General features: G+C 54.0%; 2 protein-coding genes across 3 annotated transcripts; both read left to right on the plus strand.

Annotated features, from left to right (window-relative positions):
• Positions 1 to 12,484: 12,484 nt before the first annotated feature.
• BAHD1 (bromo adjacent homology domain containing 1) lies at positions 12,485 to 34,914 on the plus strand. Of its 2 annotated transcripts, none has more exons than XM_040969161.1 (7): positions 12,485 to 12,548; positions 27,280 to 28,716; positions 30,017 to 30,384; positions 31,166 to 31,325; positions 31,640 to 31,716; positions 32,285 to 32,385; positions 32,802 to 34,914. In XM_040969161.1, the coding sequence occupies exons 2-7, from the start codon at positions 27,294 to 27,296 to the stop codon at positions 32,989 to 32,991; spliced, it is 2,319 nt and encodes a 772-aa protein (XP_040825095.1). In that variant the 5' UTR covers positions 12,485 to 12,548; positions 27,280 to 27,293; the 3' UTR covers positions 32,992 to 34,914. The 2 variants fall into 2 exon arrangements, with proteins under 2 accessions (XP_040825095.1, XP_040825096.1); XM_040969162.1 differs by having other exon boundaries at positions 32,294 to 32,385.
• Positions 34,915 to 38,500: 3,586 nt separating this feature from the next.
• Positions 38,501 to 40,657, plus strand: CHST14 (carbohydrate sulfotransferase 14). The gene has a single exon (XM_040968988.1). It carries the CDS (start codon positions 38,634 to 38,636, stop codon positions 39,762 to 39,764), a length of 1,131 nt encoding a protein of 376 aa, XP_040824922.1. The 5' UTR covers positions 38,501 to 38,633; the 3' UTR covers positions 39,765 to 40,657.
• Positions 40,658 to 69,534: the final 28,877 nt, after the last annotated feature.

A 69,534-nucleotide genomic window follows, 5' to 3' on the forward strand; every position in this document is an offset into this window, starting at 1 on the left:
CTGGTTCGTGTCCCAGCTGCTTCACTTCCCATCTAGCTCCCTGCTTGTGGCCTGGGAAAGCAGTAGAGGATGGCCCAAAGCCTTGGGACCCTGCACCCATGTGGAAGACCTGAAAGAAGTTCCTGGCTTCATAGTGGCTGATGGAAGATCTTTCTGTCTCTGTTTCTCTGTGTTAATTTAACTTTCCAATAAAAAGAAATAAATTTGAGAGAAAGAAAGAAAGAAAGAAAGAAAGAAAGAAAGAAAGAAAGAAAGAAAGAAAGAAAGAAAGAAAGAAAGAAAGAAAGGAAATTAAGAAGGGACACGAGTAGACTGCCCCCCCTCATCTTCTCAGAGTTGAGTGGGTGGGTCAGGCCTGCCAGGTTGCTGTTGAGGGCTGGATGTGCAACCACCTGTTGCTTAACTTTGGCATGACCTTGGAGAGCAGTGCTGTGAGGGACTCCTCACTGTGCAAACAGCCCCGTTCGCTGAGACAGTGACATTCCAGGTACATAGTGGGACACCACAAGGTGTGGTTTGGGTTCAAAGTATTTACTTATTTATTTGAAAGGCAGAGTTACAGAGGGTGATAGGGAATAGAGAGAGGTTTTTCCATCTGCTGGTTCACTCCCCAAATGGTTGCAACAGGCTGGATGCCAACACTGCAGGTGGTGGCTTTATCTGCTGGCCCACAACCACAGGACACAATTGCGGCAGATTAGGACCAGGATGGCCTGTTTCCCAGTGCCAAGATTCCTTCCTAGGCCTGAAGCCCCACCCAACTCTCCAACCTGGCATGGCACAGCTCTCCTCCCCGCCACTCTCTCCACTCTCTGGAGGCTGGGAACACCATTCCCTGGCCCACCATCCCCTGCTTCCACCCTTCCAGGAGGGGAGGGCCTCTGGCTGAGAGGCAGGTGCAGCCTCAGTCTCCTTCTTGGGAGAATCTTCTGCTTAGACCCCGTCCCACACATCCCTATGGCTCCATTCCCTCCTTTTTCCTTGGGACCACTCAGACCTCCAAAGAGGCCCTGCCTCCTCTTCTGGGCTGCACAGCCTCCAGCAATGCTGGGATGCCCTTTAAGCAGGAGCCGCCCCTCATCCTTCCCCAAGCTCACCAAAAGTCCCCCCTCCCCTCCCCCTCCCCTAATCTGCATTCCCAAGAAACTTTCCACCTGTCCCTCTGCTACAGGTGGCCACTTCCGCCTCCCAGGGCTCCTGGTAAGCCTGCTCTCCCACTCTCACCCAGAAGAGCCTGGCCCTTGCTGGTGCATAGGAATTATCACCTCGCTGTTCCAGGAACTTCTGCCAGGGCTCCTTGTGGACCAGCACACAGTCCCCCTACCAGTGGATGGGTGCCAAACTGGGCCAGATTCTCCCCTCAGGCACCCTGCCACATCCTCCCTCAGCATCCTGTCAGGCTACCATTGTTGCACAGCAGTTAAGACTCTACTTTCCAGGGCACAGCATGGTAACCTAGCTGCTAAAGTCCTCGTCTTGCAAGTGCCAGGATCCCATATGGGCACCGGTTCTAATACCAGCGGCCCTGCTTCCCATTCAGCTCCAGCTGTGGTCTGAGAAAGCAGCAGAGGATGGCCCAAAGCCTTGGGATCCTGCACCCGCGTGGGAGACCTGGAGGAAGCTTCTGGCACCTGGCTTCAGATTGGCTCAGCTCCAGCTGTTGAGGCCACTTAGGGAGTGAATCTTCCTCTCTCTCTTCCTCTGACTTTCCAATTAAGAAAAAAGTGAATAAATCTTTTTTTTTAATTAAAAAAAAAAAAAAAAAGACAGACTCCATCTGGGATCCCATGCCTGGGTTTAGTCTCAACTCCACTTGCAATGCAAGCTTCTTTGAGCCAACGAAACCGTCCCCCGTCCCAGTCCCGGAGAGGTAGCAGGTGAAGGCTCCAAAGTTTTGGTTCCTACCACCCACATGGGAGACTGAGATCCCAGTCCCTGACTTTGGCCAGATCCAGTTGCTCCAGGCATTTAGAGGAGTGAACCAACAGATGGTAAATTTCTCTCTCTCTCTTTGGAAGAGGAGTGAGGACAGTTGGTAAAGTGGCTTTTGTGTGCTGGCTGCCTGCTTAGGGACAAAGAAACTCACCAGTCCCATAGGAAGATGGACAGAAAAACAAATTCCTTTCAATCATGCCAATCAGTTTCAATGTTTCCATTCTTTAGGACCCAGCAGGTGCTGCCTTCCTTCAAACACCCTGTGCCTTGCTCTGAGTCTGCCTCCCAGAGCCCTGCACCTGGCTTCAGGGGAGGCGCCCACCCCCAAATATCTGCATAATGAGTGTTTGCCCTGGGGGTGGGGTGCAGGAGGGGATCCCCCCCCCCTTTCTGACCCTCCACCAAGCTAATCTAAATGAAATCAGATTTAACTGAAACATCAAGGGCAGCCTTGGAAGGGGGGCAGGGCAGGCAACAGCTGAGAAAAACTCAAGGCTGTGCCTTGAACTAAATTCTCTAATCATTTTACTAGCAGCTAAAAGAAACAGGGTTCTGAGGCCAGAGCCCCCAGCTTCTGGAAGAGGTCTTCATACTGCCAAAACCAGAGTCATAACCTGGAGCCTGCACATTCAAAACTATAGGTATTGTACCCCAGTTGGGGGATGAATCAATTAGCTTATTTTATAGCAAAAATATGCACAAGTCACAAACACAAACATGGAAGCTTCAGAGGACAAATTAAAGTCAGCATTACTGCCCGCTACTCCCTATCAGAATGGGTCAGGAGAGAGTCCAGGGACAGCTTACCGGCTACAGCTCACAGGGGAGGGCGTGGTGTCTGGGCCAATCATCCACCCCCCCCAAACACCTCCCCACCCAACCCAACCCCCACCCCCAGCAGCTGCCTGCCTGAGTGCCTGTGGTGTTCAGGACCTCTACATGCCTCTGGGAGCAGGATGCAACACAGAAGGGGGTCCTCACTATAGCCTAGGAGGGAGACAGTCTCAGCTGGGAACCAATGGTTTTGAGGAGATGAGCCACCTCAGACTGAGGAGTGGAATCAAGCCCAGAGTGTGAGATCAGAGGGCCTCCTGACTTTGGGGGTGCAATGTGGGGCACAACAGTCAAATCAGTTATAGGGCTTGAGTCCTAGCAAGAGCAAGAGAGTGGGAAGATGCCTCTTGCTTTGGAAAGCTGCCTGGGACTGGGGGGAGAGCGGGGAAGGGAGGCCAGGACTTCAGGTGGGTCTCTGGGGTGGGAAGGAGGAGCTGGGAGGCCTGGGCGGGGGGGCGGGGGGGAGGCAGGTGGTGAGGGATAAGACACAGGGGAGGCTATGGGGAGGAATACCCAGGATGACTCCAAGGTTCTTGGCTTTCAAAACTGGGGGATGCTATTACCCCAAAACCAAAACAGCGGGAGAGCTATAAGTCTGCACTGCTCATGTTGAGAGCTGTTAGAAGTGTATCGGATGCTACTGAAAGACCCCATTGTTCATCTAAGTGTCCAAGCCAGTGCAGAGGGCAGGCAAAGGGTGCTCTTGAGGAAGCTTTGCCAAGGGAATATTCCTTTCAGAGAAGTCCCAGGATGCACTCTTCAGAATTTGGCCCCTACAAATGGAAAAATGAATGTTGCTCACAGTAGCTTCACCTGCAGCGTTTGATAAGTTGCAGAGGAACTTTTGGAAAAGCAGATCAGGGACCAGTCTGGGAAAGTTCATTTTTTTAAAAAAGTATTTTTATTGGAAAGGCAGATTTACTGAGAGAAGGGGAGATAGAGAAAATGATCTTTGATTTTCTGGTTCACTCCCCATATGGCCATGATGGCCGAGCTGAACCAATTTGAAACCAGGAGCTAGAAGCTTCTTGTGGGTCTCTCATGTTGGTGCAGGATCCCAAGGCATTGGGCCATTCTCCACTGCCTTCCCACGTTGCAAGCAGGGAGCTGAATGGCAAGTGGAGGAGCCAGGACATGAACCGGTGCCCATATGGGATGCTGGTGCTTGCAGACAGAGGGTTAGCCAATTGACCCATCACATTGGCTCCATGGGCAGGTTCACTTTGTAATAAGTGATAGAGGGATAATAACAAGTGTCTGTGATCTGAACCCTGTCTCCCACTACTTCTTAGCTGTGTGTCCCTGGGCACCTCACCAAGCATTTGCATGCTTCAGTTTCCTAGTCAGTAAAATGGAAATGACAGCAGGACCTATTTCATGAGGCTGGCTGAGGACTTCGAGCATACAACGTACTTAGGGGAGAACCTTGCTTGCTTGCTCCATCACTCATGGGCTCTCTGCAGGAATGTTGCCATTACTTCGAAATGCACCAAGATACACAGAAACAGGCGAGTCATGCTGACTGCCTCTTAATATTCCCCAATAAAGAAGAGGCACAGCTCAGAGAGCTGTGATTCTTACAAATGCCCTTGTAAAGAGCTTTAAAAAAATAGAATAAAATTCACAAACCTGGAGCAGAATTTATCTGAGCCCTCAAATGTCTGTGTGCCAGCAGCAGCTCCCTGGGGTCAGAAGTCAGGCTAGCTGCATGGCCTCCCACGTTCTCCTGGTGCCTGAGCACAGCGGAGCAGAGGCAGTGCCATGGTTAGTTGGCACCATACTTGAAGCCTCCGCTGGGGAGGCTGGCCCTGGCTCATGTTGTAGATTCCCTGAGGTTGAGGGAAGACGGAGAACAAGCTCAAGTATCTCTCTCATTGCCACTAGGTTTCAGAAGACTAGAGAAGTCAGTGGCTGCTGACTTAGCCTGGGGAATACAATGAGAGATACCACAGAGAATCTCTCCAGAAGTGGGGCCAGAGTGCCAGCTGTTGGGAGGCAGACAGGGGTACAGGGGAAGAGAAGCTGGTCCCTACCCCTGCTCCCAGCTTGAACACCATGTGGGTAGGATCCCTGCTGGGAAGCAAGGTGTGACAGGGGTGGCAGGTCTGGGCTCCAGCGTGGTGGCAGGCAGGCTGCAGGCACAATGGGGTCAGGGTGTGAGGAGCTTCTGGGGAGACTTGGCCTCAGGTTAGGCACCTGAGCACTTTGTTTTAGGAAGGTATAGAGCCAGGGACTGCCACTCAGGAAGTCTGGCTGAGTGCATGTGCATTCTTGACTATTAATCTGTGTCCAATGCAGAAAGAAGTGAGGTTTTAGACCTCCAATGGGGTCTACCTTGGCTGGACCTCTCTACTAGATGCCATACAAGGGGTGTGTGTGTGAAGGTTTGAGAAGCCCTCCAAGCCCAAGGGAGCCTGGCCAGTGATTTAAGACGTTCTTCAGTCAGATTCCTCATCTGCTTATCAATTCAAAAATCATTTGCCCAGGAGTGTGGCAAGGGATTAAAGAAAGCAGTGTGTGCTGTGTGTCTGTGCTGTGCAAGGCGTTCCTCCTCCCCGCCGGCTTGGGCTTGGAGGCTGCAGGATGGTCTCTTGCTGTCCCAGAGGTTTGGGATCGGCATCAAGGAGCCACAGGCAGGGAACGCACCTCAGAGGGAAGGCCCATAGGGTGCTGCTGAGTCTGACAGCCAAGCAACTGACTGCCCCAGTTCCCAGCAGCTCACACCCAGAGCATTACACTCCCTTCACACAAGGAGCTTCCCTTTCCATGAGTTTACTCCTTCTCTGCTATTTACCCATCTTTTAGTTTACTATACAGCTCACCAAATATCATTAGGCATCTCCTATGTGCCGGGGTGTGCGCAGCAGTAGTCACCCAGAAGAGCACCCGGGCTCTACGTTTGATTTCCCTTGTTCCGCTCCAGCAGGGTGATTGAGATGTGCTCAGTAACAGCTGCTCCGGATGCAAGCGGGGTGGACACGACAAAGCAGAGCTCTGTGAGTGGGTTCCAGAGGTGTGGATTCCCCAAAGGCTTGAGCCCTGGGTTACCCATGCATGACGCTGGCCACCATGTAGGACAAGCATCACAGATTGTGAAACCACAGTTCCTGCCAGTCTTATACACATCCAGGTGGGCAAGGTGGACCAGGGTAAGTCAGTCAGAAGTTTTATGTTAAACCTCCAAAGTCCCAGCATTGCCTCCATAATATAATATAATATAATATAATATAATATAATATAATATAATATAATATAATATAATATAATACATTAGAGCGTCATGAACATCACATGGAACTTGTCTACCTGCTGAATTCTGCTCAAAGGTGGCCAGTTAGGGACCCCAAGTCTTGTCTGTGGGAGGGGAGAGGTGGAGGGCTGGGGGATCTGGGATATACCCTCCCCCTCTGCCTTGGGGCCAGGATTGGGCTAGGTGCACACAGTGGGTGTGGAAGCTCCAGTCCTGCCCAACAGGCCATCAGCTGCTTCATAACAGAGCCTCCCACCCCTTAAGACACAGGATGGGCCAGGAAGTCATAAGCAGGAACCTGTGTGGAGTCCCTAGGATTCAGGTCTGCATGCAGCACAAGGGACCCAAGCTTCCAGAGAACTTTCTAGAAACCAGTCTTGGGACCCTGAAAATGAGGATTCCAGAGAGTGCAGAGCTGGAGCCCCATGTGTCTCCAGGAAGGGCAGGGCTATTCCAGCATGAGAGGTCCCACCTTGGCAACCCAGTGCTGGGCGTGGGGTTAGCAGAACAGCAGGGGGCCTCATGCTGTCCCAGGGGTTTGGGGGATCCGCATCAAGGAGTCACAGGCAGGGGACGCACCTCAGAGGGTGGGTCTTCAGGTCTCCAACTCTTCCAGCGGGTGTGAGCGAGAGAGGGCTAGATCCTGCTGGAGACGGGGAACTTGGGATCTAAGTCCCTTCTACCTGCCATGGGACAGGTATTCACTGTTGTAAACCTCAGTTTCCTCATCCAGGCAATGGTAACAGCCATTGGGTGGGTGCCAATTGGATTTGGGCAGAGAATGAGAAACCAGCTTCTGAAGTCGGGTGCCCCCTGTCTCTAGAAGATTTTTATCAGTGATTCCCACCACCTGCAAGATCTAGTCTCCAGCCCGGTGGGGAGAAGGCACCTGCAGGAGGCAGCTGGCTTTCCCAGTCACCGTTGTCTTGTCACTGCTCTAGGAAAATTTCACTGGGTCTCTGAGGACAGGGCTGTCTGACTCGGCGGGCAGGGAAGAAGCTGGGGGCATGTCCCTCCACCACCCCGACCTTTCCCCAGACAGAGCGGGAACATGAACTTGGCAGCGGGCAGGTGCAGCTTATTCAGGAGCCGCGCTGAGCCAGGACTCCTACTCGCAGCACAGATCCTCCCCCCACACCGCCCTGGCACAAGAGCAGAAGCCCCCCGGTGAAGCATCCCTTGGGGTGTGGGGAGGAGTGGGTGCTGGCAGCAAACAGTCGCCCCCACTCCCATCAACGCACACTCCCGTGGCTCGTCCAGCTTGCCCTCGCAGGAGCTACCCGACCTCAGAGACCTTCGGTGAGTTCCCGTGACACTTTCGGGGACCCACCCAGCAGGTCTCCCAAAGCCTGGGAGGTCTCTGTGCTCGCTCCAGCCTCAACTTCCTCCCGCTTTAGAAAGCTCCGCGCTCTCTGGGCGATCCAGGGGGCGAGGGGCCCTCGTCTTTCCTTCCCACCTTTAAAAACCCTTGCCTATTGCGAAAGACTCTGCCGGCTCGGTCGCTTCCCGGCCCGCGCCCCGCGCCGGGGCCCGACCTTGGGAGCCGCCCCCCTCCCCAGCGGCCGTGGTCACGTGTTGCTGTCATTAAGTTATCACGCTGCTGGCCGTCGGCTCGTCCCTCGGTTCCCGGCCCTCCCGACCCCGGACTGGAAGCTGCTTGCGAGCAGGAAAGCCGTCTGGGTCGCCGGGGTAAGCCCGCCTGCTGACCCTCTGGAGCCCTGGGCGCTCTGGCCACGCCGGGACCGGTTGGCTGGGGGGGGCACCCGCCGGGGTGGGGTGGGGTGGCGTGAGCGCCCCCCACCCCCGGCCTGGGCGCCCGCCCGCCGCGCCCACCGGGCCAGGTGATCTCGAACCTTCTGCCTCTCACACCCCAACAACAAACAACCCTCGGCTCTCTCCCTCCGGAGAAAGGAGGTGGAGCCTGACCTCAGCCCGAGGCTGCGGCAGCTGCCGGGGCCGGGGGTGGGGGTGGAGGGGAGCGGCCTCGCGGACGTCTCTCCTCCGGGGGGCGGCCGGGGTGGGGGCCCCGGGCGCCAGGGCAGCCCGCCCTCCCCGGCGGTCTCGGCCCCGCGTCGGCCAGGGGAGGAGGGGCGGGCGCAGTGGCCTCAGTGAGTGCCCGCTTCTGACTCCGTCCCTCTTTCGGGCCCGGGCGCCCTTGGACGACTCCCCCAGCCCACCCCAACACACCCGCAGCCCTTCTCGAACCCTGCAGCCCTCAGGGCTGGGTGGGGCGGGACGCCCGACCGGCGGGACGGGGTGCAGGGGGGGCCTCAGCCTAGCCGGGCTCCGGGGAGCCGAGGGGCGCCCCTCCCCCACCCCTTGACGGGAGGGGGCAGGGCGGGTGAGATGGACCCCAGGGACACACGCCGCCGGCTGGGGCCGGAAGGAGTCTGCAGTGGGGTGTACCTGCAGTTGTTGGGGCTGCCCTAGAGGCAACTTGGGTGAGGGGCCGAGAGCGTGCCCCCCAAGGGAAAGCCTGGGGGCCCCAAAGAGGGCCGGAGCCGCGCGTGGGAGGGAAGGGGAGGAGAATGCAGAAGCAGCTTTTCGCTGGTAGAGGCTGCCGCACCGGCTTCGCCTGGCCAGCAGGCTGGAGGCTAGCGCTGCCACTGGGCTGATGGGGGTTCGGCCACAGCGCCACAGGCGGGCGAACCCCACATCTGAGCGCACGGAGCACCCTTGTCTCTTTTTGCTGAGTGTGGGTCCCACTCAGGTTCCCTCGCCCCACCCCCACTCCGCCTCACCTTGACCCCACCCTCCCCAGGCTGTGACTGTGGGTGTGTGTAGGTACCCCTAGGGGAGGCGGACGTCCTGCTCCCGCAGGGTATTCCAGGGCGGCCTCCCTGGTGGCTGGAGAGGGCAAGGCCCCTCTTGCTCAGTCATAGCGGGGAACCCTTGGGCCGCCCCCATCCCCAGGGTTGGAAGTCCCAGCAGGTAGACGTGCACTTGGATTTGCCTGGGGGCAAATAATTCTGGAGATCTCTTTAAGGAGGGGTGTTCCATTCCCTTTAAGAGGGAGTGGGTCGCTGCAAAAGGACTGTGAAAGTCCAGCTTTATTCCCCTACCCCCGGGAGCTCCCTCTCACGGGGGAGGGGGCAAGTGCTGCATTCGAATTTAATTGATGCCCCCCACCCCGTGCTCCTGCCCTAGAGAGTGGTGCCCTTCGATTTTGCCAGTGGTGGCATTGAGGGGGCCAGGTGGCTCAGTAGGTGTTGCTGAGACCTAGAATTGGGGCCTTAAGAGGGGTGGGTGGGGAGGAGCTGCCCCACTTCCAGAAAGGAAGGTGGGACTTGGGAATGGAAGAGGAGAGAGAAAGTGGGCACTGCAACCATGGCGGGGACTCCGCCGTCTGCTGGGGTGCCCTGCCCGGTGCCAGGTGGCCGGGTGCGAGGGCGGTCGGACTGCAGGGACTGCGGCGGGCGGTGGGGGAGGTGCCTGGCGGCGGGGCTGGAGATGACAGAGCAGCCAGTCTGTCCCCGGCTCCGGCTGTCAGTCTGGTTGTGCGTGCTGGGGGAAGGGTGTGCAGCGTGTTCTCTCTGGCCATCTCCTCTCCTCTGCTTCCCAGGGCGGTTAACCCTTCTGGACGGGGCTGGAGGTGCCTGGCCTAGAGGGAGGGGGTGGCCTTGGCGACTGAGGGACTGTCATTCCTTTTTCTTGATCAAGTGTCAAGTCCTTTTCAGTGGGGGACATGCCAGGGAGAAGAAAGGTGACTACCCCCCCACACATATATTGATATAACTGTCTCCCCACCGGGGAGGGGCCGTGATCGCGGGTGGGGGCCACACTCACAGGAGCTGGAGGAAGGAGGAAGAGGTGGAGCCTCCTTAGGTGTGGATGGGTTCTGGGCTGGAAAGGAAGGAGGCTGAGGCAGAGGTCCCCAGAAGCAGGGTGAGAGAAGGCAGCAGAGGCCCGAGGTCTGTGGGGATGCGCGGGGCTTGGCCTCCGGCTGGCTTGCTGACCAGCCATAACAGGTCACTAGGCGGAGGAGGGACCAGGGAGGAACATCTAGTGCCTTCGACCTCCTGGGGCAAGGGACTTAGCCACCCACCGGCTGGGGAGGCCCTGAGGGCAGACCCGACTTCAGCTGCAGGACATGCTAGGTGGCCAGAGGTGGGGGGTGGCCTTCCCAGAATCCCTCTGCCTCCTGTCTCCCCACCCCCTTTTATCCCTCCAACCGGAGCCCCAAATCATACAACTGCTCTCTCCTGACCCCAGAGCCACTTGCTGTCCTGCCCGTTGCCAGACTCGTGTGCTGCAGGGTGCTGCTCCTGATAAGGTAGGTTTCTCTTCTGCCCCCTCTGCCACCAGTCCCTGCCAAGGGCAGTGTGGCTGGGCTACTGACCAGAGCCTTGGCCCCTCTTGTGCCTGGGCCTGTGCTGTAGCGCACTTCCACTGGGCACCTGTGTGGTTACCGTGGAGGTGGGATAGGAGACCACCCTGCGGTTCATCAGAGAGAGGGGGAGCCTGGAGGTGGAGGGTAGGGCTGGCCTGCTCCTGTGTGTGCGCGCGGGGCAGGGGAGGGGGCCAGAGCCAGAGGGGCAAAGCTGCAGGAGCTCTGTGCCTCCCCCTCTTGGTTCTGTGTGCCAGGCTGGGTGGTCTCCCGGATACCCCTGGAGACTAAGGGGGAAGTGCCGTTTTTAGTCTGATTTGCAGCCACTGGTGAGGGTGGCTCCCAGGGGCTGGCTGAGCGCTGTTTGTTGGGGGGGAGCAGCAGGAGCCCCCTCCCCGCCATGCCCTCGGGCTGGACTTCCCGTGCTTTTCCGGGCAGCCCCAGCACTTAGGTTGCGGGTCTCAGCCCAAGGCCATGCTGGGCCCAGCCACTGCCTGGGCCATTCTCCGTGCCCTCCTGCGGCTGCTCCTTTCCCCTCAGGGGGTGCCCCTCCTCCCGCCCCCTCCCCCTCTTTGCGCTTCGGCGTTGGGGCTCTGTTGGGAGGGAGGGAGGGACAGGCTCAGCATTTCTCCAGAGCCTACTGTGTGCACCTTCAGTGCTTGCTGGAAGTGAAGGCGGGCTCGCGGGCAACCTGCGGTCCAGGTGCCCCAGGCAGCGTCTGCGACTTCTCGCAGGGACCTCCCACGCCTCCGTGTGACCTCAGCCTGCTGTGCCCACCCACCCCACTGACCCCGCCAGCGTGCTAGGGCTTGGAGAGGCACGTCTGTGGGCGGGAGAGACGGAAGCGCCGCGGCACTGGCGACTGGAGGGAAGTCAGGTGAGTGGCCACGCTCGTCCCAGGCCGGCTTGGGGACGCGAGGGAGACAGTCCAGCCACGCCTGGTATGCCGCACGTCCCCTTCCCGCCACCCGGGTGGGGTAGAGTGTGTGGGTGTCAAGGAGTCAGACCAGCCCTCGTGGTCACCTGGGAATGGATGAGGACTGCATCCTGGGCTTCGGAGGAGGGTGCGTTGGGAGCTGGGGCTGGGGGCGGGGGACGACGGTAGGTGAAGGGCAGGAAGGGATGCGGGCAAGGGTTCCCGAGCCAGGACCGACCTTGCTTGAAAGGCAAGGAGACGTGGCAGGCCGGGAAGTCGGAAAGATGAGGCAAGGGCGGGAGGGGCTTCTCAGCACGACTCCCTTTCGCTAGAGTCGTGGGCCCCTTCGGCGGGAAAGAGGGGGCTGGTTCTCGCCCGATCTTGGGCTGCTCTTCCCGAAGCTTTGCCCCTGGGGGCTGCAGCCTCTGGCGAGGGTGGGGTGTGAGCCTGTGCCCGCATTTCTCTGCAGCGGGTGCTCAGGGTGCAAAGGGGGCCGGCGGTGTGGAGGGGTGACGGTCAGGGAGGGGGCGACATTTCTCCGCCCCCCATCCACGCCACCCAGGGGTGGGTGGGTGTAGCAGCTGCAAGATTGGGGCTCCAGGGTCGGGTCACCATGGGAGCCGGGCTCAGGCTCTGGAGACGCCGAGAAAAATCCCAGGAAGCTGGCTAGGAAAATCGGCCCCCACCCCGCCCCCCCTTGGCACCGCACCCCTCCCCCCAGGCCCCGCCACTCCCCGCACCGCCTCCCCCGGCCGCCTCGTGCTGCCCCCTGCGTTGGGACGACCGACCCGCGGCTCTGATTGGTCGGGGACCGGGAGGGGGAGCCGAGGGCCGGATTGGCTGGCGGGGCCAGCGCAGGGCGGGGCGGCTGATTGGCGGAGCTGGCCGAGGGGCGCGCTGCTGATTGGCTGGGGACGAGGAAGCAGGAAGGAGGGCGGCGGAGGCTCCGCTCTCGGGGAGTTTGTGGGGGAACCGCGAGCGGCGTAGCGGATCCCGGAGCCCGGCCCCCGCCGCCCGCCCGTCCGGCCGCCTGCCCCGCCCGTCCGGCCCCCGCCGCCCGCCCGCCCCGGCCCGGCGCGCCCGCCCCCACCCCCGGCTCCCCCGACGGCCCCGCCCGGCCGCGGCCCCCGCTCCGCCCGCCCGGCCCCGGCCCCCAGGAGGAGGCGCTGACGCAGCAGCGTGGAGCCCGGGAATTGAGCGCCCCCGGGGGGTTCCAGCCGCCGGATTCCAGCCCGGCCGGGGCCTGCGGGCGCCCGGGGCCGCGCCGTCCGCGCCACTCGTCCCCGGTGAGCGAGGGGCTGGGGGGGCGCGGAGGTGTGGGGGGCGGTGGAAGGGTCGAGGCGGGAGGGAGCGAGCAAGGAAAGGTGGACGAGGGAAAAGGAGGAGAGGACCGGCCGCCCGTCAGCGCGCCCCACCGAGCGCGCCGCGCCGCCGCCCCCGCCAGCCGGGGAAGGGACGGACGGACGGACGGACGACGCGGAGCAGGTGCGGCCGCCTGCCCGCTCGCGCCGCCCGCCTCTCCGGGGTCCGGCGGCCGCGGTCCCGCCATCGGGGAGCGCCGCGCGCCTCGAGGTGACAGCCCCCCGGGGGCCGGCCGCCTTGCAGGCCGGGGGCGGGGTGGGTGGCGGCCGCGAGGTTGGCAGCTCGGCCGGGCGGCGGCGGCCCGGGCGTCCCGGGCTGAGGAGGGCGGGAGGACGCCGGTTGTTTCCTCGGCGCGGCCAGCCGGCTCGCCTGCGAGTGCGCGGGCGGCGAGGCCCCCGGCGCGCCCCCTCCCCCATCGCGGTCCCCGAGGCAAAGGGGCCGCGGCCGGGGGCGGCGCCGCGGGATCGTCCGCTCTGGGTGGGGGGGCGCCCTTCGCGCTGGGAGCTGACCTGTTATTGCAGGATGGGGGTGGGGACAGGGGGTGGGGGGTCGTGCCGGGCATGTGTGTGTGTTGGGGGGGAGTAGTGTAGACCCGATCTCACCGGGCCAGGAGGAAGGGAGGCGCCCAAGACGGAAGGGGACCGGTTCGAAAAGCGAATGTGGGCCGCGGGAGGCCCTGCGGGGACCGTGCGGGGCGGTGGCCGAGTCCGAGGTGGGGCGAGGGGAATCGAAGTTGTCAGACCGCCTCCAAGTGACAGCGGGAACCCTGTGCTTATGGCTGGGCCTGGCGCTGCCACTGCCCGCTTTGGTGCTTCTCTTCCCGGGCCAGGGGCTGGGTCGGGTCGGCTCGAGGGGCCCTCTTGGCGGTGAAGCGCCGGACAAAGGCGCCGCTCGAGCCGGCGCAGGTGGTGGCGTCGGGGAGGGTTGCGGGTCAGAAGCACCCACCCCGAGGGACGGGCACCGAGGCCGGACTCTGCCCCGGGGACTGCGGGGGCCGGAGGAGCTGCGGCATTGGCTCACTGCTCTAACCGCGGATTGCCTCGAGGCTCTGGGAAGCCAGTGGGGTCGACTTGGCCGGAGCGCTGGGGCGTTGGGGCGCCGGGGCGCCGGGGCATGTACCATACACCCTGGTCGGTGGCAACATGCTTGCTGGGTTTCTCCAGAAGGGATAGTAGGGTGACCCGCATCAGAGCTTGCCCCACTGAGGGTTTGCAGCAAACAGTCGCCCATGGACAGAGGTTTAACGCCATCTGGGGCAGCTCCTAGTTAACCCGTTGTGGATAGTTTCAAGAGAGCAGAAGACTTGGTGACTTGGAACTGACATCCTCTAAGTGTGTCCCAGGGATCCCTGTGCTCCAGTCTTTAGCAGAGGGCACCGATGTAGGAAATGACCAGCCAAGTTCATACATTCAGGCGGGAACCTAATGATCCAATTGAAAATACTTCAGTCTTTTTCTTTTTGGTGTCCTCTGGGAGTTTCCCCTCAGCCTGTTCTTCATGTCTACAATCAAAAACAGGAAAGGACCCTAGGGACATCCAGATCTTGGTGACACCGTTGTCTTTGGCCTGAAGCCTCTCTAACAGCATCAGTTTTAGTTCTTGACCTCCTGCAGCTCTGGCTTGGGCTCCGGGACGCAGGAACCTTCACACTGTTTGGAATGTGGGCTCTTGCGGACAGTGTGGGTTCCAGCCCCACCTGGGTAGGGTTGGCTGGGAGCTGCCCCTGCCTGCCAACCAGGGGCATGTGAGTGTGGAGTTCAGGGCTCCCTAGGAAAATCTGGACCCCGGGCAGGGTGGTGCTGAGGTATCATCTCGTACAGGAGACAAAAGGTGCTTCTGAGAGAATCTCGTGGTACCTCAGAGACCAGAAGAATTGAGGAATCTCAAGAGCTTCATGCCTTTGGTCCCGGGTGGGGGTGTTCATGGTCTGTGGTTTCTTCTGGTGGCAGTCGGGAAGGGACAGCCCTGCCAGGCTGTGTAGGAGAGGAGTTGCCCAAGCACCCTTGCCCTCCCTGATGAGTTCCTACCTGGCAGGAGCAAGGTGGAAGGCTCTGGAGAAGGCAGCTGGCAGGGAGGTTTTCCTTTTTGAATACCTCCTTTTGTCATTTTTGCTTCCCTGCTGTCCCACGCAGGCTTCCTTCGCTCTCCTGCTTTCCTGAGTCTTAGGTAGCTAGTAGGTGATTCTTTCCCACCCTACTCCCCCACCCACCCACAAACCACCCCCAACTCTAGGCAGTGTCTTCTAAGACTCTTTCCTAGCTGTGCCAGACCTGTTCTCTTGGCATCTCTGCTTCTGCCATTCCCCCACCTCTCTCTCCCACTTGAATCCCACTTGTTTCCCTGTTGTTCAGGCCAGCATCGTCATCAGCCTCTGAGCCTGTGACCCTGGATTTTCTGCCATGGCGCTTTAAGTGGTTTTGTGCAGTGGAAGTTTCTTAAGGCCAGGGACAATGGGAGTGTTGACTATTCCAGTGTTCTGCAATCTCATGCATAGTCGTTTCTATTGAGTGAAGACCCACTGTTGGCCCCTGAGTTAGGAGGCTTTCTCAGGGACTTCTCTTCGAGCACTGAAGAGTGGGATCTTTGGGGGTTCCCACCTTTTCTGTGAGAGGTAGAGAGCATGAGCATGTGTGAAGGGCTCTGGCTGGGATATCAGCTGCTGTCCCCGATGTTTCTGCTGGTCCAGAGTCTGTTCCATGGATTGCTTGTGCAACACCACATAGGCACAAATGGGAAAAGGGCCTGTTTTCCTTCTACCGTGTCCGGCCAATCTCTACCGGGCCTTGCTGTTCTTGTGCAGTTTTTCTTGTCCATGCTAAGTGAATCTATGTTTTCTCTTTTGACACCCTTTGCGGGTGTCAGTGAGGGAGAAAACATGATTCTGAGAACAGAGAAGTTCTTCCAGGTCTGGCACTTGGACTGGGCTTTTCAGGGTGGCTCTGGAGGAGGTCCTTAGAAGGGATGGCAGGGCAGGCTCCATCAGCTCCACACTGCAGGTCTGTCAGAAAGGCCAGCTGTGGTCCTACCTATTTCAGAACTCCCAGCTCTGGATCATGGAGGAAGTGGAAAAGTAGATTGGTGGTGACTGGTTTGGGGCTGGAAAGAGTAAAGATCGATTTTGCATCCATCCCCTTTTTCCCCAAACCTCCCTTTTGTCCCCAGTTTGATGATTAATGGACCAGCATTTCACTTACAAGCGGGGAAGGCTACCCCTCACAGTTGCTATGGCAATGCAGACCACTCCCCCGTCAATTAAGAAAAAAATCCCTACTACTTCTTTAGTAGCAGGAGAAAGGCTGCCTCAGGATGCACCTCCTGGGCACTGCTCAGGCTGTTTCTGTTGTGCTTCCTAAAGCGCAGGTTCAGTGGCTGTGGGAGGGTGGTCCTGTTTCTTCACCCCGAGACAGCCATGCTGTGGCGCCCTCTCCCTCCTCCCCCCAAGAATCTGCAGCTCCGGTGTTGCTTCTGTGCAGAAGCACAGAGAATACCTGCGTAGGGATTCCTCTGCAGCACAGAAAAGAAGCCTGAGAGAGCCCTCCTCCATCTCTTCCTGTTGGTGACCCCACACCCTTGGGGCACTGTCGGGGAACCCCTGACATCCACAAAGGAAGTTTCTGTGAGCCTGGCAGGCGCTTGGCCCCCTGACAGAGCTGTTTCACGTTGGAGTTTTGTAGGGAGTTGCCACCGGTTCCTTTTTCATTCCTCCCCACCTCTCCATCCCAGTAGCCCGGAGGATTTGTGTGTTTTTGTTTTATCTGTTCTTACTCCTCTTGGCCTTGCATCAGTGACATCTGGCCTCAGCACCGTCGCAAAGTGAGTCATGAGGGAAGGGCACAAACCTTAAGGGAAAGCTGTCTCTGGAGTTGGGAAGTGGTCTGTGTGGAGCTGAAGCTGCCGAGTTTATGGATCATTATAGGAACAGCCCTGACATTGAAGGGCCTCCTTTTTATGAATGGGTTGTGAAGAATGTAAATAAAGCAGCATCTCTCAATGGGGAAGCATTTTACATAAGCAGTACTACCCCGGCCCAAGTATTTATGGGAATTTGCTAGCACAGCCTGATGAGGCTCACTTGCTTTGTGAACTTGCCATTGTGCCGAAAATGGTGGAGGGACCAGAGCAGCATGCTTTCCCACTCTGCAAGTCCCCCAGCCTTGAAATGATGGCCAGCCCATGGCTGGAAGTGCCCTTTAGTCCTGAAAAGAGGATATGCAGGCGTGTCGCCTAGAGCTCCTGCAATGATTGGATGCCAGGGCTCCCAGCTGCTGGGGTCCTGAGATTGTGCCACTCCTGCCCCCCACACCTGGCTGCTTAAACCTCCCCAGGCTGGGCCTGTGGCGCTCCTGTGTGGTGAAATCCTGCCTGGCTGTTATAGGAGGCACCTAGCTGGAGGAAAATGGACTGGTTTGAATTTCAGCTCCTTTATGTTTCCCCTCCTCACCCCCTGGTACTCCCACTAATGAGCAGTAAAAAAATCTAAGAGGGAGGAGGAAGCGCAGCCTAGGCTGCAGGCGCCTGCTGGGACCAGGCGGCTAGTTCCCGGAGCAGCGGCCCAGTCTTGGTGTTCCTAGGGGAATTGTAGTGTCCAACCCCAGGCGACCTGGGAACCAGAATGGGTACATGGGCAGACCTGGGGGAAGCCCCGATTAGGGTGACTGCACATATCGTGGGTCCCCGCGCACAAGCACAGCATTGTCTTTCAGGTACTCTGCTTGGTTGTCTGTCAGCTAACTAGAGTTGGGAACTTCTTTCCTGAGATGCTTGGCCAGGTTACCTGAGTGAGAAAACGGACAAGTTATCTTGGTTAAGAGTATTGGGAACTAGTTGGAAACTGAAGTCCTCAGTCTGTTTTCATGCATCAGTTTCTTTTCTGGTCGGCCTGGGGAGAAGTACGTTGAACCCCTCTGTGGCAGACCCAGGACACTGGCTTCTTGTTCCCAGTGCCTCTTTGGGATTGCAGCCTCCCTTGGGATGGCTTTTTCAATTTTCTGCCCATAGAGGAGGGTCTCTTATCATAGTGGCCTGTCTGAGGCATGTTTGAGGATGATTCACTGTGTTAATCTCACTGTCATGGGGCCAGGTGAATGCTTGATTCACCTTTGTGGAACTAAAACTCAAGTGCTGTTTGTCCAGGGGAGGGTCTGACAAGCACAGCCGAAAGAACAGTTTCCCCTAGGGTCAGTCTGAGGTGTCCCTGCTGTGTGCTGGAGAAAGAATTCCCAAAGTGACAAAATGACTAAAGAGGTGGTCTTCAGAGAAAATAGGAACCACTTGGATTTATTTGTCCCAAAGAAAGAAAGCCAAAGGGACAGTTAATGAACAGGTTGCATGTTAATATGGCTGTTCTGGAACTGAGGAGCAATTTTCAGTTTCCATGGAAGTCAGGCTGTGGTTGGATTCTCTGAGACAAGTACTGTGCTGGAGGCTTGGGGGTCATTTATAGGTTGGATCCTCTCAAGGCCTTCCTGTAAAATCAGGCCATTGTGTCCTTGAAGAGCTCAACCTTTTCTAGGGTATAAAAATGAATTTATTTCCAAAGTGCATGTAACACATTCCAGAGGAGCTTTGAGTAAAGTTTTCTGTAGAAATAGGTGTTCAGTACCCTGCACAATAGCCCAATGGCTAAAGTCCTCACCTTGGCATATGCTGGGATCCTATATGAGTGTTGTTTCTAATCCTGGCAACCCCGCTTCCCATCCAGCTCCCTGCTTGTGGCCTGGGAGAGTGGTTGGGGACGGCCCACAGTCTTGGGACCCTGCACCCGCATGAGAGACCTGGAAGAAGCTTCAAGCTCCTGCTTCAGATTGGTGCAGCTCTGGCCGTTGTAGCCACTTGGGGAGTGAATCAGTGGACGGATGATTTTCCTATGTCTCTTCTCCTCTCTGTATATCTGACTTTCTAATAAAAATTAAAAAGAAAAAATTTTAAAAGAAATAGGTGTTCAGGACCCCAACATGATGACCAAGTGGCTAAATCCTTGCATTGCACGCACTGGAATCATGTGTGGGCAACAGTTCGTGTCCCCATTACTCCACTCCCCCCACCTAGCTCCTTGCTTGTGACTTGGGAAAGCAGTGGAGGATGACACAAAGCCTTGGGACCTTGCACCCATCTGGGACACCCACAAGAAGCTCCTGGCTTCATATTGGCTCAGCTTTAGCTGTTGCAGCCACTTGGGGAATAATTCGGCAAATGGATGATCTTTCTATATCTCCTTTTCTCCATAAATCTGTTTGCCTTTCCAATAAAAATAAATGTTAAAAAAAAAAAAGGAAAGAAATGGATGTTCAGGTGGTGTTTGCAGGAGTGGGTAAGGGGTGCATTGGTTAAGATGGTGACTGGAACACCTGCATCCCATTGGAGTGCCTGGCTCATTGTCAGCTCCACTGAGGATAAGTGGAGCAGCTTCCTGGTTATGTGTGCCCTGGGAGGCAGTGAGGCTTGGCTTACACACTTGATCCTTGCCACCTGTGAAGAAGACCCAGCTGGAGTTCCAGACCGCTGGCTTTGGCCTGGTCCAGCTGTGCTGTTGGTGGATATTTGGGGAATAAACCACCAAGTGGGAACCTGCATGCTCTCTTTTTTTCCCCCATTTCTTTAGATTTATTTATTTAATTTGAAAGATACAATAACGTGGAAAGACAGCTCGTCCATCTATTACTTCATTCCTCAAATGGCTGGAACAGCCTTTCCAGGCCAAAGCCAGGAGGCTGAAATTGCCAGAACCCAACCCCCCCCCCCACTCCCACGAAGGTGTGGGGGCCATTTTCCACAGCTTTCCAGGCTTATTAGCAGGAAGCTGGATTAGAGTAGAGCAGCTGGGACTTGATCCCATATGCGATCCTGGTTCCTTCTCCCCATTTTTTTTTTCATATTCTCTGCCTGTCTCTGACTTTCAAGTGAAATAAAAATCTTCAGACTTGTGTTCATGAGGTCAGTACTATGGTGTAGCTGGGAAAGCACTGGAGGACGGCCCAAGTCCTTGGGCCCCTGTACTCATGTGGAAGACCCAGATGAAGCTCTTGGCTCCTGGCTTTAGCTGCAGCTATTTGGGGAGTAAATAGGCAGATGGGAGATCCTCCCTATCTGATCTCTTCTCTCTTCTCTTTTCTGTCTCTCTCTTTCTCTCTTTTGTCTGTCTCTCTCCATATATGTGTGTGAGAGTGTGTGTGTGTATGTATAAAACTGCCCAGATAGAATGCATTTCAGGGCTCTGGGGCCACATCTGAATAGCCTCCTTCTTCCAGAGTCCCATGCAGGCGAGTTCTGTTAGCTGTGTGCCTGCATGCTCTGTGGGATGTGGTGGGGTTAACTCCCTATTAGGGCTGCTGTGATGATAAGTGGAGTAGGGAATGTGGTGTGCTCGGGGCCATGTTGGTACACAGGGATTGCTTGGCAAACTGACCACCCTGTGAGGACAGAAGTTTCCCTGCCCTGCACACTTAGGGGCCTTGGAACCCAGTCGTGCTGACTCTGATTTCACTGTAATGTCTGTGATACAGGTGTGCTAGTACTATGCTTGCAGGCTCTCTGTCTTAGGGGTGGCCATTGGAGCATTGTCCTGAGGTAGATGAGCAGGTTGGGAGAGAAGGAAGAGGAAGGTAGCAGTGTAAGTGCTGTAGAAAGACTGGCTTCCGGGCCCGATGTGATAGTGTAGTGGTTAAGATCTTCGCCTTGAATGCGCCGGTATCCCATATGGGCGCTGGTTCTAATCCCGGCAGTCCCACTTCCCATCCAGTGCCCTGCTTGTGGCCTGAGAAAGCAGTTGAGGACTGCCCAAAGCCTTGGGACCTTGCACCTGTGTGGGAGAACTGGAGGAAGTTCCTGGCTTTTGGCTTTGGGTTGGCTCAGCTCCAGCCGTTGCGGTCACTTTGGGAGTGAATTATTGGACAGAAGATGTTCCTCTCTCTCCTCCTCTCTGTATATCTGCCTTTGCAATTAAAAAAAGAAAAGACAGGCTTCCTCTACCCTGCGGACCTGTGCTTCCAAGTCAAGAGAACCCGCGGTGCCCTTGCATTAGGGTAGAGATGTTTCTGGGGCAGATCATCATTCATTGAGCAAGCTTCTAGTCAGCTCTGGCCTGTCTCCTAGAGCTTGCATCTTGTTGGGTGGCAGGGTCTATTAATTGGGTGAGAGAGATGCCTCTGGGTCCCAGCATAGATCTATTGGTGTGATTTTTGAGGAAGGATGCATCCATTGCACGAGCTCACCCTGGCTCTGCTGAGGGCCTGTTTCTGAGCCTTGGATGGCCTGACCCTCTTCCTGTTTTATTTCTCCTACAATATTCACAGCCAACAGCAAATGGGACCCTTAGTGCCTGCTCCCAGCAAAACCCAGTCAGTCACACTGTCTTGGCCTGTCTTTTGCCCTACGGTGGTGCTATGCTTCCTGGGCTTTCCCATTTTTCCTTAGCACTTACCCAGTACATGTAGAGGAAACAGAAAGAAAAGGAGCTTGTATTCAGCACCCAGAGTATTACCATACACTCTGCTTAGCACACCTTAATGAACCTACAGTGGACCTCAGCTTTGTTATGTAGACAGGGAAACCAAGGCATTCAACCCCTTGACAAAGCCCACTTAGGATTAGCACCAGTGGCAGACAGTGCCTTCTAGCCCCTCACGGTTCTCCCTTCTGCCATGTGGGGCCCTGGCCAGGGAGGAGGGACTCTGCAAAGGGTCACAGACTGGCCAGAGGTCACAGAGATTCTATGTGCCTGGGAATGAGCGGCAGGCAGTCTGGTTCAGCAGGGTCAGTACCTGAAAATGAGGGTGTGCCTCATGTGCCCGAATGTGCTGGGAAGAAGCTGAGTGGAGGCAGATGGTTGAAAGCAGGGACAAGTCCCTTAATTATCTTCTAGCAAGCTAGAGTAAATTGATTTTTTTAAAAAATTATTTATTTGGACGAATTACTTAGAGGGAGAGACAAAGAGAATCTTTTGTCCGTTGCTTCACTTCCAACATGTACAGTGACTGGGGCTGGGCCAGGCTGAAGCCAGAAACCAGGAGCTTCTTCCAGGTCTCCTGTGTGGTGCAGGAGTCCAAGCACTTGGGCCAGCTACCACTTTTCCAATCATATAAGCAGGGAACTAGAATGGAAGTGAAACAGCAGGGACTCAAATCAGTGCCCATATGGGATGCTGGCCCTGCAGATGTCAGCCTAACCTATTGCACCACAGCCACAGTCCCCAGAGTAAGGCTTTAAAGCACAGCAGTCATGTGCGATAACTCGAGCTCTGCACTCTGACCGCTGTGCTGGGTCAGGGGTCTGTTATATAAACACCTTCCAGGCCTCCAAAGTGCCCTGTGTCTATACCCTCACCCTCTACCTGGGGCAGGAGCCCTGCCTCGGGGCTAGAGTGTGAACAGTTTCTGGCCCTCCAAGATGCCTGCAATCTGCAGTAACGCCTGGGTGACGACAGCTCCCTTCCCCTCTGGCGTTACTGTTGCTTGGTGGTCACAGAGTGGGCTGAAACCTTTAGCTCTGGAGCTACAAGCCAGAGAAGGCCCTGGGCCCTTGGGGGCAGCTCCAGGCCTGTGTGGACATTCCTGCTGCCGTGGCTAGTGGACTGGGGTAACTAATACAAGGTGGAGCCTGGCTGCAGGGCTTGGCTAACTGAGGTGCCTGGCCATGCACAGATCTGAGGGAGGCTCCCACGGGAGAGGATCTTCCTCTAGGGGCTCTGGGGGCTACCAGTGTGAGGAGCAGGTGGTCTGATTAAGGCTGGGAGGGATTAAGGACCAGAGGACTGTTTGTAGATGGCCCAGTGTAGCAGTCCCTGCTGGTTGTGTGCCTGCTTCCTGCCTGGGTGATTCAAGGGTCCCAGCCTGGCTGCAGGGGATGGTGAGTGCCTGCAGCACAGGAAGCTGACTGGGCACCAAGGCTTCAGGGCTGTTCCCCAAGGTCAGCACTCTGGGCTTGGAGCTGAGACTTGTCCTTTGTGCAGAGGCTGCACTGAAGCCTCCAGAAGATGGCAGGAACCCCTGGAGCATGGGCCACGCCTACAGCCTCAGAGCCCAGGGCTAGCCCTAAGCTTGCAGCTGGGGAACATGGACTTGCTGAAGAGCTGTGTGTGTGTGCAGAGCTATTGTTAGGGTCTGTTGGGATGTGGTTTGTTGGTTTGCTTCTTTGTTTTTTCCTTAAGATTTTATTTATTTTTAATTGGAAAGTCCAATATACAGAGAGGAGAGACGGAGAGCAAGATCTTCCATCCGTTGATTCACCCCCCTCAAACAGCCACAATGGCCGCAGCTGCGCCAGTCCAAAGCCAGGAACCCGGACCCTTTCCGGGTCTTCCACATAGGTGCAGGGTCCCTAAGCCTTCAACTGTCCTCACCTACTTTCCCAGGCCACAGGCAGGGACCTGGATGGGAAGTGGGGCCATCTGGATTAGAACTGGCACCCATATGGGTGCAAGACAAGGGATTTAGCCGCTAGGCTACTACACCAGGCCCTGGGACGTAATTTCTACCCCTGCTCTCTTGTTGTGTTGTAGGCTGAGCTCCCCTCAACCCACCCCTGGCACGATGCCATCTGTCTGGCCTGAATGCTTAGTAGTAGCAGAACAGTTTGGTTACAGGTCCTTGGGCAATGACAGGAGCAAGCTGGCTTCCCCAGTAGGCTGTCACCCCTTCCACATGGAGGGAAGGCCTTTGGCTTGCCTGGTTTCTGCTCCCTGCCAGTCTCCTGCGCCAGGCAGAGGCAGGGGTCGTTGTGGTGTGTCTGTGTTAGGAGAGAGGAGTTCAGTAAGCCGCATGGAGGGCCAGAGCCGGCATGGCGTTCCAGTGTGCTGAAAGTGAAGTCTTGGTTCTCTTACCAGCAGTTCAGGAGACGCCACATCTATACCTGCTTTGCCAGGAGGCTTCCAACTGCTTCACCTGTTAGAGAAGCAGAAGTGCCCACAAGGGGGAGAGGGAGCTTGTCTTTGTGCTCTTGCCTCGTTTCTTCTCATAGAAGTTTCAGAAATTCCATGTTCATGCTAAGTGTTAGCTCTTTCAGGGACAGGAGTAAGCATGGCTAGTAGAGAGGCAGTGCTTAGCCCAGCTGCAGCTGTATGGCTTGAGTGGTAATTGGAGAGTGGTGGCCTGGGGTGGTGATCCTGGCCCTTACCCAGGTCCCTGCCTCTGCCTGCCTTACCCTCACTAAAGACACCCCAGAACACCGCCGCCCCCCACTAAAAATAAGGCGAATACTTCCGAAAAGCTAAATATTGGGCCCAGCTCAGTAGCCTAGCAGCTCAAGTCCTCACCTTGTATGAGCCGGGATCCATGTCCCTGCTTCTGGCAGGGAAAGCAGTTGAGGATGGCCCAAAGCCTTGGAACCCGGCAACCTCATGGGAGGCCCGGAAGAGTGTCTGAGCTCCTGACTTTGGATCAGGCAGCTGCGGCCGTTTAAGGGGGGGTGAATCAATGAACAGAAGATCTTGACTCTGTCTCTCCTCCTCTCTATATATCTGCTTTTCCAATAAAAATAAAGTAAGTCTTTAAAATAAAAAAAGGCCAAATGTAGGCTGGATCCAGTCCTGCAAGGACCTCCTGCCCTGAGCTGGGGGCAGGGGTGTGATCCTCTTGGCAGGCTCCTGCCTCGTTGGCCTTTAGCCATACCCGCTGTTCATGTCCCTCCCATTTCTGACCTCTCTGAGCTTTCTGGCAGGTGACCCCTGCCCAGATGGAGGTTGAGGGATGGTGTGTGCTTCACGCTGCTGCAGCTGGAGGACAAGTGACAGGGCACCTCTCCTTTTCTGTCCCAAGGGTATAGCTGGCCCCATCTCCCCTTCCCTTTGAGGATTGCTGTGCTGCGGTGAAGACTGCCAGCTGTGGAGTGTGCTTATGGGGTTTTGGTTTCCATGACCCATGGCTCTCTGGGTTTTCCACCCGCGGGCCCACCAGGCAGCTGTTTAGAACTGAGGACAGACTGGTTTTCCCTGTGGGAAGTTGTCTGACACTGCCCTGGGAAGTCCCTCCTGGGAACCTTCTCCCAAGGGGGTCTGGATTACCTGCCCAGTAGGACACCCTTCCCAGAGAGGAGGGTTTTTCTTCCATAATTAGCACACCTTGTCCCTTGGCAGTCGCAGAAAGTTCCTGGTTTAGCCAGTGTGCAAGTGGGAGGGGGCCCGGCAAAAGAACCAGCAGGGCTGGATAGTAGCAGAGCCTCTGCTTTCCTCAGCCAACCCAGCTGGACCCCCACCCCTCCCCCAGCCCCACCCAGGGCAGTGCTGCAGTCAGGGTTCCCACACGGCTTCAAAGAAGCATGACTCACACAGAGCAGGCAACAGGGACCTGGTCTCTCCTCAGGCTGTGTCACTGCCTGACACACGGCTGCATGAAACCTGGGAGTTGTTGCCCTGCCGTGTTTTCAGTAGGTGACAGGGACTTTAGCAGAGTTTTGCAGAGGTCACTGGATTAATTGGGAAATGTGACTGCCCTGTGATGTGATTTTGAGGCCTCCCTGAAGCAGCCACCCTGGGGGCAGCAGGTGGCAAGAGACTGGGGAGCTGACTGGAGGGAAAATAGCAGGACGCCCCATGCAGCCCAGGCTTCGCTATTCCTGTCTGGCATCCTGGAACCCTCCACAAGAGCACCTAATTCCTCTGCATCCCAAGCCCTCCCTTGCCAGACCCCAAGCTCCTTGTCGGTCCCCTTCTTGCACTGTACTTGGTGTTCAAGTCTTCAAAGGCCTAAACCCAGGTGACCTCAGCATTGGGCCTCAGCCACGCCCGGGCCCAACCTGCACTGTCACTTTGGGCCTGTTGAGGGGCTTCAGCTGCAGCCCAGCTGCTGGCCCCTGGGGCTGGCTCACACCAAGTACAGCTGTGCTCTGGCTGGTGTTTGTTGGCTTTTTTACCTTGGCCCGAGGGTGCTCTGGGTTTCTGAAAAGTGCCTATGGGTTGTAAGCCACAGGGATGCTTTTGGGAAGGAAAGGAGGTTGCTGATAAGCAGGCCAGGCACACCAGGCAGGTCTGGGTAGAGTCTGAGGCTGCTTAACAGATGCTTAGGGGCTTTAGGAGCCCTCTACGCTTCGGGAGTGAATGGATTTGCCAGTGTGACTGGGCCCACAAGTCCCCCGCACATGGCCTGAGCCTGGCAGGCTGCCTCTCCTGTGCAGTTTCCGAGGAGGAAAGGCTACGTACTCTGCCCTCAACCGGGTTTTCTGAGAACACTCTAGTGTGGCTGGTCTCCAGCTAGAGGGTGCCCAGCCACCTCGTCCCTGGCTCCTGGCCACAAGAGCCAGCTGACAAAACGGGAATCTATGGGAACCCTTAAGCTTGGCACTGTGAGGGTTAAATCCTGGCCCTGCAGGGGCTGCTCCCAGCTCTTGGGGCTGCTTGTGAATAACAATAGCAGTGGGAAGTTTAGTTGAAAAGGCTGGGCCTGTCAGGTGGGGAGGGAGCAGGGGTGCTACTGAGGGGCATATTGTCTGGCACCTTACTTGGCAGGCCTGTGCTTCAAGTTGGGGAGTGGGGTAGGAAGAAAAGGGCTGCTCACCAACATTCCCTCCCCGGCGGCCTCCCCCAGTCCCTCCTTAGCCCTGTTAGCTCCTTGCACAAGGCTGGCCAACTCTGGCTGTGCTCCGACTGGGACTAGATGGGCCCTGCGTCTGTGGAGCTCCCCTGCCCAACAGAATGAGGAGGTGATGTGTGTCATGGCATCCTAGGTCAACAGCTCTGGGCTGCCTAAGACTTTGCTTGCTTGCCACTGCCTGGCATCCTGCCTGCCAAGAGGGAGAAGCAAGGAACAGGACAGGACTGACAGGGTAGCCCAGAGTGTCTCCTGTGCTACTTCTTGTCATTGATCATTTTTTTTAAGGTTTATTTATTTTTATTGGAAAGTCAGATATACAGAGAGGAGAGACAGATGAAGACCTTCTGTTCAGTGATTCACTCCCCAAGTGGCCACTGCTGAGCTGATCAGGAGCCAGGAGCTTTCCACCTCGTCTCCCAAGTGGGTGCAGGGTCCCAGGGCTTTGGCCCATTCTCTACTGCTTTCCCAGGGCACAAGCAGGGAGCTAGATGGGAATGGGGCTGCTGGGATTAGAACCAGCACCCATACAGGATCACTGGGCCTGCAAAGTGGGGTTCTTAGCCACTAGGTTGCTGTGCTGGGCTCCATTGATGACTTCTTTCCCTACCTTGTGTGCTTGGCTGGGCTTGGGAGCTACAACCCTGGGTTTCTCACACTCAGGAGCCTGCTGTATCTTCCACAGCCACACTGAACTGAAGTTCCCTCAGCTCCCAAATTGTGGTCTTGCCAAAGCCAGGTCTTTGCCCTCGATAACATTTTCCCAGCAGAACCCAGGGATGGCTTTCCCACTTCATGAGCCAGATGGAGCCTCAGAGATGAACTTTGGCAGTGCTTATGAAGGCACTGGTGGTGGACTCCTGTCCCTCAGTCCTCCTCCTCTCCTCTCCTGCATGGCGACCACCTTCTATCCTGTTGTGGCTGACAGGAGAGTGCTGAGAGAAGTTGCCTTACCTCCAGCTCCTCAGTCTGGTCCCAGGATCTTCATAGCCCTGGGGCTCCTTCAGAGTCAAAGCTGAAGTGAGGGGGGTCCTGAACAAGTGCTGATGGGCTGACTCCACTGGACCTTAGCATTTTGGAAGGGCAGGCTGGGAACAAACTCAGGAGGGCTCTTAATGGCCTGCCTTCTACCTTACAGGTGACAGGGACTCCATGACACACACTCGGAGAAAGTCCCTTCCCATGCTAAATTCAGGCTCCCCTGGTCGCCAGGAGTCCCTGCAGATGGAGGACAGCCACATGGAGCAGGGCACAGAGGGTGTGGAACCAGGCATGCCTGATAGCCCTGGGCATCTCACAGGACGCCGTAAGAACTACCCACTGCGCAAGCGTCCACTGGTTCCTGAGAAGCCCAAGACCTGCAAAGTGCTACTGACTCGCCTGGAGAATGTGGCTGGTCCACGCAGTGCCGATGAGGCTGACGAGCTGCCTCCTGACCTGCCCAAGCCCCCCAGCCCAGCTCCATCCAGCGAGGACACTGGCCTTGCCCAGCCCCGGAAGCGACGCCTGGCATCCCTCAATGCCGAGGCCCTCAACAACCTGCTGCTGGAGCGGGAAGACACAAGCAGCTTGATGGGCACCCGCCGCAATCGAGGGGGAGACCCACAGCGCAGCCGGGACCGCGACCGGGGCAGCAGCACTTGGTCCTCCAAGAAGCGACCCCGACTCGGGGACCTTGGAGAAGGAAATCGGGACCTGTCCCCAGAGCCAGCCCCCGATGAAGGTGGCCGTAGAGATGGAGACCCAGCTCCAAAGAGACTGGCTAGCCTGAATGCAGTGGCCTTCCTGAAGCTGAGTCAGGAGCGCGAGCTTCCCCTGCGGCCGCCTCGGGCCCACACAGACACAGATGGACGCTCCACTGAGCTCCCTGCGCCCAAGGCCCCAAGGCCAAAGTGGGCCAAGGTCAATGGCAAAAACTATCCCAAGACCCGACAGGGGGTGGGCTTCGGGGAAGCTGCAGGCCCAGCAGGCTGGCAGGGGCACCACGATGAGCCGTGGCCAACTGCCACTCGTCGTGAGCCAGCCAGCCAACCCCCTCAGCAGCCCCTGGGGAAGGCTCTAGAGCCCCCCTTGCTGCGCCCACAGCTGCCATTGCTCATGGGCGGGCAGGCAGCACTGAAACCGGAGCCTGGGCGCCCAGGTGAGGAGTCGCCTGCTCCCAAGCAGGAACTACATCAACCCTCTTTTCCCACTCCTCAGCTGTCCTTGCTGCCCATGCCTGGCAATCCTGCCGACTACAGTGGCCTATGTGCCGGGCCAGAGCTCACGGCGCTGGGCAGCTTCTACCTGTACTGTGGCCAAGAAGGGCTGAAGTGTGCAGGCTACTCGGCCTGCCCCGTGCTCCCGGAGGGCAAGTTGTCCCCAGTGGCTGCTCCTAACGAGGAGCTCCTCATGGCGCCGAACTCGGTGCCCTCAGGCTCGCCTTTCCAGCAGCCTGCCTGGGGCTCCTCTCGTTACTGCTCCAGTGAGGACGCTGCAATGAATGGCTACAGCATCTGTGGAGTGTTGCCCTTGTCTCTGAGCCGCGTTGGCACTACCTGTGGCAGCTGCCCCTACAAAATGCCTTTTGCAGCAGGTGAGCCTGCCTGGGAATGGGGAGCCTCTGAGCCAGGGTACCCAGGGTGGGCTGGGGTCCAGACACTGCCGCCTGACACAAGGCTGAGGAAGGAAGGAGTGCCTGGTCTGTGCCCCAAGTCTTTAGGGAGTTCCAGGAGAGGGACCTGTTTGGCTCTTGAGGCAAAGCACTGCTCCACCCAGGCCATCTATGGAAATGTCCTGGGAGAGAGAGCCTGAAGGTGGTGAGTGTGCAAGGGCCTCGCCCCCTCTTCCCCAAGGTACCTGCCTGGACTCTAAGCCTAGGACTCCCGTGCCCTTGTATCCCCATTCCTCCCTCTCCACAAGCCTAAACCTTCTGTGGGCCAGCTTTCATGCGGAGGGTACATGGTGCTAGGGGCAGCTTCACCTCGACCATCCAGGTCTGAAGGCTATTATTTTGCTTGATGTGGACAGGATGAACAAGCAGGGTTCAGTGTCCCCTCACAGTGAGAGGCTTGTGGCCTGCTGGCTAGACACCCCGAGGTTACTCCTGGGTGGGAGGGCAATGAGTGGCCCCCTACCTCCCGCTCTTGTAAGGGTCTATAAAACAACTTTATAGACTACTTGGCTCTGGCTAGACTGGTTGTTTCAGGTTTGGTATGAGCTCTGAGAAATGAGAGCAGTCTGCCTCCTTAGCTTTTCCCTTATCCCCTAGACCCTTACCCCACACCCCACCCTGATAAGAGAGACACTCGCCTCATCACATGCTGGGTGGGGTTTGGAGTGCTTTGCCTAGGGAGACCAGAGGCACGTGACTGATCTCAGACTCTGGAGCCAGACTGCTGGGAGTGAAATGTTTTCCCCCACTTCCTTTCCGTGTGACCACGGGGCACAGCGGTGACTAACTGTGAGGTGATGGCACCTGCCTACTAATAGGGCTGTGGGAAGGATGGAATGATCTCATGGGTTCACGAGGAAAAGAGCCAGAGTGCTGGGGAATGTGCAGGACCCATAGCTCTGCTTGCACTGCACTGAGGTGCTGAGTGAGCCGTCAGGTCATGTAGTGTTAAGTGACCCCAGCAACCCCAGCTCCTAAGCACTTTGTAAACTTCAGGGAAGTTAGACGAGTGCAAGAAGCTGTTCTTACCTCATCTCCTTTCGGGGGAGATGGGAATGTCTGCTGGCCAATCACCGAGGTCAAGAAATTTCTGCCCACTTTGAGCAGTCACTCTGGCAGTTCCCCCAGCGCAGCGCCTTTGGGTGCCTCTTAGGATGGACACTACAGCAGGCCCTGGGGGCTGAGTTCCCTGCCCTGACCCACTTTATCCTTGTCCCAAAAGGCTGCAGGTCCCTGGGCCAGCTGGAATTTCCTCTTCCAGAAGCCTCACCTGCCCACCCTCTCCTGGGATGCCCAGTACCCAGTGTGCCACCTGCAGCAGAACCTGTCCCACATCTTCAGACACCCACCTCGGAGCCCCAGACAGTGGCTCGTGCGTGCCCACAGAGCGCCAAGCCGCCCAGCGGGTCCAAGTCAGGTCTGCGTACGGGCTCCAGCTGCAGGCACACCGCCAGGAGCAAGACTGCCCGCAGGCCCAGCCACCCAAAGCAGCCACGGGCCCAGCGCCCCCGTCCCCGCCGCCGTCGCCGCCGCCGCACTAATGGCTGGGTACCTGTTGGGGCTGCCTGTGAGAAGGCTGTCTATGTCCTGGTGAGTGCCAGCAGCTAATAATTGAGCAAGGAAGGATGGCAGTAGGGACAAGGGACTTGGTGTGAATTGGGTTCCAGGAACTCTAAGCCCTGCTGACTCCATCCTGGACTCCCCTGGGAGCTGGGCACGCATGGGTTCTGTCCCTGCATTGGGGCAGCCAGCTGAATGTCCTCACCTCTCAGCCCTATCTGTGCTGGATTTCAAAGTAAAGAGCTTAAACGGAGGGGCTTAAGGGCACAGGGATGTTGGGATGGACAGAGGAAACTGGTGATATGGGAGCATTGGGGATGATGAAAAGAATGTCAGCTCAAGTTTATTGAGCACTTCTTAGACGCCAGAACTGAGCTCAGCACTTTACGTGTAGTAAGCCTTTAATCCTAACCACTACCCTATGTGGCATATGACCCATGAGCCTATAATTATCCCCATTTTACAGATGAGCAAACTGAGGCTAAGCACCAGATTAAATAATTTGCTCAAGGCCATGTCACTCAGAGTGGAAGTTTCAGGGTTCAAACCAAGTTTTGACCTCCCATCAGGGACTATGAGCCCTTGACCCATGCAAGGGGCTTGCTGTGACAGGAATAGGGGGTTGTCAGCTCAGTCCACACACTCCCATGCTGTCCCTGAAAAGCCAGGCATGGGGGAGAGGTCCAGTGGGCAGACCGGCCAGGTGGGAGTGACTATCGTAAGAGTGCCAGAAGGGGCCAGTGCCTCAGGGTGTCTGTGCTCGCTGGGCATGGCCCTGCAGGCCCACGTGGCTCCCTGCTTTCCTGCCTAGGATGAGCCAGAACCAGCCATCCGCAAGAGCTACCAGGCAGTAGAGCGGCGTGGCGAGACAATCCGGGTCCGGGACACAGTCCTCCTCAAGTCAGGCCCTCGAAAGACATCTACGCCCTACGTGGCCAAGATCTCTGCCCTCTGGGAGAACCCTGAGTCAGGTACTTCTTCCTCTGAGCAGTGCCCCAGGAAGGCTCTCGCCCGAGGCTCCCTGTGTTCCAGGCACCAGGGGTACCTTCCACTCAGCTGGGCTCATATTGACCTTGCCAGCCACTGGGGCTTGGCACCTGTCTCCACCCTTGACCTGTCAGTGCCTGTTCACCTTTCTCCTTCTGTGCTAATGGCATATCAGGCTGCCTCCCCCTCTGGGGCCAGAGCCTGTGGGGTTGGCCCTGGTTTTGAGGTTGAGTGAGGCTCTGCCTGACCACCTGAGTGACAGGCTGCCAGCTGGAGCCATGACCTGTTGTCTCCTCAGGGGAGCTGATGATGAGCCTCCTGTGGTATTACAGACCCGAGCACTTGCAGGGAGGCCGCAGCCCCAGCATGCACGAGGTGAGCTGCCCAGCAGATGTATGGGAGAAAGGAGGGCAGAAGGGAGAGGTTGTGGGACCAAGCCATGGTATGAGGAGTGCAACCCTGGGCAGTCAGGTCCTGAACTTGCCACTATGATCTCCACGGAATCTGGAGAAGGGTCTGCAATTTAGCCTTTTTTCCAACATGCGCCAGTTCATGTTTGTCTTCAAAGGGAGACGGAGAGGGAGCCCATGGGGGTGAGGGTTGCCATCATGGCAGAAGTGGCAGCAGGAAAGGTGAGGTGGAACTGCATACCTAGCCCTCTGTGGCTTGGGTCACGGCTGAAACCTCACTCCTCACCAGGCAGGTGGCAGAGCCTGGAGCCAGTACCCTGCTTGCTGCTCCTGGGTCAGATAGGAGGACAGGAATGTAGGATGGGTACCTTTTGGGGGTGGAGGGGTTGGGGGGATTGGGGTAGGTCAGGAGGCTCTCTGGCCTGCTGGAGTCTGGTTGGGTGTGCAGCCCAGCAGAGGGTCAGATCTATCTTGCTTTTGGAGTTCAGGGCTCTCCAGCCCTGATCACCAACCTCCTCCTGTCTCCCCTTGAGCCTTTGCAGAATGAGGTCTTCGCCTCGCGACATCAGGACCAGAATAGCGTGGCCTGCATTGAGGAAAAGTGCTATGTGCTAACCTTTGCCGAGTACTGCAGGTAGGTGGGGCCCCGCACCCTGTGGCTGCTCCCTGTCCCCGCATGCCCCACGGCTGCATGGGCTCATTCTCCATTGGGTTTGAGCACACTCACTGGACCTGATCCCCCAGAACTATATTCCCTACACCCCATCTCCTCCACCTGCTTGTTTTAGAAGAAAGAAAAGCTTGTGACACTGAGGCAGAGTGCTTAGAGCAGAGTTGGGGGCGATAGGACTGCACTTGGAGGAAATCTAGGAGAACTGGCCCTGGCAGGTGTGGCTCCCCAGTGACAGAGAAGGGCTGGCTTTCCGCAGATCAGGTGTGGCCCCTGGGGGCAGGGAGGGGCCATCCTAGCTCTGCCGGCTAGGGTGGGGAAGGAGTCACTCTTCTTGCACGTGTGGCTGCGGTGAGCAGAACCAGCGTTTGTTCCTGCAGGTTCTGTGCCATGGCCAAGCGCCGAGGCGAGGGCCTCCCCAGCCGGAAGACAGCACTGGTACCCCCCTCGGCAGACTACTCTACCCCACCGCATCGCACAGTGCCCGAGGACACGGACCCCGAGCTGGTGTTCCTTTGCCGCCATGTCTATGACTTCCGCCATGGCCGCATCCTCAAAAATCCCCAGTAGCCTCCTTGTGCCCACACTGGGGCTGCCCAGGGGCAAGTGGGGCACAGGATGGGGGCATTGCTTGAAGCACAGCACTTGGTTAAGGAGCCACAGGGCCTGAGGGTGTGGCCTGTGGTTCTCTTGGGAGGGGGGACAGGGGCCCACTTTGGTGCTGGACCCCATGGGAGGGAAGGGGAGACCAGGGTTGCAAAGAAGTCCCAGAGCTCTCCATGGGGTCCCAGACAGCTGTCCATGGTCCCCTGGGTAGAAGCTTCCCCTAGAAGTAGTCTTCCCCATGGCCCAGCCAGGCCTGAGGAACGCACACCCAAGGGATGAGGGACAAGGGACGAGGTCCTTGAGACCCCGGGCCCCACAGGCCTTTGTGCAGCCTCCCTAGGCCTGCAGGGGGCTGTTGGGAGCTGGCTTTACCTCACCCACTGTGTCCATGGCTCCCCCCACCTCACACCTGCTCTCCCAGACTCCAGTACAGTTCTTTGCTGGTTCATTGAGGCATTGTGGCACTCCCCAGACCCAGGTCATCCCCTGGCTTTCCTCCTCTGCCCCAGCGGTAGTCACTGGTGCTGGGACTAGCTGACCCAGCCCTCTCCTTGCAGTCCTGGGTGTGACCCTCTCGATTGCCTCCTGTTAGCCTCCAGGAAGGTCACCCAGCAGGCCTGGCTTCCTAGGAAAGTTCACTGATCTAAAGTGGGGTCTGTCAGGTTTGGGAGGCCAGGTCGGTGCTGGGAGAGGGTGGGGGACAGGGGCAAGGAAAATTGCTACCTGATTGTTGAAGATTTTTTCTCTTGCCTTACAATTGGAGGTTCTGGGAAACCTCTTGCAGAATTTCACACAGGATTCTTGGAGCCACACCCACTGGAAATCAAGCCAAAGGAGTGCTGTGGCTCCCCTGGCCCCCTCCCTGTCCCCCTAGTCTTGTAGATTGCACTAATTTACATCCCAGAATCAACACTGTATGGGACCTGCTGAGCTGCAGCCTCACTCGGAGCTAGGGATCTGCGGTTGCTGTTTGTCCTGCCTAGAGGCTGCTCCTCACCTCATGCTGCTCCCCAGAATAGATCCCGAGGCTTCAGCCCCTTGTAGTCCTGGCCTGGACCAGGCCCCAGGTGGGCCCTGCATCTCTTGGAAGGGCTAGGACAGCTGGTTATTTCCTATTAGTACCAAAGAGGAGCACAGTGGGGGAAGTGAGTGGAGTGCAGTGTGGCTTGGGCCTGGCACAGGCAACAAGCTGGCTGAGCACTTCCACGAGGGCACACCCAGGCAGGCAGCCCTGGGTCCTCCCCTTAGGGAGGGACAGGCTGAGGTAGTAGCACTGGGTGGCAATGCAACGAGAGGAGGTAGAGACCTGAAGGTGCGCCTAGCCCCCACAGACCCTGTTGTGTCCTCACAGACAGGTTGCTCCTGATTGGGCACGGGGCTTGGGTGAAACATGCAGGCTCCTGAGGTGCATTTGTGTTTGGGGAGCCTGGTCCAGAACCCAAAGGGGAGGAATGGGTCTTTTCATTGGATAAGCTGTTGGGAACAGGCCCCTGATCAGGGAGAGCACAGGTTGGCTGAGCAGCAGGCGTAGAGTCCCTACTGCCAGGAGCCCAGCCTTCCGAGCAGGAGAGGAGATGAAGTCCCCTTTTCCCAGGAGCCGGGGTCTGCTGCCCAGAACCTAAATGCTTTTGAAATCTCTTAGATGTGGAAATATTTTTTCGAACCTGAAAATGCAGCTGGTAGAATTTCAATGGAAGCATAATCCATGTAAAATATATTTTAGTTGATATTTTGTAAAATGCACTTTTTGTGTGTGTTGATCCTGGTTTCCCAGATCTGTATTTCAGTGTTTACAAGGGAGGGAGGCCCTTTCCTTACCTCCCTTTTGACAGAGATTAGAAGTACTTCTTTAAGAAAAAAAAAATAAATTTGAAAAATTGTATTGATTTAGAAAAGGGTCGTTTTCCTGTGTGTCTTGTCTCTGGATGTGTAGGCATGGTGGGACACTATTCTTCTTGGGGGTCCCTCCTGTCACTCGAACTATAGTCAGTAACAAAGAGGGGGAGGATACTAAGGGAATAAGAGCTTAGAGTTAATTGCCATTTCCATAGCCACCTACTTACCCTGGACACCATAAGGACAGAACCCTAAACAGTCATAATCTTGGGGAACCCAGCCAGGACCTTGGGATCTTACTGTTGGCACTGCTGGCAGGAGGAAGCAAGGCCACAGCATGGGGCCAAGGGCTTGGACTTGCTGTCCCCAGCTTCATGCCTGAAGTCTCAGGGTGGACCCTCACTGAAGGTGGGGTGGCTGCAAAGCCATGGCCGTGGTGGCTCTCAGGGGGGTGATTAGTGATATAGCTATCAGGAACCTGGAGCTGCACTGTGCTTAGAGAGTTGCTCATAGGTGCTTCCTTCACTCTTGTTTTAAGGATTATTTTTATTGGAAAGACAGATATACAGAGAGGAGGAGAGGAAAATTTTCTGTCTGCTGATTCACTCACCAAGGGGCTGCAACTGCCAGAACTGAGCCGATCCAAAGGATCCAAGGCTTTGGGCCATCCCAGGCCACAAGCAGGGAGCTGGGTGGGAAGTAGGGCTGCCGGGATTGGAACTGGCTCCCATATGGGATCCTGGCACATGCGAGGACTCTGCTAGGCTACTGGGCCGGGCCTGTTCCCTTCACTCTTACAATCAGGAATATGCAAAGCTATGTGCCTTGACCGAGGCCTCCCTCATCCCAGCTGCCAGCTCTGGGAGCTGCCCTTGAATCAAAAACGAGCACATATGGCCAAGTAACCCAAAACAGGTTTTTTTTAAATTTTAAAATGTATTTTATTTGATAATCTTTACATAATTGATTAGGGCACTAAATGGGTAAGGCCATTGTTTCCACATTATTATATATTTTTTCTTTATCTAGGTTAAGGGGGGGATAAGGGGAGAAGCGCCACCCATCCCAAGTCCCTGATGAGGGGCAAGCTCCAAGGGTCCTGCTCAAGTGGTTTCGATAGTTCAAGAGTTCTGAATTGCTGCCAATTTCACCATTCCCAAAATAGTTCTTTTTGTTTTTTTTAAGATTTATTCATTTTTTATTGGAAAGTCAGATATACAGAGAGGAAGATCTTCCATCCGATGATTCACTCTCCAAGTGAGTGCAACGGCCGATGCTATGCCAATCCGAAGCTAGGAGCCAGGAACTTCTTCTGGGTCTCCTATACAGGTGCAGAGTCCCAAGGCTTTGGGCCGTCCTCGACTGCTTCCCCAGGCCATAAGCAAGGAGCTTGTGGGAAGGATGGGAAGTGGAGCTGCCAGGATTAGAACCGGCGCCCATATGGGATCCCGGGGCGTTCAAGGCGAGGACTTGAGCTGCTAGGCCACGCCGCCGGGCCCCAAAAATAGTTCTAAAGCCTCTTTATTCCTCTGCTAATGTAAGAGTGTCTACTGCAGGATGGGAGGATGCCTTCACCAGAAAATAATCCCATCACCAAGATCCTGTCCAGCTGTTGGAAGAAAGGAGCGGTGTGGTGGAGATTAAACGCTCCAGTCAGCCAAAGTTGCGAATGGGCTTGGGGTGGCTGGTGTGCACCAGATACATCCTCATCTTGAGGTATGCACCGTCATGTCACCCCCTCCCCCTCAGCAAACAGGAACCATAGCTGCGCTGAGCCCTGTAACTTTGTCTCCAAATCTTTCCACTTCTCTCCATTCATCTGATAATGAAAATCTTTTTTAAAAAAAGTTTATTAGAGCCAGCAGTATGGTGTAGAAGTTGGTAGGTGCCACCTACAATGCCAGTATCCCATTTGTGTCCTGGTTACTATATACTGGTGTCCAGATTACTATATTGCCCATCCAGTTCTTTGCTAATGCACCTGGGAAAGCACCAGAGGATGGCCTCTGTATCCGTATGGGAGACCTGGATGAATTTTGGCTTTTCTCTAGCCTAGCCCTGATGTGATAGTAGCCATTTGGGGAGTAAGCCAGTGGCTGGATGATTGCTGTCTCCCAATCTCCCTGCTCTTCCTGTAACTACCTTCCAAAATCCTTGCCCTGCAAGTTTTGGGATCCCATTTGGGCAAAGATTCATGTTTTGGCTGCTCCACTTTTCATCCAGCTCCCTGCTTATGGCTTGGGGAAGCAGTCAAGGAAGACCCAAACAAAGTCTTGGGTCCCTGCACCCATGTGGGAGACCCAGAAGAGACTCCTGGCTCCTGGCTTAAGATCAGCTCAGCTCTGGCCAGTGCGGTCATTTGGGGAAGTTAACCAGTAGATGGAAGATTTCTCTGTCCTTTGTAAATCTGACTTCATTTCCAATGAAAATAAATAGTAAAAAAATTTTTAAAAAATATATTTGAAAGAATGTTAGGGCAAGGTCTATGTTGTAATCTTTGATTCACTCCCCAAATGGTTGCAACCACCAGACTGAAGCTGGAAGCCAGAAATTTCCATCCTGCCCCCCTCCGTGGGTGAAGGACCCAAGCAGTTAGGTGTCATCCACTGCTTTCCTGGGGATATCAACAGGGAGCTGGATTGAAAAGGTTGACCCTGCAGTTCATTATGGGCTGCCCTCCATTCTTTATCATCCTCACAGCAGTGAGGTCAGCTGCTTCCTCCCTCCATGGCACTCTGCCCCATTCATCTGAAAGATGGTAGAAGGGTTTGGGTTTTACAATTAGGCTGACCAGGGTTGAGTTTCAGCTTCCCAGAGTCTCTTTCTTAAGCCTGCTGGGGTGGCTGTGACAATGTAGAGGAGCAGGTGCTGCCTCATCTGGCTCTCATCCTCACGCATAAGCTCCTAGAGCAGGTGGGCAAAGACTGGCCAGTCTGTGCTTCTGGACACCCATTTCCCTGCTGCTCCCCATCCCTTAAAAATGTGCATCAATATTGTCAGGCTGGAGTGCCCTGAACATACTTCAGCAGCGGAAAAGCAGAATTCCCAGCTATTGCTAAACCCAAAGGTCACCGCGCACACACTGGTCAGTGCCAGGCAGTTCTTTCTGAGAATGCCCAGGACCTGCGGGGCTGGGGCCGCGGGAAGGACGTCGCAGAGGCGCACACTGAAGACTGCTTCCAGCCAGGCGTGCGTCGGGTCTCTACCGCCCTGACCAGCAGCTGGGACGAAGGGCGTGTCTGGGCGAGAGCTCCCTCCGGGGTGCTGGGTGCGGAGCCTCTCGCGGCAGGGCACGCCCCTGGCGCGCCAGGCTACTGCATCCCAGGGCTTTACTGCCTTCGAGGTCTTTGCAGCTTTAGTCCCCACACACTCCGGGGCGGTCCTGGCTCAGACGCCCCTACCCGAGTAGGGGTCCGGGGACACACGCCCCAGCTCGCTTCCCGCTGGGGCGCCCGCCCCTCTCTCCGCCCCTGGCGTGGGCCCGCCCTGCGCCTGTGTCACGGCGGGGCCGCGGGGCGGAGAGCGGCCGGGCGGGACATCCGGCCCTGGTGCCTCTCCGAGCTATCCTGCAGCCTCCCGCCGCCGCCTGCTCTCCGCGGCCCAGGAGCCGACCACCCCGGCTCCTTGGGACTCCCCTATCCCACCCCAGCCCTATCCCTCTACTCCCTATCCCCTCCGGCTCTGCCGCTTAACCCGCTTGCCCTGATCCCCGCCTCCCCCAGCCACCCTCGACTTGTCCGGGCCTGCACGGGCCCCCACCCCGGAGAACAATGTTCCCTCGCCCGCTGACCCCGCTGGCGGTCCCAAATGGCGCTGAGCCCCTGGGCCGCGGCCTGAGACGGGCCCCGCTGGGCAGGGTGCGGGCCGGGCCGGGGGGCCCGCCACTGCTACTGCCGTCCATGCTGATGTTTGCAGTGATCGTGGCCTCCAGCGGGCTGCTGCTCATGATTGAGCGGGGTATCCTGGCCGACATGAAGCCCCTTCCCCTGCACCCTCCCCGCCGCGAAGGCGCTGCCTGGCGCGGGACCGAACCCAAGTCCGGGATACTACCCCTGGCTGCCGGGGACTCAGACTTCCAAGTTCGACAGGACGTCCGGAACCGGACCTTGCGGGCGGTGTGCGGGCAACCGGGCATGCCCCGCGACCCCTGGGACCTACCCGCGGGGCAGCGGCGCACCTTGCTGCGCCACATCCTCGTGAGTGACCGCTACCGCTTCCTCTACTGTTACGTGCCCAAGGTGGCCTGCTCCAACTGGAAGCGAGTGCTCAAGGTGCTGGCGGGAGTCCTGGACAGCGTGGATGTCCGTCTCAAAATGGACCACCGTAACGACCTGGTGTTCCTGGGCGATCTGCGACCGGAGGAGATCCGCTACCGCCTGCAGCACTACTTCAAGTTCCTATTTGTGCGCGACCCCTTGGAGAGGCTGCTCTCGGCCTACCGTAACAAGTTCGGTGAGATCCGCGAGTACCAGCAGCGTTATGGCGCAGAGATCGTGAGGCGGTACCGGGCTGGGGCGGGACCTAGTCCTGCCGGGGACGACGTCACCTTCCCCGAGTTTCTGAGATACCTGGTGGACGAGGACCCTGAGCGCATGAATGAGCACTGGATGCCCGTGTACCATCTGTGTCAGCCATGTGCCGTGCACTACGACTTCGTGGGCTCCTATGAGAGGCTGGAGGCTGATGCCAACCAGGTACTGGAGTGGGTGCGGGCTCCGCCTCATGTGCGCTTCCCCGCGCGCCAGGCCTGGTACCGGCCGGCCAGCCCAGAGAGCCTGCACTATCACCTCTGCAGCGTCCCCCGGGGCCTGCTGCAAGACGTGCTGCCCAAGTACATTCTGGACTTCTCCCTCTTTGCCTACCCGCTGCCCAATGTCACCAGGGAAGCCTGTCATCAGTGACCCTGGGTGTGGGGCTAGCAGGGCCAGCGCCTCTCACTTCTGCCTTGTAACTCAGCCCCTGGAGGAGGGGCATACTTGGGCCTTGAAGAGGTTCCTTGTGCGGGTTTACCAGGAACTCAGAGGACAGGGCCTGTGGCTACACAGTGGGCTGTGTCCTGGCCCCTGTAGGGTCCTTTCCCGCCCTGGCAGAGGTGGGTACCAGCTTGCCAGTGAAGCAGTGCCTACATCTGAAGGCTGATTTCAGGCTCCCCAGCTGCAGGGGGCATTTAGCGCCACTCACCCTTGACCACAGCTGGAGGCGGCAGTCCTCAGGAGCTGTGGCCGTGGGCCCTGTCACCCCCAGGTGCTGCAGGACTGTGGTGAGCAGTCATGCCTTTCCCACGTTCTGTGCCTTCCACTTCAACACTTGCCAGATCCTTTCCCTGCTTCCAAGGAAAGGCAGCAGGGACCCTGCTTGATAGCTCCAGGACTGGTCCGTAGAAACCCAAAGACCCGTGCCCCATCTCTTCCTGAGGCTCTGGGATCCTCTTTGCTTGTCCTGTCCCTTCTGTCCAGGTCTTTGAGGTTGGGATTCTGCTTGGTGTATCTTGTTGCCTGTTTTCCAGTGCATTTATTTAAGATTTGTACTTTTTGATAGAACTCTTTCAAGGGCTGTGTTTTCCTACCAGCTGACTTTTTAATAAAGTGGTTTTGTATATAAAGCAAAAACCTCCATGACTGCCCCTCTGAGCTCTGATGGGTCCAGCCCAGCCCCTGGTGGCTGTTTGCCCTAGGGAGGGGAGGGGGCTTGCAGGTGGAAGCAGTGAGAGCCAGAGCAAAGGATTTGGGCTGGCCCAGAGGGGCCACTGTCACCCAGAGGAGCTACACCAGCTCCCAGACTGGGCTCAAGGAGTGGTCCCAAGACCAGCAGGGTACGCTCACCTGCAACATTCCCTGCAGGTAACAGGGGCTCTGCCTTCTCCTGGGCAGGAGTCCATCTAAAAGAGGTGCCCAAAACACCTTTAGATGAAGAAGGGGGTCATGGTGTGAACAAAGGGAGGTTATTCCTGGTGTGGGACTTGTAAGGCAGGCAGGCAAACAGGCAAGGAACTGCCTTGGGTCCAGAGGATGTTGCAGGCTATGCAGGAGGCATACAATGGGAGCAGGAGTGGATGAGAGGAGAGAGAATCCAGCCTGCCATGTGTGTGGACAACGGGGAGCCCTGTCCCTGGGAAGGATGCAAAGCTGGAGTTGGCTCAGCTCTGATGGTTCACTCTGCCCATAGGAACAGCTGTGCTTTAGCGACCTGAGGCTGTGGTCAGAGCTGGTGCAGTTGCTGGAGCCAGAAGGAGGTGAGGTGGAAAGAGACATTAGCCTTGCTGGGGACCTGATGACCCACTGTCACGGGCTTCCAAGTAGGCTTGCCAGCACCTCCTGTCGGGGGTCAGATGCCTTCTTCCAAGGGCTCTGGGGACTTCACCAGAGTTGGGCAAGTGGCAGCTCTGCTCCCCCACACACTGATGCAAGTCACAGGGACAAAGCAGCCCCAGGCCCAGTAGGTATTCCCAGAGGCTGGGCCTGCCCAGCTAGGCCCCTTACCTCCCTCTGGGCCCCAGCTGCTTGGCTGGGGATTCCTTTTCTCTGGCACTAAGTCAGCCCTCACCCAGTAGTCCTCCCTGTCTCCTAGCAGCTCCAGATCAAAGGCAGCCATCAGCTGCCCTCACTGTGCCCTAACAATGCAGGGTATGAAAGACCCTGATGGACCCAGTTGGTGCATTCCCCTCAGCTTGCTGAACTCTCCCAGCAGCCTGATGCTAGAGGTGTCTCCCCGGCTCACCAACATGGATGCTAGTCCCCAGAGGGCTAGCCAGCTGCCCAGACCTGTGTGCTTGGCAAGGTGGGGGGAGGGACAGAGGTGTAGTGTGGAGGAAGGGACTGAAGAAGGTAAGTGTGCAGAGCAGAGGGACATGCTGAGTTAGCGCAAGGCTGAGGGTCTGGGCTGTGGTCAGGAGCCTTTGCCTTTACAGGAGTTTCCTCCTTTTTTGGCAAGGACCCCAACCCTGCCCATTGCCCACCTTGAGCAGAAGGCCAATGAAGTTCCCAGCTGTGCTCTCCCTGAGGGCAGGCAGAAGGTGCTGGGCCAAAAGATTCCTGAATCTGGACACCTGTAACTTGGGGAGGAAGGCCTGGTGGTGGCGATGGGGGTCTGGCAAACAACTGCCACCCCTGCCCCCGACTGGGCTATTTCTCACCTCCAAGAGAACTTAACTTGTCTTCTGTTCTTCCTTTAAAAAAAAAAAAAAAAAAAAAGGGCTTCTTCAAGCAGGTGGCCAAGAGTAGCAGGGCCTGCCTTACCCTGGGCTGGTGCTCCAGGCGCTGGGTGGCCAGGGACAGCAGGCTACCTGGCACTGGACACCTGCCCTGCATCTTCTCCGGTTCCACTGGCTCCATGCAGACATAAGCCCCCAGGGAAACAAAGGGTCCCTCTGAACTTGGGCCCTCCCAGACAGCTCCATTGCTCTGGGCACACATAGGGATGGGGGATGGGCCTGCAGTGGGTTGACTTCTTTCTCTGGGGCTGAGGGCCACGAACAAAGGAAAGGGGAGGAGCCCACAGGGGGTCTGGCCTGACAAGTCTGGCTCCACTTCCAGGTTCCAGGTCTAGTTCATTTCTCCTACCACGAGGAGGAGGTGGGGAGCAGCTCCCAGGCCCCTCCTAGCGTGAATCAACTGCTTTCTGATTTTTCTTCTGAAGCAGCCAGGCCAGCTGCAAGCTCTTCTCCCTCTTCCTCAGGGAAAACACTGATGATCATCAGCCATAGCTGCTGTGACCAGAGAGGCGTGAGCGCCTGGGCCAGCGCCGTCCCTGCATTAACCTTTTGCTTCAACAAGAGCCCAGCACAGTCACATCCTTCCCAATTGATAAATAAGGAAGTTCTGTGAAGTAAGAGGTGGTAGGATTCAGGTGGAGACTCACCCCTTCTAAAGTTGCTCCCATTCCCGGGTGAAGCTGGCTCACTGCACTTGCTGATGGGCATTGTACTGCTTTTCTCTGCTGGTTTTTGCCCTCCTCCTCAGCACTGCACATGTAGTTTGTCTTCAGACTATACCAGCTATGATAACATCCTCCAGAATCTGGGCACAGCATGATGGCTCAGTGGCTGTCTCTGCCTTGCATGTATCGGGATCCCATATAGGCACTAGTTCATGTCCTGGCTGCTCCACTCCCCTTCTAGCTTCCTGCTTGTGGCCTGGAAAAGCAGTGGAGGATGGCCCAAAGCCTTGGGAACCTGCACCCGTGTGGGAGACCCGGAAGAGTTCCTGGCTTGGATTGGCATAGCACTGGCCGTTGTGGTCACTAGGGGAGTGAATCATGGGATAGAAGATCTTCCTCTCTGCCTTTCCTCCTCTCTGTATATTTGACTTTGCAATAAAAATAAAATAAATCTTAAAAAAAAAAATTCTCTAGATTCACCTATCCTGAGGATCAACGTTCCACTGCTGCTGAACTCAGACCACCGGTATACTGCATTGCTAGTGGAGGCCCTCCAAGAAGCAGGTGCACACAAATGGAGATGAATGAGAGTTTGATTGGAGAAAACACCTGTGCAGGATAAAGGCAGCAGGAAGAGGTAGGAAGAGGCCACACGTGTGAAGGGAAAGCAAGATGCAAACAGCCCCATATCCCAGTCTCTGGCCAGTGAGGACCCCCAGGCAAATGGGGTGCCTCAGAAGGGCCCTTCGTGGGCAGCAGCTGTGCAGGGTGAGTACCCAGCCAAGCTCGGTGGTTGGTGATCAGTGGTGGGCTGGAAGCAGTGCAGGGAGGGGGGATAACAAAGGGGAACATAAATAAACACATTGAGGCAGGCAGAAAGTACAGGGGAGGCAGGGAGTGATTGGAACAAGGTTGGGACTGGTCACGCAGTGGCCCTCCACTGGGTAGCAAGAAAACTGTGCCGGCCTTGGCCTTGACGTAGGGATGGTGCGGGAAGGGCAGAAAGAAAGGAGTTGCATGGAAAAGGAGAAGCCAAGGGTGCTTCCACACTGTCAGGTCCACTGGGTAGCTGCCTCCATGGCCATCTGGCCAGCTGCCCGGCTGCAGATGGCAGAAACCAATGCTCAACCTCACAGCAGCTCTAGCTGCGGGAAGCCAGCAAGTGTCCACCTGGTCAGCTGCCCCTGTGACCGCCACCAGAGCTCACCACGTCTAAGCACTGAAGGCGGCAGGGCAGTCTTCATGAGCTGGCAGGTAGGGTACACAAAGACCCCTGGAGGAAGGCGCCTGGGGTGTGTCTGGGCAGGAGCTTTCTGATCACACAGCTAAACAGAGCTGGAGCTGAGTTGAGGCTCCAGCAGTGCCACTGTGCCTGACTCTGTCCATGAGTCTCTGCCCCTGAACCTGCTGAGCACTGCGGCGGGCCAGGCCTCTCTTGCTGTGTGCAAGCAGGTGTCCTGCTCTGGTCAGATAAAAGAGCAGGCTGACCCAATGAAGGCAGGAGGGCCAGGGTGGAAAGGCTCAGCTTCACTTCCGCAGAGGAGGCTTGAGTTTTGTCCTTGAGACCACCCTCAGGCACCCATCGATAAAAGCAGCAACTAGATAGAGGACTGGGGCAGTGAGAGCCACAAAGGAAAGACTGAGTCAAATCCAACCACCAACCCTCCCGAGGCCTGCTGAGGCCACTGACTGTTAGCCCTTCACAAATCCTGTGGTTCCTAGGACATTCCGTCTGACTTGTTTCTGCCCCCAGATGGAGTTAGTTATTGAAAGGCAACAGGTGACTTTGTTTCTTTTTGTATTGATAAAGTTTGAGTAAGTGGCTGGATGCATGGATGGTTGATGGGATGGGTTGATGGATGTGAGGCACTTCTACAGGGAGAGGAATGGGGAATCACAATGAAATCGAGCAGTTGGCATATTGTCTCTTCTCATGGAGGGGAGGAGAGCTGTGCTGGGGGAGGTGCAGGGGCAAGGTGGTGTTTGGCTCATTATTAACTCCGCCTGCGAGAGCTGACATCCCCTATGGGTTCTAGTCTGTGTCCCAAATGCTCCACCTTTTTTTTTTTTTTTTTTTTTAAGATTTAGTTATTTTATTGGAAAAGCAGATTTACAGAGAGAAGGATCTTTCCTCTGTTGGTTCACTCCCCAAGTGGCCTCAATTGCTGAAGCTGTGCTGGTCCAAAGTCAGGAGCTTCTTCTGGGTCTTCCACATAGGTGCAGGAGCCCAAGGCTTTGGGCCATCCTTCGCTGTTTTCTCAGGCCATAAACTGGGAACTGGATGGGAAGTGGTGCCTGTATGGGATCCTAGCGCTTAAAGGGGAAGTATTCGCCAGTTGAGCTATCACGCTCTACTTCGTTTTTGTTTTTACATCTTGTTTTTTTTAATAATCTTACATAGTTGATGAGGGTAAAAAGGGTCAAGGGCGCTACAGGAAAGTGGGTAAGATCATTATTTTCACACTAATATCATTTTTTTTTTACCCTGTGTCTGGGGTCAGAGGAGAAGACAAAGGGAGAAGCCCCACCCAGCCTCCCACCCATCCCAGGTCCCCGATGTGAGGCATGCTCTGAAGGTCCTGCTCAAGTGGTTTTGATAGTTCAACAGTTCTGAATTGCTGCCAATCTCGCCATTCCAAGCACAATGAAATCTATTCAGAATCCACTGGCTGACATAGTCTCTTCATGATTGGGGTTCTGAGATCAATTCAGTTGGAGGGATCTCCAAAGAAACTTTGTCTGAGGTGATGCCAGACCTGATTGTTGTGTGTGCTTGCCAGTACAGGGTCCGGCACCATTCGTCGCCCCAATCAGCTTATGCACTTGCTGGTGGTTGCAATTGCTTGGTCAGTTCTGTTTCCAGCCCTGTCTTCCACACGAACCAATGGTTGTTGCAGTCCAGCCCAATCCTGCCCACTTCATACTCAGCCCTAACGCAAACTAGTGGGAGCTGCGGCCTAGTTGGGGACCCCACCAGGCCACTGCTCCACTTTTTAAAAAATTATTTTATTTTATTTTTATTGGAAAGTTAGATACACAGAAGGAGATACAGAGAGAAAGCTCTTCTGTCTGCTGGTTCACTCCCCAAGTGGTCAAGATGGCCAGAGCTGAAGTGATCCTAAGCCAGGAGCCAGGAGCCTCTTCCGGGTCTTCCACGTGGGTGCAAGGTCCGAAGTCTTTGGGCCATCCTCCACTGCTTTCCCAGGCCTCCCGACACATGCAAGGTAAGGATTTAGCTACTAGGCTATTGTGCCAGGCCCCACTGTTCTACTTTTGATCCAGCTACCCGCTTGTAGCCTGGGAAAGCAGCAGAGGATGGCCCAAAGTGTTGGGACCCTGTACCTGCATGGGAGGCCTAGAAGAAGCTTCTGGCTTATAGCTAACAGATGGAAACCACTTCTTCCCCCACAGCTGCAGGGGCTGCTAAGAGCCTCTGATGAGCAAACCCTTGCTCTGGAGTCTTCATCTCCCTCTGAGTCTCTCTACACCAGGTGGGGCATGGAGAGCACGTGACAGGCAGCGCTACACCAGCAGAGGCGTGGTGTGCAGCCATAATATAAGAGCATTTGTGCCTGGCCTCTGGTCTGCGCAGTTTATGCTCACAGTGACTCTGCTGAAGTCTACTGCTTCCTGTTTTGGAGATGGAGGCCAGGGCCCTGAGAGGGCTGTCACACAGCCACCAACAGGGCTGACGTGGCTGACGTGGGATGGGACATGGAGAGCTTGGTTGTGAACACTGTGCCCATACCCTGCCCCACGAGGAGCCCCTGGAATGTCAGCTCCATTTTATTTAAAAGACAGAGAGATAGAAACAGCCTCAGAAAGAACCTGTTGATCTCCCCAGACACCCAGCCAGGATTGGGTAAGGCCCACAGCCTGGCTGATATAAGACTTCACTGTTTTTCCTTCTCTTTCTGTATGAATCTACCTAGATTCCCCACCTGGATGACCAAGGGATGACTCAAGGATTTGAGTTCTTGCTGCTTCCTGGAGTACACATTAGCAGGAAGCTGGATCAAAAGGGAAGAAGGGACTTGGGGATTTGAAACCCGGGCGCACTCTGCCATGGTGGCCCCAGCCACTCTGTCCCATGAAATCTTATTGTTGGGTTCTCAGCCACTTTGGAGACCTGTGCACAGAGAGTTGATTCCAGCAGGGCCTGGTGTGGAAGACAGAGGAGGAGCCCTGGCCACATGCTTAGGAGCAGCTAGGACCTGTGCCTATCCCCCTCCAGTGCAAGAGTGCCTTGAAGCCACTGTAGAAACCTGAATTCTTCCTCTTCTTGCTCTTGAACCTCTGGGGGAGGTGATGTGTCACGTCACACACACACGGCTCGCCACACACTTCCAAGGGTGTGCTGGTCCTCTGGGTATACTGAATTCTATCTCGTTGCCTAGCAACTCAGGGACATGCCAGCCCTGTCCAACTAAGGGTGGGTGGAGGGGACAGCCACGTGACTGACTGGGCCCCTCTCTCTCTGGGGTCTTCTCCTGACCAGTTGCTTGACAACCAGGGAGGTCCCTGCTTTCCAGGAGTTGCCTTCTTCTCCCAGACTGCCGGGGCACTGAGATACGTGGGGCTCCTGGCAGCAGGGGTGGGGGGGGGCACATGTGGAGACGCTGAGGGAAAGGGTGGAGGGAAGGCCCCAGGCAGGGCCTCATCAGGCCATCTGGCTTGGACTCCTCCTTTGCTGGGTCCACAGATATCCTGGGAGCTGCTGTCTGGCTGTGCACAGCATGGGCAGCCCTGGTCCGACTTCTCTGCTGAAGCAGACATGGGAGGGTGCCAGGCCTGAGCAGCTCCTTACTCGGCTAAGCCTACAGTGAATCTCGAAGATAGTGTGTGATGGATCTGTTTGAAAAGTCTACAAAAATGCATAATCTTGATTATTTTTAAAGATTTATTTATTTGGGGCCTGGTACAGTGGCATAGCCAACCAATTCTCTACCTATTAGCACTGGCATCCCATGTGGGTGCTGGTTTGTATACTGGCTGATGGAAGACTTTGCTGTTTTTCCTTCTCTTTCTGTATGAATCTACCTTTCAAATAAAAATTAGCCAATTGGGCCCAGCGTGATAGCATACCAGCTAAAGTCCTTGCCTTGAACTCTCCAGGATCCCATATGGGCACCAGTTCTAATCCCAGCAACTCTACTTCACATCCAGCTTCCTGCTTGTGGCCTGGGAAAGCAGTCCAGGACGGCCCAAAGCCTTGGGACTCTCCTGTGTGGGAGATCTGGAAGAAGCTCCTGGGTCTGGCTGTGGATTGGCTCAGCTCCAGCCACTGCAGCCACTTGGGGAGTGAACCATTGGATGGAAGATCTTCCTTTCTGTCTCTCCTCCTCTCTGTATATCTGCCTTTCCAATAAATAAATAAATCTTTTTTAAAAAATCTTTTAAATCATTTATTTTGAAAGTCAGGGTTACCAAAAGAGGGAGAGATACAGAGAGATCTTTCCTTTGCTTACTCACACTCCGAATGGCTGCAATGGTCAGAACTGAGCCGATGTGAAGCCAGAAACTGCTTCAAGGTCTCCCATGCAGGTACAGGGTCCAAAGACTTGAGTCGTATTCCACTGTTTCACTGCTTTCCCAGCCTGTAAATAGGGAGCTGGATGGGAAATGCAGAAGCAGAGACTTGAACTGGTGTCCCTATTATAGGATGCTGTTGCTTGCAGATGGAGGATTATCCTACCATTATGCCACCATGTCGGTTCCAATGTAATGGTGTTTAAATTTTTTTTATACTTGAAAAGCAGAGCAAGAGAGAGAGAATGATCAAAAGATCTTTCACTGGTTCACTCTCCAAATGCCTGCAACAGGAGCCCAAAACTCGAGCCAGGTATCCCTTGTGGTTGCCAAGCACTTCAGCCATCACTAATGACCTCCCCAGTGGATAGCAAGGCTCTGAGAACTTGAGCTGGTTTCTACTGCTTTTGCAGATGTGTTAGCAGGGAGCTGGCTCAGAAGCAGATTAGCCAGGATTTGAATCTGTAGTCCAATATAGATTGATACATGATAATAGTTTGATTTGCTGCACCACAAAGTTGGCCCTAGCTCTCAAATTTTTAGCTACACAGGCACAAAAGCAGACAGAAAGAGAAAGACAGGTCTTCCATCTGCATGCGCATGTGGACCACTAATTAGGGTGGGAAGGGTCAAGGATTAGGGGAAAGTGGATGAGACCATTGTTCCCAATTTTCTCTTTCTTTTTCCTGTATCTGGGTGAAGCTTGAAGAAAAGGGGAGAAACCACATTCAGCCTCCCAACTACCTCAATACCAGGGGATGGGGAACAGACATGCGACATCATCCCAGGGTCCCCGATGTGGAGCATGCTTCAAGTAGTTCTGATAGTTCTGAAATGCTGTTGATTTTGTTGGTGCCTTCCAAGGTCCATTGGCTGACAAAATCCACCCTAGAATCTAGAATCTCCACTTGCCCAGATACATGCTATCAACAGCTGGCTGGCAGAGTTGACCAATTTGTTTCTACTCTCTAACCTCTGCTGTGATACTATATGTCCCCTGCAAGGCCCATTGGACTGCCATGTCCCCTATATGCACCTGGCCATGCCATCTACTGCTCCATCTTCAGCAACTAACGAGGCCCAGTTCTGACACTTACACTCCACAGTCAGACCACAGATCCTGCGATTCTCCCTGTGGTTGGAGTTTTGAGTCCAGCAGTTCATTTGAGGGAGGGGGTAGCCTCCAAAGAAACCTCATATGAGGTGACCCCAGACTTGACTCCTGTGTGTGCTAGCCAGTATGGGGTCTGGTTTAGTTCATCACCCACATCAGCCTACACAGACACTGATGACTGCAATTGCTGGATGAGTTCTGTATCCAGCCCTATCTTTTACACAAAGCACTGCAACCAGCTGGCCCGGCCCAACCCTGCCCACCACATCATAGGCCTTCATGTGCACTGGTGGGAACTGCAACCCAGTCAGGACGACCACCAATAACCCCTACCAGGCCCACCCCAGCCCTAGTCTTTGTGCATGCCAATATGTGCAGCAGACTGGTTCAGTTTGTCCTACATCCCATCTGGCATTCATATACACCAATGGGTCCTGCTCAGCCCAAATGACTCCACTATCCAGCCCACACTGATGCTGGCAGGTGTTACTGCCTGTCCAGCCAAGTCCACCCCTAGCTTTGGTTCTCATGCTTACCGATGGTAGCTGCAGCCTGTCTAAGAGATGCCCACCGTTTTCCTACTAGGGCCACTCCCATTCTTGGTAGTTCTGCAAGTTAGCTTGATAGGACTTGGCCCCAGAACCAGCACTTGTCAGCTGATGCTGCAGCAAGGTCCGACCAACCTGTACTTACTGTCTCATACATGCACCAGTGGATATGGTCACTTAACCCAGCCTGATTCTCCCTAACCCAGCTCACATGCAGGCCAACAAGTGTTGTAGCCCTGACCAGCCTGGTCTGCCTCCAGTCACAGTTTTCATGCTTACTGGCAAGAGCAGTGGTCCAGCAAGGAAGATACTGCAGCTCCCCTGTGGGGGGTTGCCCTGTATCCCAGGTCTTATGTGTGCTGGTAGGAGCTATAGCCCAGACTGGCACGGTTCACCTCAACTCGGCATCTACCAACAGATGCTGTTTCCTGGCTATGCCCAATCTGTCCCCAGTTCCAGCTCATGCTGGTGGGTACTACAGACTAGCCCAGCTCAGCCAGCCCAGTCCTGGCCTTAATGTGAAATGGCTGGTGTTGTGGCCCAACATGGCCCATCCTGTACCCTATCCTATTTCTCACACCTGTTAGTGGGTGCTATGAACTGCCCCAGAGCTGACCCACATATATGCCAGTTGGTACTGTAACCTGCCTTGGTCTGGACTGCTCCCAGCATTGCTTCTTGCTCTCATCTGCAGGGACTGCATCCTGACAGAGGAGTTCCTAAGCCCACTCCCAGACCCAAATCTCACAATTGCCAGTCAGTGTTAGGTCCTTATCCAACATATTCTGCTTCCTCTGTCTTTCTGCCTTGTGTATGAGCTGGTGAATATTATGGCCTGGCCCGCCCCACACTCTATTCTTGGGTATGCCAATGGGTCCTACAGCCTGGGCCAGCCTGGCCTGTTCCCAACCCCAGTACTCACGGTTGTCAAGGAGTTTCATAGTCATGCCTAGCCTAGCCTGTCACCCACCCTAGCTCTTGAGGAAACCAACAGATATTATAGTTTCATAAGGGTAGTTCGACATATCCCCCACAGAATCTCCCCAGAACTGGTTCTCTCACATGCTGGCATGTGTCATGGCCCAGCCTAACATTACCCATTGCCTGTTCTGGCACTCACTGGTGGGTTCTGTGATCTAGCCCTGTCAAGTGCTGCCCTCCTAGCCCTAAATTTAATGTGCGCCAGTGGATGATGGTTAGAGGTGGTTGAGGCTAACTAGCTCAGCTCAGGTCTCACATGGGCAGGTCTGACCCATGAAGGTCCTTCAGCTTCTCTCCTCCAAACTACTTGTTCTCAATGCCCTTGCTCACCTGCAAGGGCAGTGGCCGTGTCAGCGGAAGTCCTCCAGAAGCCATTGCTCACCTGCAACATACTCCCTCCATGATCTCCTCTCCCACACGTCCCATGCCCCCTTGCCTGATCAATCAACAGCTCCCATACGCATGAGCTCATGGGTTCCCCAGTCTGGTCTTCTGCCTGCCCACCCAGGATCACAGAGCCAGCCTTCTGGCACACATACCAGCTTGGGGGTCCACCCCTCCACCCAGCCAGAATTCAAGCATGTTGATAATTCCACAAGCCCAATCCACCAGTACACCATGCTAGTATGCCAGTCCTAGCACCCCCACCCTTGTTATTGCCCACCTGGGACCCAAACTGCACAGGAGTTCCCAGGCCCACTCTGTTCTGCCGGCTCCTAGCCTACATCCCCAGGTCCCCCGAGGCTGCCTAGGCAGTGCTGCCATGGAAGCAAGGGGTTATTATTATTACTGAAAAGGAGCAATAGAGAGAGAATGAAACAGAAAAATCTTTCCTCTGTTAGTTCACCCTCCATGTGGCTGCAATGACCAGAACTGAGCCAATCCAACAGCAAAAGATTATTCTGGGTCTCCCATATGGGTGCAGGGTCCCAAGGCTTTGGGCCATCCTCTATTGCTTTTCCAGGCCATAAGCAGAGAGCTAGATGGGAAGTGGAGCTTCCAGGACATGAATCAGTGCTCATATGGGATCCCAAAACATGCAAGGGGAGGATTTAACCACTAGGCCACAGTGCTGTACCTGCCCTTACTTTCTTTGTTTACTGCCTAAATGGCTACAGTGGCTGGGGCTGAGCCAGGTAGAAGTCAGGTAGAATCTAGGAGCTTCTTCCAGGATTCCCATGTGGATAGCAGGAGCCCAAGCAGTTGAACCATTGTCTGCAACTTTTCCAGGCCATTGCCAGGGAGCTAGATCCCAAGTGGAGTAGTGGAGGATCCCATATAGACAGTTTCATGTTCCAAATGCTCCACTTCCCATCCAGATACCTGCTTGTAGCTTACTGAAGCAGCAGAGAATGGCTCAGATCCTTGGGACCTTGCACCCCTGTGGGAGACCTGGAGGAAGCTCCTGTCTCCTGGCTTCGGATCAGCACAGCTCTGGCCATTACGACCATTTGAGGAGTGAACCAGCAGATAGAAGAGCGTTCTTTCTCTGTTTCCTTTCCCCCCCCCCCTTTTCTGCAAATATGCATTTAGAATAAAAATAAATCTTAAATTAAAAAACCCAAGAAGTGGAGAAGCCATAGCCAAGATTTAAACCAGAGCCTGTAGGGGATGTCAGCATTGCAGGTGGTGGCCTTACATGCTATGCCACAACATTGATCTTCCAACTCCATGTTCTAAAGGCTGGTAAAACATATTGGGTGCCTCTACTCTTTGTCTTTGCCATTTTTATAAATTACTGGAATCAGGTGGTTCCAGCCAAAAGACTGCATTTTTTTAAAAATGCACAATATTAGTCTGAGGCTTCATCAGGTCGCCAAAGGCTGTGTTATAAAATGCAAGTGAGAGTCGTAGGTTTAGACTGTGGAAGTCTTGGTGAAACCAAGGACTAAGGAAGTATTCTGGGGAGTCTTCTAATGTTGAATTTCAGCATGGTTGATAATCCATACAAATTCATATGTATTCTTCTCCATGGGGGCCATGGTCTGGCCCTGTGATTTAGATGCATATGCACACACTTATTGAGCGCTGGCATAGGTTTGTACACACATCCTGGGAGACAGCAGGAACAGCTTGAGTGATCAGACCCCTGCCCATCACTTGGGACACTGGGTTAAATTCTGGCTCCTGAGTTTGACCTGGCCCAGTTCCTGCCAGTGCCGGTGTTTGAGTAGTGAAAAGGAACCTGGCTATTCATTCAGGTCTCCCACATGGGGGTCAAGGACCCAAGGGCTTGGGTTGTCTTTCACTGCTTTTGCTGATGCATTAGCAGGAAGTGGATCATGTGGGTTTGGAACTAGTACTTTAATATGGGATGCTGGTGTCACAAGTGACAGCTTAACCCATTGTATCACAAGGCCTGCCCTGCAAGATGGTTTTGGATGAAATCCTTTTAAATCCCATATACTATTTAGGATTTTGTTTCCTAGTCCAAGATATCTGTTTTGTTTTTTAACTTTTTATTTGAAAGGCATGGTGATAGAGGGAGGGAGAGCTAGAAAAAGAGAAATCTTACCTGCTGGCCCCTCCCCTTCTGTGTAACTCCTGCCCACTATCCTGTGACCTGTCCTCCCCTCCATCTTCACCCCAGCCTAAGCTAGCTCCAAGGGCCAGGGCTGGAATGCTAACAGGATCACCTGTGTGGGTGGGGAGGGTTCAAGTCTGGAATTATCCTCTGCTGCAAGGCGTCGAGGGTCCTTGGGAGCTGTGCGTGCCTCCTTTTGCACGCTGTTATCGGCTCTGCTCCAGGAGGCTGAAGATTTGGCTCCCGACCACGTATGCCATGGAGGTGAGGCGTGATGGTCACGGGCAGTTGATTTGTCATCATGTAGTGGGGAATCACAGACAGCCTTAACATCCAAAGCAGCTCATGGCATACAAATCCGGCTTTATCCTTGCTTAAGATAGTTGCTGTTGGATTTTCCAGTTAGCGTTATTGACACTTTGGGGACAATATTGCTATCTTAATATGTCCCTGTGTTCCAACACTGTGTTACTTCAAGAGCATCAGCTGATCATTGCAATAGTGATTTGTTGCCCTGCAGTGGATGCCTCCCTTTCTATGTGGGTCTCAGCTGATGACATCCTCTCACATTGCAGCAAGATGCCGCTTGCAATGGCCCTGTGAAGTGAGGGAGCTGGGTGTTGATGTCAGACCTGTGCACGTTCCCTTGTGGTGCCCCAGCAGGCTGTGGGGGGGTGACAAGTCTGAGCATCTGAAGCTGCTATGCTAATCACAAACTTTTAAAAATAATTGTCAATGTAATTGCTGTTAATGACACTCTTACTGATTAAAACACAAGTCAAATAACACAATTTTATATTTCAGTTTTTGTAATTCAAGCACCTGTTTCCTTCTGGGAACGACCACTTGAATTGTGAACATTAAAAAAACAGATTGCTCTACTGAGCACAGCCATGCAGTGAGTTAAGACGCTGCTTGGGACGTGAGCATCCCACATTGGAGGGCCGAGGATAAAGTTCTGCCTCTATTCTGTACTCCACATTCCTGGTATTGTGCTCTGTCTGAGACAGCAGATGACGGCTCAAGGACTTGGGTCCTTGCCACACCCAGGGAAGGCTGGGCTGGTGTTCCTGGCTTCGAGGTTCGGCCTGGCTCAGCCCCAACCATTGAGAGCATTTGAAGAGTAAACAGTGGATGGAAAATCTCTCTCTTTCTCCCTCTCTGTTGCTATACCTTTCCAATACATAAAAATAAATGAATGGGACTACCATTGTGGTACAGCAGGTTGAATTACCACCTACAAGGTGCCCATTGGTTCTAATCCCAGTCCCAGCTGCTCCACTCTCAAGCCAACTCTTTGCTGATGCTCCTGGGACAGCAATGAGCATAGCCCAAGTACCTGGGTTATGCCACTGGTGGGGAAGAGCTGGGTGGAGTTCCAGGCTCCTTGCTTTTTCTTGGTCTAGACCCTGCTATCACAACCATTTGGGATATGAACCAGCAGATGGAAAGCTTTCTACTTCTCTGTGTCTCTCTATATAACTGCCTTTTAAATAAATAAAATCCATCTTTAAAAAAAAGGATTTATTTTATTTACTTGAAAATCACAGTTACAAGGAAAGAGACAGATTCTTCCATTAATTCACTCCACAAATGGCTGCAGTTAAGAGCCAGTAACTTCTCCTGGGTCTCTGATGTGGGAGCAGAGGCCAAAGTGTTTGTGCTATTTTCTGCTGCACTCGCAGGTGCATTAGCAGGGAGCTGGATTGGAAGCGGAGCAACCGAGACTCAAACTGGGTCCCATGAGGGATGCCAGTACTACAGAGAGTGGCTTAGTGCTGGCCCCTGAAATAAATCTTTAAAAAAAACAGATAAACATTTTTGCAAAAATAATGATTTTTTGGACCAGCAAAGCAAATTTGTCCATGTTGTGTTAGTTTCTTCCTCTGTCCCTCTCTTTGTGGTTTGGTTCCAACCCCTCCTGAGCCAGCACCCTCCTCGGGCCCTGGGGAGATTTCACCATCGGCTGTCTCCAGTCAGGGAAGCAGCCATGTGTGTCCAAGCTATTAGTAAGTGCCTTCCTTGGGCCAGGCACCTGCCGGCTGGCATTTCCCCAAGGAGTACAACTTGTATTCCACTGCCAGGTCTGGTGAGAAGCTTTGCTCACATCTGTCAGTGAAGCCCAGAGGTGCCCAGAATTTGAAAGATGGTTTCAGGGCCAATCACCTTTTCCTGAGATGTTCCTATGTCTTGTAGATTTCTGTGGAAAGTGATTACAGAACACACTGGGACTTGTAAGCTCTTCCAAATTTATTTGTCTACCTAATCCCTTTTCTGGGGTTCCTCTGATCCACTTTGGGAAAGGCAAACATCTGGCAGGCCCACACCAGCTCCTAAGCCACTTCTCTATCTTGATGACCTCCCACTGATAAACAAGCAACCTCTGTGCTTTCATCTGCTTCTCAGTTCTTGACTAGATGTGATTCAGAGAGATGAGGGTTGGAGACAAGAACATTTACCGTTCTCTGCACTGTGCATGTATTTGCCGTCTATATTTGTATGTATGTGTGTGTGTATTTATATGCATTTTCAAACATTACATTGTTTTCTTGCTTGAATACTAAGTCCGACAGCTGTTAAAACTCAGAGTATAGAAATGCAGAAATCCTGGAGTTTTAAGTTATAGTAAACGAGTCAGCAGATTGGTCGAACAGGTTTGAGCTTGTCTCACTTATCTGCTACCAAGTGTGTTTTTTTCTAAGCAGCTACAGAGAGGTCTAAGGCTTGGAATGTCATAGCATCCAGGTGAGCTGTTTGCCACAGAAGAGGGACCTTGCTCTCTTTCCTCATCAGCCCTGTTTCTGCCAGGACACCTGGTGTAAAAGTTAGGAGCCCAGTGTGGGAAATTGAGCAGATGTGTACCTAACTGTATGAGTTCAGGTCAACTGTTTCACTTCTTGCAGCCTCAGTTTCCGAATCTGTAGAATGGGGTTTGCTTTGAGTGTAAGATGTAACCCTCTGCAGAGTACAGCCGTTCACAAAAAGCAGTTACCTGGTGCTCTAGGAGGCAGCATGTATGCACACCTGCCTGGTGATGTCAGGGGCTGCGAAGGTCTTCCCACCCTCTACTTTCCTGATGACCGTGGGTTTGCCTGGACAGTTAGACATTAGTATGTGCATGTCTAGAAAGGTGACTTTGGATGAGATTAGCATTTGTGTGGGCAGACAGACAGAGAAAAGCAGACGGTCTTCCCTGCTGAGGGTGGGCCTCATCCAGTTCTTGGAATGTCTGAATAACACAAAAGCCCTGCATCCTCCTCAAGAGAAGGAGTGAGTCCCGCCTTGAGAGGGCTGCTGGTCCCCTATGTCTCTTTGCGCCTTGAGGCCCGTCTGGCAAGCTGGAGTTCACGCTGTGGCTCAGCCGATGGTGATGCCTTTGGCTCTCCTGGGTGTCCAGCCTTTCCAGCTACAGATCTGAGGACTTCTCAGCCTCCATAATCACACAGACTGAATCTTCATTCTAGAGCTTCCCCTGTTAAAGTCCCAATAGTCCCATGACCCCAAAGGACCCCAACAAATGCAACTTCAATACGTTTTTTGGGAAAATACTTATTTTTATTGGAAAGGCAGATCTACAGAGAGAAGGGGAGACAGAGAAAGAAAGTAATCTTCCATCCACTGATTGACTGGTTTGCTCCCCAGGCAGCCACAGTGGCAGGAGCTGAGCCAATCTGAAGCCAGGAGCCAGGAGCTTTTTCTAGGTCTTCCATGGGGGTGCAGGGACCCAAAGCTTTGGGTCATCTTCCACTGCTTTACCAGACCACAAGGATGTGGGTGCTTGGAAGTGGAGGATTAGTCAGTTGAGCCAATGCACTGGCCCCAATAAATATTCTTAAAGTTTACAGTTAAAATGATCAAAGTGACTCCAGAAGCATCTACCTACAGTGAACATTAAATAGGCAGTTCTGGAACCAAACACAGTGTGTTGAGGCTGTGTGCTCAGACTGGCTGCAACCAAGGGGGAAGAAGGAATGCACGAAACCTTGGTGATGATGTGGAAGGCAGCAGTTTCACCCTGAGACGTCTGGGTGTGAGAGGGCGAGTGATGTGGGTTATCGACCACGTGATGACCTGATGTTATTCTCCCGGCATCCTTGGGAACCAGAGCGGCAGCAGGAGATCCTGACACACTGCAGAAAGGGCTGAGTGGTGAGCCTGTAGGCCAGCATTCTTCTCTCACACCACACCCGCCCCTGCAGTCCTCCTGTATCCAGCAGGACAGGGACTGACTGGTTGAGATCTCCACCTTCCTGGGAACTGCCCTTCCCCGCTGCTAGCCCCAATCACTGTATTCATAACACAGGAAGCTGCCAGTTGGCTGAAAGCATGTAGACATCACTTATCAGCATGGTAGAAAAAGATCAGGAGGGAGTGGGCATTTGGCACAGTGCCACACCCCATATTCGGCAACCTGGTTCAAGTCTTGCATTTTTTTTAAGGATTTATTTATTTATTATTTGAAAGGCAAATTCACAGAGAGAAAGAGAGGTCTTTTATCTGATGGCTCACTCCTCAAGTGGCCATAATGGCCAGGGCAGAGCCAGGCAAATGCTGGGAGCCAAGAGCTTCATCCACGTCTTGCTATGCCTACAGGATTTCAATGACTTTGTTCCATCTTCCAACACTTTCTCAGGCAGTTTAACAGGGAGCTAAAGCAGAAGTAGAACAGCCGGACTCAAACTGAGTCCATATGGAATGCCGGCATTATAGGTAGAGGTTCAAGGTTCAATGCCATGGAGTAGGCTCAGCAAGTAAACCTTTGTTTTTTTCTAAATATTTATTTGTTTGTTTGTTTTTGTAAGGCAAATTTTACAGAGAGAAGGAGAGACAGATCTTCCATCTGCTGGTTCACTCCCCAGGTGGCAACAATATCCAGAGCTGAGCCAATCTGAAGCCAGGAGCCAGGAGTTTCTTCCAGGTCTCCCACGTGAGTGCAGGGTTCCAAGGCTTTGGGCCATCCTCGACTTTTTTTTTTTTTAAGATTTATTTTATTTTTATTGGAAAGGCAGATATACAGAGAGCAGGAGAGACAGAGAGGAAGATCTTCCGTCCGATGATTCACTCCCCAAGTGAGCGCAACGGCCGATGCTATGCTGATCCAAAGCCAGGATCCAGGAACTTCTTCCCGGTATCCCATACGGGTGCAGGGTCCCAAAGCTTTGGGCCGGCCTGCTTTCCTAGGCCACAGGCAGGGAGCTGGATGGGAAGTGGAGCTGCAGGAATTAGAACCGGCGCCCATATGGGATCCTGGGGCGTGCAAGGCGAGGACTTTAACCACTGCGCCACCGTGCCGGGCCCATCCTTGACTGTTTTTGCAGACCATAATCACGTAGCCGGAAAGAAAGTGGAGCAGCCAGGACTCAAACCAGCACCCATTTGGTATCCTGGGTCATTCAAGAGAAGGATTTAGCCACTGAGCTATTGTGCTGCACCTATAAATAAACATTTTAAGAAGAAAGACTGTGTAGAGAGAAGAGCAAGAAGCTGCCCTGATCCCCAACAAGTGTCTTCTCATTGGGTCTCTGCCCTTCCTGAGGTCTGCCCTGTGTCCAGCCTGGGCTTCTGTGGACCCTTAGACTCAATTTTCTTTTTCTGCTTATGCAAGATGGAGAATTTGCTCTCGTTTGTCAATTTGGAAAGGGCTTGTCTGATTCTTACTAAAGCATAGAGGACTGGGGAAGGTGCTGAGGTAGAGAAGATGAGGCCGCTGCTTGGAATACTTTCTGATATTGTACCTGAGTTCAAGTCTCACTTCTGCTTCAGCTTCCGGCTATGTGCACCGGGGCAGCAGCATCGGTGACTCAAGGACTAGGTTCTCTACTACTTGTGGGAGATACACAGGGAGTTCGTGACTTTGACCTGGCCCAGCTCTGGGTGTTGCAAACATCTAGAGAATGACTCAGCAAATGGGATATTAATTTTTCTCTTTTTGCCTTTCAATTCACGAGAATAAATGAATAAACATTTAAATATGCATGTGTATATATGTATATTTAAATACATATATATGACTAATGAATTTCCCGAAATAACTTTTTTTAAAGATTTATTTATTTTTATTGGAAAGGCAGATATACAGAGAGGAGGAGAGACAGAGAGGAAGATCTTCCGTCCGATGATTCACTCCCCAAGTGAGCGCAACGGCCGATGCTATGCTGATCCGAAGTCAGGATCCAGGAACTTCTTCCAGGTCTCCCACACGGGTGCAGGGTCCCAAAGCTTTGGGCCATCCTCAACTGCTCTCCCAGGCCACAAGCAGGGAGCTGGATGGGAAGCGGAGCTGCAGGGATTAGAACCGGCGCCCATATGGGATCCTGGCACGTTCAAGGCGAGGACTTCAGCTGCTACACTATTGTGCCAGGCCCAACTTGAGTTTTTTAAAGACTTATGTATTTATTTGAAAGACAGAATGACAAAGAGAAAGAGAAACAAAGAGAGATCTTCCATCGGCTGGTTTACTCTCTAGCAATGAATTCAATGGGCCCAGCTGGGTCAAGCTGAAGCCATGAGCCAGAACTTCATCTGGATCTTGCATGTGGTTGGCAGGAGCCCAAGCACCTGGGACATCTTCCACTGTTTTTCCCAGTCTATTAGCAGGAAGACAGATTGTATGTGGAGCAACTGGTACACAAATAAGTTCACATATAGGATGCTAACATTGTGGGCATTGACTGTAGGTGCCATACCTCAACACCAGTCCTTCTCTTAGATTGTAACAAAGCACCCAAGCTCCTTTAAGTTCTGAATTTGAGTTAGAATTATCACTAGGAACTAATAACGTATTTTGCATTTACCAGTTGCTTGGGCAATGGGTAGAACTATCTATCTGCCTCACTATCCTGGCTAAGTCAGCTGAACAGGCCTGGAAATGATGAGCAAGCCTATAACCTACAGTGCCCACATCTCAGTCTTACTGAAAATAAAAATCATTGCATCTTTGAAACATGACTGGGTTGACATCTGGGGCAGGAAGTGTACAAGAGAAGCATGGGCACCTTGTTTTACTGGATAGCAAGGAGGTGACCAAAGACCACTAGACCACCGTGATCCGGTCAGAAGACTTGACTTTGAGAGGCAGAAAGGGCGAGAGGGAGAGGTCTGTGCATCTACTGGTTCATTCCCCCATGGAGCTGCAACAGCCAGCGCTGGGCTAGGCCGAAGCCAAGGGTCAAAGCTCAGGCCAGGTCTCTCACACAGGTGGCAGAGACCCAGCCACCCAGCACCCTGCTGCTTCCCAGGGTGCACAAAAGGATGCTAGAAACAGGACTTGAACCTGAGCATTGTAACATGGAATGCTGGCATCCCAAGCAGTTTTTAACTGCCAGGACAAATGCCCTCTGTGGAAGCATGCCTTAAAGTGCCGAATGAATGAATGAATAAAAAAGAGAATAAAGGGACAGGTATGGTGACACAGCAAGCTGACCCTCAGCCTGCCAGGGGAGCATCCCATATAACGACTGGTTTGTGTCTTGACTGTTCCCCTTCCAGTTCAGTTCCTTGCAATGGTCTGGGAAAATAGCAGTGGGTGGTCCAAGTCCTTGGGCCCCTGAACCTGTGTGGCAGATCCAAAAGAGACTCGTGGCTGTCAGCTTTGGATCAGCTCAGCTCCAATTATTGCAACCATTTGGGAAGTGAACCAGTGGGCAGATCTTTCTTCTTTCTTCCCCTCTCCTCAAATCTGCCTTTCAAATAAAAATGAAAAATAGAATAAAAAAATTTAAAGAACGTTCGTATTAGTGACACCCAATATGCAATATGCTAGGTACTGAGCACCTGCAGCTGCTGACATCATAAACCTGAGCCGACCTGACCCTAGGTTCCTCCTCATGAAAGCACACACCACCACTTGCAGGTTGGAGGAGCTACCACTTTACAGCAAGATGCTGGGCCAAACAGCATCTCAGTGGTTTGAGAAAACATGAGAAACAAAACCCTATCACTAACAAAAGTGGCAAACATCTACTAGGCAAGTCTTGCAATTTTTATGCCCAATTCACAGATAAGAGTAGTGAGGCCTCAGAAATTTAGTAACTGTCCAAGGTCAGAAGGCTAGCCAGTAGATAAGTTGGAATTTAAGTCCTGATCATCCAGCTGTAGCAACTATTCCCTTAACATGGGATTACATTGCCTCACATCTAAAGAACTGCTTCCTTTTTTTAAGGCACGAAAAGTGTTTGGTAGTAATGGTGCATGTGTGCATATACAGACATTCAAACTGCTGAGATGCTCAGTGTTGGAGTGGTCATTTAGTGCAGGGGTCAACATACCCACATCCTGGGGCTGCTGCTGTGGCATGGTATACTAAGCTGCCGCCTAAGTGCTGACATTCCATTTGGGCACTGGTTCAAGTCCTAGCTGTCCACGTCCCATCCAGTTCTCTGCTAATATGCCTAGGAAGTCAGTAGAAGATGATCCAAGTACTCAGGCCCCCACCTACGTGGGAGACCTGGAAGAACCTCCTCTGTCCTGGCTTTGGACCAGCCATTGTTGTGACTATGAGAAATAAACGTCTCTATCTCCGTCTCTCTCTATAACTCTCCCTTTCAAATAAATAAATACAACTTAAAGATCCCCACATCCTGCGTGAGAGTGCCTGGGTCCTAGTCCCAGCTGTCTGCTTCCAAATTAGCTCTCTTCCAATGCACCTGGAAAAGCAGTGGAAAACATCCTAACTATTTGCTTTCCTGCCACCCAAAAGGAGACCCAGATGGTGTTGCAGGTTCCTAGCTTCAGAGTGGCTCAGATCTAGCTATTATTTTTTTGAGATTTATTTTGTTTTTATTAGAAAGGCAGATATACAGAGAGGAGGAAAGACAGAGATCTTCCATCCATTGATTCACTCCCCAAGTGGCCATAACAGCCAGATCTGCACAGATCCAAAGCCAGGAGCCAGGAGCCTCCTCTGAGTCACCCACATGGGTGCAGGATCCTAAGACTTTGGGCCGTCCTCTACTACTTTCTCAGGCCACAAGCAGGAAGCTAGATGGGAAGTAGGGCCACCAGGATTAGAACCAGTGCCCATATGGGAACCCAACTCATGCAAGGTGAGGACTTAAGCCACTAGGCTACTGCGTTTGGCCCCAGATCTAGCTGTTATGGCCATTCACAGAGTGAACTAGCAAATGGACAATCTCTGTGTGTCTCTTCCTGTCTCTTTGCCCATCAAATACATAAAATAAATCTTTAAAGAAGCTTATTGTACATATTGAAGAATAAAGAAGACTATAGTGTTAAAGTTGGGGTAGGAAAGTTGAGTGGAATCCTGCCCCTGAATCTCATTTGGCCCTGCCAACTAGCACCTCAATTCCTGCAGAAAATGAAAGTGGCATTCAGGAAATTCTTCTGAACATCCCTCCATAGCAGGTAAACCGCTGAACGTGCTAAAGGCCTGTGTTGACAAAAAAAAAAAAAAAAAAAAAGAAAAGAAAACCACTTGTCATGACTGAGAGAGAAACATTAGCTGTGATCTTACAAGTACCCAATGCTTACAGAGATAGAAATCAAAATCAAAAGTGGAGGGGCTTTAAGCTTTTTTTTTTTTTTTTTCATAATTTGAAGACAAAGTAAATGAGAGTCAGAGAAGGATCTTCCACCTCTTGGTCTACTCAACAACTGGAGTTGGGCTGATCCAAAGACGAACTGTAGTCTCCCAGGGTGTGTGTCAGCAGACAGCTGGATCAGAATTGGAATAACTGGGTCTCTATCCAGCTCTTGTGTCCAGATTCAGCTGGCATCCTGAGCAGTGGCTTCACGGCTACCAGCACAGCTGCCCTGCAAGTGCCACTTGCCATGCCCATTGTCCAGGAACCCGAGCAAGCCTGCCTCCTTGCCTACCACATTAGGAAGAACAGGAAGAATTCCCTCCGCTCTCACTGGCTCTCTTCCCCTCCCACCCCTGGATGGGCCCAGTCACACCCTCCCTCGCAGCACCTGTTGCCTTCCGTGGGTCTTGGCTCCTGCACTCCTTCAGACACCTACAGTTTTCTGGGATCAACACTTGCCTCAGAGCATGAAGTTCCATCTCAGAATGCCCTCTGGTAGGCACTCACACTTTATCTCCAGCTCCTGTTTGAGTGCTGGATTCCGACTGGAACCCAGTACAGGGGGTGGGGTTTGGAGGTTGTCATTTCTTACTGTTCCCACTCTGCTGCAGGAGACCCTCCCAGTCATGTCTGCCCATCCCAGGTGGAGGCTGGCAGTAACAAGTGGGCTTTCCAGGAGACAACCAGGATAGGGAGGGGGTGCCACCAGGTTCAGCTCTCACGGGCACCTGCTTTTTAACTCACTCATCTCGTTCTCCTCCAGGGACTTGGAGGCATCAGTATTTTCCCCCTTGACTTTCTTGAGGTGTAACTGGCACATATCTTAGGGTGCGTATCTTTAGGGTGTGCAATGCAAAAATGAAGGGGAAAAAATCAGAAACACAAAGAAAAAGTGTACAATGCGATGCTTTTATGTACATACACTTTATGAAGTGATTACCACAATCAAGGTAATTAATATATCCACCACATATACAGTAACTTGTGTGTGTGTGTGTGTGCAGGTGGGGACCTAATGGTTCGAGCTGCCATTTGCCATATCAGCCTCCCACATCCAGTATGGGTGCCAGTTCGAGGCCCTGCTGCTCTGCTTCTGATCCACCTCCCTTCTATTGTAACTGGGAAAGCATGATGGCCCAAGTATGGGGTGCCACTACCACCTCCTGGGAAGACTCAACTGGAGTCCCAGACTCCTGGCTCCAAGCCCAGCCCAGCCCATCTTACTCCAGTGGATGGAAGATCCCCCACTCTCTGTCACCCTGCCTTTCAAATACATAAATAAGTAAACCTAGTATCTGAGCAAATTCCAAGTATGCCCTACACTACTATCAACTCCAGTTATCACACTGGAGACATCAATGTTCATTAAAGCAAATCTGTGGCAGGAAGGAGGGGCTTTGGTAACCCCCGTGTCTCTCTTCAGGCCCGTGGGGCGCTCACACTGCAGGAGAGGCCAGCACCAATGTCTGAACACAGGTAACTCACTGGCTCTGACAGGTCCTCTCCTGGGCTCACACGTGCCCTGTGAGCAAATGTGTTTCAAGTGCACACTCAGCACTGCATCTCTGCTGGCAGTGGGGTGCTGGCAAGATGCTCGCCGTCAGGGACATCAGCGTCACAGTTTTCAACACTCTTGTCTCCTCATGTGTATCTCAGCCATTCAGGATCTGCTGCTTTCCAAGAAAAAAGGTGGGAGTAGCAGGCAGGGAGCTCCCCACCCCAAAAATGCAGATCCAGGTAGCCTCGGAGACTCAGGCAGAAGGGCAGTGATGTAAGGCAGGGATGACAGGAATGTGCTGGTCCCTATTCAGGACCTTGGCACTGCTGCTTCCAGCGTTTCCTCCTGGGTCAGAGCAGGACCAGCCTCTGGGAGGAGTGTGCTGGCAACCTGCTCTGACCTAGGGGATCAAAGCCCGCGGGTGTCGCTGTGTGGTTCAGAACCCAGATCCCCTGCTCCCACCCCATCCCTACCTATCAGTGGAGAGAGCACCACACGCCTGTTTCCGTGGCCACCTGGTGTTTGGTTCTGAGGGACTTCAGGGCTGTTGGAAGTGTCCGGGCCTTGGTGGTGAAGGCTGCTGCCAGAGGGGAGTTTTCTGATGACTTCCTTTGATCTTGATCGTTCCTATTAGCCTGTCTGCCTGCTGCTTCCTGTTGGGGAGGGCCCCAGCATCCGTATCTGCGTTTACACATCCTGCTTCTCTGGGACAGTCCCCAGTTGAAGGATGCTGGTCTTGTTGCTGCTGTGATCCCAGGAGCCATCCCCCACCTCAAGTCAAGGCTACACAGATTCGCTGAGGGAGAGGGAGGAAGGGATCCTGCACTAGTACCTGGTTTCCCTTGGACTACCTGTGGCTCTCTTCCCGTTGAGATAGAGTGCTTGTTTCAGTGGGTCTGGAGGCCAAGATGGCAGCATCACAGGTACATGCTCTAAGAGGAAATTCTTCTAGACTTTAGGGTTTATGCTCATGCTCTCCATTTCTTATTCGTTGCTGCCACAAGACACCTTCCCCAAGGACAGTGGTGTCTTCCAACTCGCTGGATCCAGTGGGCAACTTCTGACTGGGCTGGACCTCCCAGCAGCAGCGTGTAGCCATGTAGATCTGCCCCCACCCAGCTGAGCTGTCTGTACAGCACCCTCTTCTGCAGCCCCTCCTCATTCCCTGACCCGGCTCCTGGCTTCAGGTCAGCTCAGTTCTGGCTGTTGTGGCCATTTGGGGAGTGAACCAGCAGATGGAGGGTCTGTTTCCTTCTCTAAGTCTGACTTCTAAATAAGAATGGATACATTCTCAAAAAGGGGTGGGGGTGATGGAGCAGGGGGGCAGGGAGGGAGGGAGAAGAAAAGAGAGTTTGAGATTCCATTTGCTGAGTCACTTCCCAAATACAACAGCTGGAGCCTGGATCTTAGTACACTCTTCCCACGTGGATGGGGAACAGGAACCCAGCTGCTTGACCCATCACCCCAGCCATCCAGGGTGGCCATTAGCAGGAAGCTGAGTCAGGAGCAGAGCTGGGACCCAGGCCAGGCCCTCTGCTTTGAGAGGTGGGGGGCCCAAGAGACACCTTAACCACAGCACCAAACGCCCTCCCGCACCAAGCTTGGCTTTCCAGCCTCTACCTCCATCCGCTCAGCCCCCTATGCCTCAAACCTGGGGATTTTACTAACCCCTTTCTCTCAATCATCGGTCCTAATGACCCTACCTCCACAATACCCTCACTTCTCTTTCGCCTCTTTACTTCCCTAGAGTCACAGTTGAGGTCCTGACCGTGACCTTGTGCCTGGTACATTGCGATAGCTTTCCTTCTATCTCCATAGTTCACCGCTGTCCTTGCTCAAGCCCAGCTCAACCCAGCTCTGTCCTTCTGCTCACAGAATGAAGACCCACAGGCCCAGCACAGTCAGGAACCCTGTGAGTCCAGCCCATCCTCCCCTTGGTGTTCTGGAACAGTCTTCTTCCAATCACAGAGGTTTTGCGGCTCCTCAGTAGCCTAGGCTCCCCTGTCTGCCAAGGGGCCTCTGCACCTGCTGCTCCCCTGTCTGCAATGCTCCCCTACCCCAGCCTCCATCCCACTGTGTCTGGCAAACTCATCCTTTGTTGTCTTCTCACTTACCACTTCCTTGGGGGAGCTCTCCCTGACCCCTTGGAGTAGACCAGCTGTCTGGGTATAACTGCTCAGTACAGTTCGTGCCTCATCTTCATGGCAATCCTGTCTGTGAGGAATTCTAGGTCTATTAATGCCATTAGCTAATTAGTAGCTGCCTTCCCATTAGCTGATGACTTTCCTGAAGCTGGGGACTGTGACTGAGTCTGCATTCCTTTGTACCTCAGCTTAGCTATTGTGAATACTCACCATGTTAAACAGTTTAACAACAGAAGTGGCTTCTGAGTTGGCTTTAAAGGAGGATTTTAGAGGTTTGTGTTTATGTTTCCTTAAATGAGCATAAACACAAAGGCTTCCTACTCTCCCCTCTTCTCTTTGCACATGGGTTTCAATTGAAACCTGCAGCAGGCAGTGCACGGTGGGCACCCCCTCCCCAATGGAAGTCCCTGGTGAGCAGTCTGCTTACTGCTCCAGGCCCTATTTACATACAGAAGGTGGCAGGTGGCTGCCATGCCTGCTGCTCCTCAGGGCGGCTGACAGCGTTCCTGGGGAGACTGCCACTTGCTTCGGACCTGTGAGCTGTACTGCGTACAGTTGCCTCTCCAGTCTGCATGCTTTTTCAAGCGGATCATCAGGTTTTCACAATCTAACCAGCTGGCACTCAACTCAGGGCACAAACCAACACAGGGATCCAGGTGACAAGCCCCCGGCACACTGAAGTCAGCAGGCAGGACCTCAGCCTCCCACTCACGCCTTCCTGAAGTCACCATCGCTGCTCTCGCCTTCCCATGTCACCCACCCTATGTAGTTCTAGCCACTCCCTGCCAAAGAAGAGCAGGTCCACCATCCGGCCTTGTGACATTCAGCTGCAGCTGCTGTCCTCGTCATTGTAAAGGGAGGACAGCTCCTGTGCTGTCATCGAGCCCAGAGCTCTTGGGGCTGGGCCAGATTTTCGATGAGTAGGACACCAACTTGTCCCCCTGGAGGAGACCCAACCCTCTCCCACTTTACAGGGTGCTGCTGCTCAACCAGCTAAATTTGCTCCAAAGTGAAGGTAGCCTTTCCCCCGTTTGTTATTTAGGAGACTTGATTTTGGAGTCCCTGGTACCTAGCCTGGAACCCTAACATCTTCCTGTTCACTTTCCCAGGATACACAGTGGGCCTGTGTATAAAAGATGTCTTCCTGTTCTTCCGCCTTCAGATTTATTAATTTGACTTGGAAGGCAGAGTACAGAAGAGGAATAGATGGAAAGAGCGTTCTTCCATTCACTGCTTCACTCTTCAAAAGGCAGAGGCACAGAGAACGAGGGAGAGACAGAAAGGCAAAGACATCTTGCATCCATTGGTTTATTCCCAAATGGCTCCGATGACAGGGACTGTCCCAGCCACAAGTCAGGAGCCTGGGACTCTATCTGGTCTTCCACATAGGTGGCAGGGTTCCGAGTACCTGGGCCATCTTCCTCTGCTACCTTGCATATTAGCAGGGAGTTGGATCAGAAATGGAGCAGGGGGCTAGCCTTATGGTATAGTGTGTTGCTAGAATGTCAGCATCCCATATGAGTGTTTATTCAAGTCCTGGCTGCTCCATTTCCAACCCAGTTCCCTCCTAATGCCCTGGAAAGCAGCAGCAGAAGGCCCAGTGTTTGGAGCCCTGTTCCCACATAGGTGATCTGGATGAAGCTCCTGGCTTCAGCCTGACACAGTCCCGGCTGTTCTGGCCATCTGGCAAGTGAACCAGTGGATGGAAGATCTCTATCTCTCTGTCTCATCTCATTCTGTAACTCTTATTCTCAAAATAAATAGATAAATCTTTTTTTTTTAAAGAAAAATAGGGGTCATCATAAGTGGCATATTAGGCTAATCCTCTGCCTGCAACAGCAGCATCCCATATGGGTACCAGTTTATGTCCCTGCTGCTCCACTTTCTAATTTTTTTTAAAGATTTATTTATTTTTATTGGAAGGGTATATTTTTACAGAAATAAGGAGAGACAGAAAGATCTTCTATCCACTAGTTCATTTCCCAAATGGCTGTAATGACCAGAGTTGAGCTGATCCAAAGCAAGGAGTCCCTCTGGATCTCCCACATGGGTGCAGGGTCCCAAGGCTTTGGACCATCCTTGACTGCTTTCCCAGGCCACAAGCAGGGAGCTGGATGGGAAGCAGGGATGCCGGGATTAGAACCAGTGCCCATATGGGATCCTAGCACATTCAAGGCGAGGACTTGAGCCACTAGGCCACTGCACTGGGCCCAAAATAAATGGATCTTTAAGGGGGAAAAAAAAAGTAAGTAGAGCAGCCAGGACTTGAACTGGCACTGGTGAGGTATGTTGGATCACATGGGATAGCCAACCTAGCATGCCACAATGTTGCCCAGTAAAAGATGTTCTTTTTTTTTTTTTTTTTTTTTTTTTTTTTTTTTTTAAATAATCTTAGTTTATTAGGGTACAAAGGGTCACGGGCTACAGGGTGAAAGTGGGTAATATCATTGTTTCCACATTAATATAATCATTTTGCCCTGTATCTAGGGTTAGGGGAGTAACAAAGGGGAAAGCCCCACCCTACCTCCCACCCATCCCCGATCCCCAGCATGAGGCGCGCTCCAAGGGTCCTGCTCATAGAGTTTTGATAGTTCATTAGTGCTGGATTGCTGCCAATCTCTCCGTCCCAACCGTAATGAAACCTATTCAGAGTCCACTGGCTGACAGTCTCTTGATGGTTGGGGTTCCAAGATCAGCAGTTCAGTTCGAGAAATATCCAAAGAAACTTCATCTGAGTTGATCCCAGATCCGATTCTTGAGTGAGTTTGCTAGTACAGACTCCAACACTGTTCGTCACACCAATCAGCTTATGCATATGCTGGTCGTTGCGATTGCTGGGTCCGTTCGGCTTCCAGCCCTGTCTTCCTTGTGAACCAATGGGTGTTGTAGTCCAGCTCGATTCTACCCACTTCATAC

Source organism: Ochotona curzoniae, unplaced genomic scaffold (assembly GCF_017591425.1).
Source record: "Ochotona curzoniae isolate NIBS_2020 unplaced genomic scaffold, NIBS_Ocur_1.0 scaffold_4701, whole genome shotgun sequence".
Taxonomy (NCBI): Eukaryota; Metazoa; Chordata; class Mammalia; order Lagomorpha; family Ochotonidae; genus Ochotona; species Ochotona curzoniae.

Coding starts and splice junctions, on each gene's coding strand:
- BAHD1 (XM_040969161.1), top strand. CDS start 27,294: ATGACACACACTCGGAGAAAGTCCCTTCCCATGCTAAATTCAGGCTCC. Junction 30,385..31,165: donor AGAAGGCTGTCTATGTCCTG/GTGAGTGCCAGC, acceptor TTTCCTGCCTAG/GATGAGCCAGAACCAGCCAT. Junction 31,717..32,284: donor GCAGCCCCAGCATGCACGAG/GTGAGCTGCCCA, acceptor TCTCCCCTTGAG/CCTTTGCAGAATGAGGTCTT.
- CHST14 (XM_040968988.1), top strand. CDS start 38,634: ATGTTCCCTCGCCCGCTGACCCCGCTGGCGGTCCCAAATGGCGCTGAG.